General features: G+C 41.2%; 1 protein-coding gene and 1 long non-coding RNA gene across 2 annotated transcripts; one reads left to right on the top strand and one right to left on the bottom strand.

Moving 5' to 3' along the window:
• Positions 1-252: 252 nt before the first annotated feature.
• Positions 253-25,543, bottom strand: LOC124237954 (uncharacterized). Its single transcript, XR_006888194.1, has 3 exons — positions 25,474-25,543; positions 19,602-19,657; positions 253-493 (listed from the first exon to the last, which is right to left on the bottom strand). It is a non-coding gene; the product is annotated as an uncharacterized LOC124237954 (long non-coding RNA).
• Positions 25,544-27,944: 2,401 nt separating this feature from the next.
• TMEM212 (transmembrane protein 212) lies at positions 27,945-45,425 on the top strand. Its single transcript, XM_046659837.1, has 4 exons — positions 27,945-28,008; positions 29,255-29,439; positions 36,953-37,012; positions 45,036-45,425. Exons 1-4 carry the CDS (start codon positions 27,945-27,947, stop codon positions 45,423-45,425), a joined length of 699 nt encoding a protein of 232 aa, XP_046515793.1.
• Positions 45,426-60,948: the final 15,523 nt, after the last annotated feature.

Raw genomic sequence — 60,948 nt, 5'->3', positions numbered from 1 at the left:
TTTTAGCTTCCTGTGGACCATTCATGTGTTTCCTAATTTTTTCCCACAATGGTCAGCTTGTGGGCTGTCTACCATATGACACTTTAAAAAGGGGCGGTGTTGATGCTTACAACCCCAATGAAACACCAGAGATGAATCTTCTCGGCTACCCTGAGCCAGTCCCTGTGAAGCATTTCCATAGCGAAGAGGCCACAGTGATCCAACACCCCCAGCAGTCATTAAATACATCAAATAACTTATTTAGAATCTCTCTATATTTTCAATGTTTACATACCTTGTAAAATTGTATTCATTTTCATGCATTTGTACGTATATACAAAGTAGCTTGATTATTAAATAAGAAAACATGCAAAAGCATTTAAAAGAGTGAATATTTGTTTAGAAAAAAATTGTGTCAATTGTTTGCTACAATTATATCAAAGTAACTAAAAGTAACTGTTCTCAGTTTCCAAAAAAATCCATAGGTTGCACAGTAGAAAATGATCTCAGGAACCTATAAGAAAGAAAAATGAACATTTTTTTCAAAGCTGAAGTATTTTATCCAGACATATTTATGTATTTTCAACTTTTAGACTTACAATCAAGTTTCAGTGTTCCTTAATTCATACACTGTGAAAGCCACCCACATTACAGGAGCTGGTTTAGCAGCTGAGGACACCGCAAGAACAGAACAGAGGAAGCCTCTGCTTTTCTGTCGGAGAACAGACCTGAACTATGTAGGAGGTGATGGGTATTATGAAGAAATATAAACGAGGGTAAAGGAAAAGACCAGGGCTTCCAGAGCGGGGCTGAGGGAAGTTGGCAGAGAAGACTTCTCTGATAAGGTGACGCTGGAGCAGAAGAAAAGGCACAAGGCTTGTAGAAGTCTAGGGAAGCATCCAGACAGAGGGACTAGGAAGTTCGAAGGCCATGAAGTAGAAATGTGTTTGGTGTTTTCAAGGCAGAGTAAGAGGCAAAGATGAATACAGCGGGGAAAGCAAGGAGAAAAGTGCGGAAATGGAGTCCGGGGATGCGGGTGGGGGTGGGGGTGGGGGTGGGGGGCGGCGCAGGGAGCAAGTTCGGGAAAGGAAGGAGTTTGAACTTAATGTTAATTGATATGGAAAGCTTTGGGCCAAAGAATGTTGTAATCTGACTTTTGTTTTAGAAGGACCACACGGACTGCTATATGGAGGGTAGATTGCCTGCGAGCGAGGGTAGAAGCGCAAAGACGAAGCAACCCAGCAAGGATGGACTGGAGCGCTAGTCCCGGAGGGGTTGGAAGTGGTCGGATTCTGCATCTTGGTATAGATAGGAAAGAAACCAATATTCAGGAAAACCAACTATTCAGGGTGAGCCTTATTTGGCAGGGGCATTAGTTATTCTCTGCTGATACAGAGTTCGTGGAGAGGTGAATTAGTGAGGGCATCAGTGGGGCCTAATCAGTTGCATTACTGTTGCATTTTTTCTCTTCAGCTAGGCAAATGTTCAATTTGTTTATGAACTGTTAGTTTGAATTGCTGCAATTTTGTGGTGTAGAACTCAGTTCCACCTTCCTTACATCAGTTTCAGCACCATACATATTTCCATTTCAAAAGTAACGATGGGGCAGCCTGGTGGCGAAGTGGTTAAGTTTGTGTGCTCCACTTTGACGACCCGGGGTTGGCAGGCCCGGATCTCCATTGCGGACCTATGCACTGCTTATCAAGCCATGCTGAGGCAGCATCCCACATACAAAATAGAGGAAGAAGAGCACAGATTGGTTAGCTCAGGACCAATCTTCCTCAGCAAAGAGAGGATTGGTGGCAGATGTGAGTTCAGGGCTAATCTTCCTCACCAAAAAAACAAAAAAGCACAAATTTCTTTTCCATCAAGTTTTGACTCAACCTTCATCTAAATAAACATACAACCAATTCACCTTTTCAGATCATAACTTCAGTGCTGGTTGACATCAGATATTACATCTGTCATCTCAAAAGTTTCTAGCTCCAGACTCTATTACGCATTAGCATTCTTTGCGTTTCCAAGTAAAATGTTTCTACAAACATTTGTTTGGTTTTACACTTTCCTCGTTCAGTTTGGATTTAGAAAGTCATGTTTGTTTATACCAGCAAATGTTCTTACTTAGAATAGAAGAAGAGAAATAGAAGGGCCTATTATAAAAGGTTTCTTAATGATAGTAGAATGGCGAAACTCCCCAGGGTGAGAGCCACTTGGAGCCCTGCCCGTGTGCCTTCTAATCTTTTAGAACCTCCAGAGAATTATGGAAGTGTTTTCTTGGCAAACATTTGCTAACAGCTAAGGAGGTTGGAAAACATTTTCATTTCTCTGCATCATTTTTCATTTTGCAGTAGAAAGGTCATCCTGTGGACACTCACACTACATTGTAGCTGGTACAGGTTTTCACACTTGTACAATCTGTCACGTTAAAGATGTATTTGCAAACTCATGGCTTAGGCTAGTTTCTAAGACCAGTCAAGCCATCCCTACCTTCCCACCCCAGATATAGCAAAAGCATCCCTCAGGAACCTCTCCGCTTCAGCTGAGCTCAGCGTGTTCCCAGGAGAACTCCCCTCTAAGGACAAAGTGGAAAAAAGAAAAAACATGTATGTATATTTATTTATTTCTTTAGTGGTACAATCGATTTGACGTCTATGCTAACTTTGAATTACAGACCCTCTGCCCAAAGATGTAAGTTCACTATCCTTATAACAACAAATATTCAGGGACCAACTTTCAGAATTACAGATCCTTAACATTAAAATGCAATGAAAAAGACCCTTGTTTATCATCAAGAATACTTTGCAATTCTTTACTCATATCATATTCACTGCTGGGAATCTCCACAGACCCATAAGTTCCCAAATCCTCTGGAGCAGTTGAATTTAGGATATCCAGAATTTTACAGATTTCAGAAAACTCATATAGCATCTATTATGTGACACCCCCAGTGAGGCCTGGGGCAGCACCCCATCATTAAATACCCTTGTACATCTGCAAAAGAGGTGAGAATCGGCACACTGCATGGAAAAATAAAGAATGTAAATAGCCTCAAATCAATTCAGGTCAAGTTTTGCTGCCAAATACATAATGAACAGGACTTTTGGTTTCCAGAGCTTTTTGATTTTACACCTGTGCGTAGGGCATCCTGACCTGAATTAAGACAGAATTGAGTAGATCTTGCCAACAAGGAGAAACACTTTAAAAGCCTTTTCCTACCCCCACCAATTCACTCAATATCTTAGAGAATGATATTTTTTTTACCAAACAATCAGAGGTATTGCATTTTTATATTTTTAACAATTTTATTTAACAAGAAAATTCAAAACTGTTTGAGAGTCATTTTGAGGAAGATCTTTTAAATGAATTAGAAATGTCTATTTCCAGGCTTTTTAAAGTGGGCAGATATGAGCAGTCTTAGAGGTGACACGTGGCTTCTGAAGTCAATCAGTTAAGAAAGAAACACTCTTGGGCCAGCCCCTTTGGCCTAGTGGTTAAGTTTGGCACTCTCCACTTTGGCGGCCTGGTCTTATTCCCCAGTGTGGACCTAAACCAGTTGTCTGTCAGTGGCCATGCTGTGGCAGCAACTCACATACAAAAAGAGGAAAATCGGCAGCTGATGTTAACCTAGGGCAAATCTTCCTCAGCAAAAAAAAAAAAAAAAAGAAAGAAAGAAAGAAGCATTTCCAAAGATCTGCTTTCAGAATGCTCTCCCTTTAGCCCAAGTTTCCTTCAAAAGCAGAAACTTTCCTACTTGTTATTAAAGTAATACTTTTATTTTGAAGGGACAGAGTTAATTATTTTAAAATTCTGCTTTACTATCATAGAATTGATAGGCACTTGTTATCACAGAAAAGACAGAATGTGGAACACTAGTGTTTTTAGAAAATAAGAATGTGTGGTTCCTTTAAATTTGATAACTCCAAAACGTAATCAGCCATGATAAAACAGGGGACCATGTCTGTGATACAAAATGTTCTCATCATCTCTATGCAAAAATTCTAAACAAAATTTTGGCAACCAGAATTCAGCAATTCATCAAAAGAATCATACATCAGGATCAGGTGGGATTCATACCAGGGACACAGGGATGGTTCAACATCCACAAATCAATCAACGTGATACACCACATCAACAAACTGAGGAATAAAAACCACATGATCATCTCAATAGATGCAGAGAAGGCATTTGACAAGATCCAACAGCCATTTATGATAAAAACTCTGAACAAAATGGGCATAGAAGGAAACTACCTCGACATAATAAAGGCCATATACGACAAACCCATAGCCAACATCATACTCAATGGGCAAAAACTGAACCCCATCCCCCTGAAAACAGGAATGAGACAAGGATGCCCTCTATCACCACTCTTATTTAACATAGTACTGGAGGTCCTGGCCAGAGCAATCAGGCAAGAAAAAGGAATAAAAGGAATCCAAATAGGGAGGGAAGAAGTGAAACTCTCGCTGTTTGCAGACGACATGATCTTATATAGAGAAAACCCCAAAGAATCCATTGGAAAACTGTTAGAAGTAATCAACAACTACAGCAAAGTTGCAGGGTATAAAATAAATTTGCATAAATCAGTAGCATTTCTATACTCCAGTAATGAACCAACAGAAAAAGAACTCAAGAATACAATACCATTCACAATCGCAACACAAAGAATAAAATACCTCGGGGTAAGTTTAACTAAGGAAGTGAAGGACCTATATAATGAAAATTACAAGGCCTTTCTGAGAGAATTGGATGACGACATAAGGAGATGGAAAGACATTCCATGCACATGGATTGGAAGAATAAACATAGTTAAAATGTCCATTCTACCTAAAGCAATCTACAGATTCAACGCCATCCCAATCAGAATCCCAATGACATTCTTTACAGAATTAGAACAAAGAATCCTAAAATTCATATGTGGCAACAAAAGACCCCAAATTGCTAAAGCAATCCTGAGAAAAAAGAACAAAACAGGAGGCATCACAATCCCTGACTTCAAAACATACTACAAAGCTACAGTAATCAAAACAGCATGCTACTGGTACAAAAACAGGTGGACAGATCAATGGAACAGAATTGAAAGCCCAGAAATAAAACCACACATCTATGGACAGCTTATCTTTGACAAAGGAGCTGAGGGCATACAATGGAGAAAAGAAAGTCTTTTCAACAAATGGTGCTGGGAAAACTGGAAAGCCACATGTAAAAGAATGAAAATTGACCATTCTTTTTCACCATTCACCAAAATAAACTCAAAATGGATCAAAGATCTAAAGGTGAGACCTGAAACCATAAGGCTTCTGGAAGAAAACGTAGGCAGTACACTCTTTGACATCAGTATTAAAAGGATCTTTTCGGACACCATGCCTTCTCAGAGAAGGGAAACAATAGAAAGAATAAACAAATGGGACCTCATCAGATTAAAGAGCTTCTTCAAGGCAAATGAAAACAGGATTGAAACAAAAAAACAACCCACTAACTGGGAAAAAATATTTGCAAGTCATATATCTGACAAAGGCTTAATATCCTTAATATATAAAGAACTCTCGCAACTCAATCACAAAACATCAAACAACCCAATCAAAAAATGGGCTGGAGACGTGAACAGACATTTCTCCAAAGAAGATATACTGATGGCCAATAGGCACGTGAAAAGATGCTCATCATCGCTGATCATCAGGGAATTGCAAATCAAAACTACACTAAGATGTCACCTTACACCCGTTAGAATGACAAAAATATCTAAAACTAATAGCAACAAATGTTGGAGAGGTTGCGGAGAAAAAGGAACCCTCATACACTGCTGGTGGGAATGCAAACTGGTGCAGCCACTATGGAAAACAGTATGGAGATTCCTCAAAAAACTAAAAATAGAACTACCATACGATCCAGCCATCCCACTACTGGGTATTTATCCAAAGAGCCTGAAGTCAGCAATCCCAAAAGTCCTGTGCACCCCAATGTTTATTGCAGCACTGTTTACAATAGCCAAGACGTGGAAGCAACCTAAGTGCCCATCAACAGACAAATGGATAAAGAAGATGTGGTACATATATACAATGGAATACTACTCAGCTGCAAAACAGAACAAAATCATTCCATTTTCAATAACATGGATGGACCTTGAGAGAATTATGTTAAGTGAAATAAGCCAGCGAGAGAAAGATAATCTGTGTATGACTCCACTCATATGAGTAATTTAAAACCATGGACCAAGAACAGTTTAGTGGATACCAGGGGAAAGGTGGGGTGGGGGGTGGGCACAAAGGGTGAAGTGGTGCACCTACAACATGACTGACAAACATTAATGAACAATTGAAATTTCACAAGATTGTAACCTATCAATAACTCAATAAAAAAAATGTTCTCATCATCTCTAACAAGAACAGTGAATAATTTACTAGAGTTTAAAGTTCTGACTTTTACACTTTTATCTCTATCAATGACATCTTGTAGCAATTCGTACACTTTTGGCTTCACCTTCTTTGCTACGAGAGCTTCTTGCCTCTGAATAATGCAGTGAACGCATTTATTTTTGAAGCTGTCTCTGTATCTTTAGCTCAGAATCCAAATTTTATTCCAGTCAAACCAGCTTTTCCACCAGTGGTTTCATGGACACAATTTTTCCATAAAACATTGTTTTTGTTGTGGAATTCGTATACACTGGGAATATATTTTTCTCCTTTAGTACATCTTTCCTTTATTCAGTAACTCTCAACCCTATCAAAACAACACATCCTTTTTGTTATAACATGTCTTTCATTATCTTGAAATGGGATTAAGTCATAATTTCAAAAAAGTACATATAATGTATTGACAATAAAGGAAAAATAAAAGAAAGTAAATTATGATGAAATAGAATCTCTCTCAATATGCAAAATTCTCACTAATCACACCAGAAGACATCATGCAGGGGTCAGTTGTTCATACTACCTATAATGATTTTTTTTAAGGCGAATTTTCATCTACTTGTTGTCTATACCATTGCTTCTCAAATTTCAAATCAAATATAAGTCACCTGTGGCTGTTCTTAAAATGTGGATTCTGGGGCAGGCCTGGTGGCGCAGCGGTTAAGTTCACACGTTCTGCTTCCTGGTGGCCCGGGGTTCACTGGTTCAGATCCCGGGTGCAGACATGGCACCACTTGGCAAAAGCCACGCTGCGGTAGGCGTCCCACATAGAAAGTAGAGGAAGATGGGCATGGATCTTAGCTCAGGGCCAGTCTTCCTCAGCAAAAAGAGGATGATTGGCAGCAGTTAGCTCAAGGCTAATCTTCTTCTTCTTCAAAAAAAAGTGGATTCTGATTTCACAGGTCTGGGGTTGGCATTTCCAGCAAGCTCAGAAGTGATTCCCATGCTGCTGGTCTGCTCAAAGCTGGGCGCTGAGTAGTGAGGAATCGACACCATTTCTTTATATGGACACTGGAACATGACAGTTCCAACTGTCGGCTCTTGAAGATGTTGCCATCCGCGACATCATTTTCCAAATAGCCGCAAATCAATTTAGTCACATTTTGCTGCCAAGTGAGTTATGAACAATCAGTTCATGATTGTTGAATGAATAAGAGTTGGTGAACAACTCTTAGCAAAATTCCAAATAAATAAAGTACAATTTTCCCTCAATTTGTACACTGGTGACATTCTCCAAAAATGCAGTGTATATGAAAAGGATGCAAACAATATTTTGAATTTATATGTAAATCAGAATTACATTCCAGGCTCAGATAATTAGCACGTTTTTCACTTACATGAATGTCCAGTAAGACTTTTGGCAGTTGTGTGGGACAAGGGACAATTCTTCAATGTGCAAGATCATTACACACATATCGGACTCCCAGCATCCCGGCCTCCACTCACTAAATGCCAGTATGTGCCCCCAATCTCTGTGTTGATCAAAACTACACCCCCCCATTTCCCAAATGTGCCATTTGGCCGGCTCGACCTCTGCTAGTTGCCACTGCTTAAATGAAATGCAAAAACTACCTCTAGTATTTAATTAAAGCAGAATCCAGCACAAGCCCAGACAGATTAGAAGCTTCCGTTCTTTCCTCCAACTGTATAGCAAGCTTCCCACGCTGTGTAATTTGTTTTAACATTCGTTTCTTAAATTCTTCCTCGACGCGTCTTATGTATCTTCCAGAATTATTTCCTGATGTTTGGTTGCCATATTGTTTTCCTCACATTGTTTTAATTACTTTTCCTTCAAGAAAAATTTGACGGGGGTTACCCACATCTACCAAAATATTTTATTAAAACAATTTCTTTCTTATTTTTAAAAGTAAAAATAAATTAAAATTTGATATTTTCTCCCTACTCTGCAGGGAATCGTAAAATCAGTTATTTCCTTTGAGCTGTACAGTGTAATATTTGCTCTTAGCAATTCTGATTTATAGGTAATAAACAGAAATAAATTCTAATCAGAGCGTATCTTACATTAATTCTATTCTTTTGGTAAGCCACTATAAAACAGTTTCTATAGTCTTGAACCCTATGCAAATAGGTTGATTAGTACATAATATATAAAATCAAGGAATCTTTTCTCATAACTTTGTTTACAATAGAGAACTTACAAAAATCTGTTAGGCTAGAACTTAAGAGAAATTGACTTTTGTAGTGAATGTTGAAATGCAATTTAGGTTCAATATTTGTGAATGAAGAATATACTAATTTATTTGCTTTTATTATTTTTTCCTTTGGGTTTTGTTTTCGTTCAATTCAGCTAGCTGTACACCAATTACAGCATATACATAGTAAGCAATGCAAATTTGCAGTTTTACGCAAATTACATATGTATCACCCAATTTTGCATAGAAATATTGAAGACAACAAGGAATAAGTTAAAATCTGTTCAAAGAAGTAAAGAGAATAGAAAGACTGAATCTTGAACTCTGTAAATTAAGAAACCATACACTTGTATGGGCTACAGGTGCCAAAGGGTGGGGATAAAGGTAAAAAGAGAGAAAGATAAAGAAGTGACAGTTGTTTGGGGAGTAAATTGTAAATTACCTGGCTAGCTAGAGACTCTGGATAATGTTCTCCTGTCACAGATGACCAGACTGCGGCCCACAAGCGAGACAAAATGGCAACATCCCCAGCAATTCTCATTCTGGTAAAAAGATGTCACCATTCTGTCTTGCTTGTGCACCACAGTTTGGTCGTCTGTGACAGGAAAACAAGTTACTGATATGTCTTTCTCACAATTTCTTTGCAATGAAAAGATCTGCTGTTCGGGATTGAATTCTGACCCATGAGAAGAACTGGTTGGTAAAATAAGAATGAGGAAAATCTTGCAGAAAGTGTCTATTTTTTTTTCCTTTTTTTTATCGTGGTGAAATATGCATAACATAAAAATTACTATCTTACCTATTTTTTTTTAAAGATTGGCACCTAAGCTAACAACTATTGCCAATCTTTTTTTTTCTTTTTCTCCCCAAATCCCCCCCGTACATAGTTGTATGTTTTAGTCGCAAGTCCTTCTAGTTGTGGCATGTGGGACGCCGCCTCAGTGTGGCCTGACAAGTGGTGCCATGTCCGCGCCCGGGATCCGAACCAGTGAAACCCTGGGCCACCCAAGTGGAGAGCGCGAACTTAACCACTCGGCCACGGGGCCAGCCCCTATCTTAACTATTTTTATGTGCGTAGTTCAGTGGTATTAAATACATTCACACTGTTGTACACCCACCACTACCATCGACCCCCAGAACTCTTTTCATCTTGTGAAACTGAAACTCTATACATGTTAAACAATACCGCACCTTTCTCTCCTACCCCCATCTGCTGGCAACCACCATTAAACTTTTTGACTTTATGATTTTGACTACACTAAGCACCTCATATAAGTGGAATCATAGAGTATTTGTCGCTTTGTGTCTGGCCTATTTCACTTAGCATAATGTCCTAAATGTTCATCCATATTGTAGCATGTTGCAGAATTTCCTTCCTTTTTAAGATTTAATAATAGTCCATTGTGTATATTTACCACATTTTGCTTATCTATTCATCACTTAACGGCCACTTGAATTGCTTCCATGTTTTAGCTATTGTGAATAATGCTGCTATGAACATGAGTGTACAAATATCTCTTTGAGACCTTGCTTTCAATTCTTCCAGGTATATACTTAGAGGTGGGATTGCTGGATCATATGGTAATTTGACTTTTAATTTTTTGAAGAATCACCATACTGTTTTCCACAGCAGTTGTATTATTTCATATTTCTACCAACAGTGCACAAGGGTTCTAGTTTCTCCACATCTTTGCCAACACTTGTTATTTTCTGTTTTTTTGATAGTAGCTATCCTAATGAGTGTGAGGTGGTATCTCATTGAAGTTTTGATTTTCATTTCCCTAATGATTAGTGATGTTGGGCATCTTTTTATGTGCTTATTGGCCACTTATATATCTTTGTCCTGCTTGGGACCCCTCTTAGTCATAATCCTTTTAGTTTGCTGCTGAATTCTGTTTGCTAGTACTTTGTTGAGGATTTTTTGTATCAACGTTCATAAGACATATTGGTCTGTAGTTTTCTCTTGTTGTGTCTTTGGCTTTGGTATCAGAGTAATGCTAGCCTCACAAAATGAGTTAGGAAGGGTTCCCTCCTCTTTCTTTTTTGGAAAAGTTTGAGAAGGGTTGTCATTAGTTCTTCTTTAAATGTTTGGTAGAATTCACCAGTAAAACCATCGGGTCCCAGGACTTTTCTTTGCGGGAGATTTTTGATTACTGATTCAATCTCCTTATTAGTTATAGGTCTGTTCATTTTTTCCATTTCTTTGTGATTTAGTCTTGGTAGGTTTTGTGTTTCTAGGAATTTGTCCATTTCATCGAGGTTATCCAATTTTCTGGCATACAATTTTTTGTAATACTCTCATTTTTTTTCATTTCTGTACACTGATGTAATGGCCCCACTTTCATCTCTGATTTTAGTAAATTGAGTCTTTTCTCCTTTTTTTCTTAGTCCATGTAGCTAAAAGTTTCGTCAATTTTGTTGATCTTTTCGAAGAGCCAACTTCTCATTTAGTTGATTTGCTCTATTGTGTTTCTATTTTCTGTTTCACTTACCTCTGCTCTAATCTTTATTATTTCCTCCCTTCTGCTAGCTTTGGGTTTAGTTTGTTCTTCTTTTCCTAGTTCCTTAAGTTGTAAAGTTAGGTTGTTGATTTGAGTTCAGAAAGTGTCTGGTTTTTTTCTTAGCATTTGCAACAGCTAAAATGAGAACCCTGAGCCTGCTCACAGACAAACTCTAAACATTAGAAAAGCAGGATTCAAGAAACATTTAGAGAACCTTTGACATGATTACACAGCAAGACACTCTTCAAGGAATGTTCTTGGAGTTTCTTGCCCTCTGAAGTCCAGATAGAAAAGATGGAAAGAGGGAACTGGACTGGCCGAGGGGTTGGGTGGGACTGTTGCAAGTGCTGCAGAGCTGGGAAGCCCTGTTTGAGCTTGGAGGTTGCATTGGAGAAGAAGCAAAAGCACAAGACTGACAGATAAGCAAACCAGAGAGCCCAGTTAAAGGGGCTTAGGGGAGGGCCAGAACTCCAGTATTGGTATAGCAAGGGGTGTCAAGTTTGAAACAAGGAATAGCAGACTACAACAGACAGATGGTGGGGAATGGGAGATTGGGTGGCTGTGTCAGGGCTAAATTTTAAAACCCTATTGAAGTTTATTTATTGCTTTCTCTTTCACAGCCAGTTTCTCCCCAAAGCTTTTTTAAGAACTAAAACAGAGACATAAGCTCCTCCCCATCTCCATGTACCCTCAGAACAGAAAGAAGGAGGTAGGGAGTGACAAGTAGCTCACTTTGTGTGGTGGGTGTTAAGGGACTCTCGGGATGAAAGAACAACTGGGACAGCTTTTCTGGGCTCACCAACAGATGAGCAGACAGTAGGGAAACTCTTCCTGGTGTCCCAAGGTGGAAGCTTGGGGTACTTGAGGGGGCTTGCTCAAGGTTTTTAATCTCTCTGTTGGGTGTGGTCTGACATGTGAAGCCACACGCTGCCTGTTGTCAGAGCCTCCCCATTCTGGAGGTTGAGGCTCTCCACTCTTCATTCATCAGAACCTCCCATCCCACCTTCTGCATGCTCTGGGTCCTGGCTTGGCAAACGGATTGTACTTGGTGTTATAGATCTGGGTCCCATCTAAGCCCATAACTTATTGTTAACATTCTTAGAATATCTGCAACTGCCCCATACAAATAATATTTCCATTAATTAAACAAATGTTTATTAAATGCTGCCTTTTTTTTTTACCTTGTTAATTTTGCATGAAATCCATACTCATAAACAGGAGGGCCACAAACATTTCTAAACTGAAGATGCAACCATTTCAAAGAGTTATTGGCAAAAAAAGGGGTAAGCTTGAATGATCTGAAGATTGTTCCCCAAATCCCAGAGTGGCCTCCTTCCAGCAGGCTGCACTGGATGGAGCTGCATTACAGGACTGCAAGACACGTGTTATTGTTCTGTGAGTGTTTCAGGATGTTTGTTCAGGGGGCAACAAACACATAAGAAAGCCCCAGAGGCAGCTTAGTATTGGAAGCTGATGAGGCAAAGGGGACAAAACACAGCACATGAGAGGAGGAATGACTGGTGCATTTGCACTTGGGGAGCTGGCCAAGAATAACAGGGATGAGAGGCGAGGTTGGAGTCAACTGGCTTGAAGTGTTAAGAGTTTTCTGGTGTGGAGTTATTTTCATCCAGGTGCAAACTGTAGTTCCTGATGGTATCAGAGGCCTCTGTGTGTTAGAAGGCTGTAGTGGGTTTTGTCAAATGTTAGGAGAACAAAACAGATCAAGGTGTGACTTGTGCCTAGTCAACTTCCTTACCCTTGTTTTTTTGCGATCTGTAGGGAGAATGGATAGGAAGGAACTGGGCCGGAGAGGTAAATATAAAAGAGGAGAGGACCCAGGCAGAGAGGCTAATCTGATCCACATAATAAAGACCTAAGAGAGAGGGGGGAAGACAGAGGAAGAAAATGTGAGTGGGGAATGTGGTAGAGGGAAAGCATTAGAGAGTATGGCCAAGAGGATCCGATGTGGCTGCACAGAGGGTCTTGAGCTGTGTGTTGCTGGAGGTATGAACTAGATCCCCTTTTTTGGTCTTTGTGATATATATAAATATCAGAAATCTTCTAAATTACTATTTGTTGTTATTGCACTATGATTCTTTGACCATGACTTGTGAACTGAGCCACATAGAGCCCCAGCATTTATTAGGGTTTCATAATTTCGGTGAAAAAGTTACTATAGTGGGAATTCCATAGAGAGGCAAGAGGAAGACATCAGTTAGACCTATATATCTTTTATTCCATGCAGAAATTAGTAAGATTCTTCAGTGACTTCAGGGTATTTGACCTCTAAGGATATTATTTTCAAACTAGTTGAGAAAAGGGTTTGCTTGTAATTTGGGGGCACATAAAAGAAAACAAACAGAAAAATGAGCTACACAGTCAGTATGCAAAAGAAAACTTAAAATGGCAAATAAATGAAACAGTACTTAATAAGCTCACTGGGAGCATAAAAATATAAAAAATAAAGCACAATAAGTAATTGAAACTTGTGTGCTCCTGAGGAGGAAAAGATGTACAGAACCAAAAGAGCACTCTAACAACGTGGTTTGAGCAGATGTTGAGCCGCCAGGCACCAAGAGGAGTGAAGGCATAGGGATTCAGAGCAGTGGGAGAGGAGGAGCTTCAAGGGTGGAGCCTTGGCAGGGTGGACGGGAAGTAGATTTCCAGCTGTGGGGAGGGTGGCAGCTTCTTACTTTGGCAGAGACCAAGCAGCTGCATTGGCAAAGCCTTGAGTTTACAAAGACACAGAGACTCTCCAATATATATATATGTTGGAGAGGGTATGTTGGGGGGCAAATCGTGATGCTTTTACTTGGGCCTCAAATTCATTCCGTGTGTGTAGAGTTTTGAGCTAATGAAAGTGGAGCTATCTGCTCCTCTGATACTACTTGGGGCCATTGAAGAGAGGGCTGTGTCAAGTGGGACAAAGCCTTGGCCACAGAAGGCCATAACTCACAAGACAATTGTCCTTTGGATTCCACTGGATATCAACAGGGACACCAGGGCAATGACTTGGCGCCCAAGTGGCCGCCTGGTGCAGATGGCTGGCTGAGGCTGTATTCCTTGATCTTGGGCTGCTCCTGGTTGTGATAACGCCAAGTCTATACCTCAGCCTTCCTTGACTTCCTCTGGCCTGTTTCAAGAAGACTCACTCTACAGGTACACATGCAGACATTTCTACTCTACAGTTAGTCTTGAGCTTTTGACCTTAAAGGTCAAAATTCTCTCCCCTCTTTTTTTTTTCTGGTTTTGTTGTACCCATATCCCCTCAAAATGCAAGGTGACTCCTGCCCAACTGTTTGAGCTGTAGAAGAGAAGAGAGTAACAGTGGAGGGGATTAAGTAAGGTGCATGTATGGAGAGGAGAGAGTGTCAGGGAGATAGGGAAGAAGCAAGCTGAGAGGAAACTAACCGCTGTTCACAGTGGTCAGTGGTGAGATTTTATGTGACTTCTGTTTTCTTCTTTATTCATTTATTTTAAAAACCTGTTTACAAAGAGGCACTTATAACTTTTTTTATTTTGGTGAGGAAGATTGTCGCTGACCTAACATCTGTGCCGATCTTTCTCCATTTTATATGTGGGACACCACCACAGCATGGCTTGATGAGTGCCACATAGGTCCGCGCCCGGGATCCAAACCTGCAAACCCCAGACTGCCAAAGCAGGGCACAAACTTAACCACTACGCCCCAGGGCCAGCCCCCACTTAGGACTTTTATAAACAGAAAACTACTTGTGAATGTGATTATTTTTCACATGATGATGAGGAAGAATCACAACGAGCAGGCAGGAGTTTCCTAGTCATTAGTTATCATAATCAAGCATGATGTACTATTTGGACAGAACTACTTGGCTGGTAAATCAGGAGAATACGTACGTATACGAGGTATTTCTGATTATTTGACTGTGTGGAACCAAAATTGATTGAGTAATCATATTCCAAAAGTGTTTATTATAATGTGTGATTATCAACCTGGAGCAATGCCTTCCGCGGACTGCCACAGGGTTCCATGTAGCTTCATCTGATAACTTAGATGGAAATAATGAATTTGTGTTTATTAAGTTTGCAGGTAGAAACTGACGGAAAATATTCAAAGCAAGGTTCACAATGATTTCAGTAGAACAGGGGAGAGGGTTAAAGTTACCAAGAAGTTAAACAGTGAAGTGTGTATAGTTTGACAAATCAACTCCACATCTATGGATGCGAGATAAGCCGGCGTGGGTTTAACAAGAGCTGATGCAATGGAAGACCCAAGAACTTTAGTTGACTGCAAGCTCCGTGAGATCTAAGAGCGTGGCCCCCCTGGCCCAGCTAAAGCTACTGTGATGTTAGGCAGTGACATAAAAATGTCACACCTGGAACAAGGAAGGGAATATTTCCCCATTCTCTGATTAGATTAGAACCTTTATTACTGGTATATTTGTGCTTTATGGGCCCTCTTGCATTGAATGCAGGGGGGATCAGGTGGGGGGTGGAGTATGCCTCAAACCAGAGAATTTTGGAGACATTCCGCAGCACCACTGGTGTAATACTGTAGCCGCCCGTGTCCTTGAAGGTCACACACTTCTCTGGACCCGATACTTAGATCAGCTAAAGAGCAGATACGTTATGCAATTTCCCTAACTTGTAACTTCCTCCCCCATGAAAGTATTTGAGAAAAAATGTTGCATAAGGACTTTCAAAAATTGTTAGAGCTAAGCTTGTTTCTGAAGTCCAGGCCACGGCTGAATTTGAGATTGATTGACAGAAGAAGTTTTCTACTTTCATTTGCTAAAGCCATGAACTGGGATTTGATCCTCAGCAAAGGAGGTGTTTTTTGCAATATTTCCTGGGAAAGGAGCTTGCTGGCTGGCTTGATTGACATTGTTTGACTGTTTGCCCAAAAGTCTTATGTTGGCGTCTAGAGATGCTCTCCAATTTAGTCATCTCATTATGAAATTGGCCTTGTATTTAGCTACGAATAATTATAACCAAGTAGATAAAAACTTCTTACAGGCAGGAAACATGTGTCTTTTAGGATTTTCATTTCCAGACCTTTTCTTTAATCCTTTTAAAATTTCTTTCTTTCTTCTCTTTATTTATTTATATTTTTTTAGGAAGATCAGCCCTGAGCTAATATCTGCTGCCCATCCTCCTCTTTTTACTGAGGAAGACTGGCCCTGAGCTAACATCTGCTGCCCATCCTCCTCTTTTTGCTGAGGAAGACTGGCCCTGAGTTAACATCTGTGCCCATCTTCCTCTGCTTTCTATGTGGGATGCCTACCACAGCATGGCTTGCCAAGCAGCGCCATGTCCACATCCGGGATTCTAACTGGTGAACCCGGGGGCCAACAAAGCGGAACCTGCAAACTTAACCGCTGTGCCACCAGGCCAGCCCCCTCTTTCTTTCTTTCTTTCTTTTTCTCTCTTTCTTTCCCTCCCTCTTCTCTCTCTCTCTTGCTTTCTTTCTTCTTTCCCTTCCTTCCTTCCTTCCTTTACTCCTTCCGCCTCCCTCCCTCCCTCTTTTTCCCTGTCTCATTCCTCCCTTTCCTCCTATCTTCTATAGAGTCAAATAGTACTAAGCACAAAATAGTTGATGACTGATAGCAATAGCCTCAATCTTTACATAACTGAGAGGCCCCAGGTCAGCCCAAACTGTTGCGAATTCAGACAAGATTAGGGAGGTTCCAGGGCCAGCTGTATTTGTTTGAGGCTGAGGAGTCCCCTGGGGAAGAAACGTCCTGCCAAGGAAGGAAAATCAAGGTTGTGGCCTGGTCCAAAGATACCGGGCCAGACTATACGGCGACCATCTGCCAAGGACACAGCAGCAGGCATCCCCGCGGCAGCTGGATGGAGGTGCAGGGCTCAGGGCCACCTAGAGGCAGCTGGAGGAAATGAGCGTGGGAGCCCGCGGTGCGGGAAGAGCAGACTCCCAGAGGGAGACGGGAGACATCTCCTGTAGCATTGTCGGACGCTGTCCCAGTGCTGCAGCAGAGGGAAAGACAGGGAAAATGGTGTGGCTTAGGGAATCAGAGCTCTTGTGTGTTTTGAAACATTTTGAGGAAAATCTGAAGAGAAAACTGAGGTGTTTCAAAGAGCATATCCCCTTATCATTTATCATGAGGAAATGCTGATAAAAGGAATCACCTCATTTGTGCTATAGGAGTGTCCTCTGTCCACCAACATCACATTTAGGTCAGAGAGGACCCTCTGATCTCTCATTTCAAAGTTACTCTAATGTGGTTGTTCAAAAGGAAGGCTTTGCTCACTAAAAATGCACCCCTAAAAACGTTGAAAATCTCTCCTCTAAGGAAATAGAGCACAAGGTTTGCTCAACAGAAATAATTACATTTTTAAAAACATAATTCAATCTATGTTGTAAATACTTCTTGCATTTGACCAAAGTGTATGTGCTCTTCAAAAATGTCTTCCTCATAATTGCTGCTCTTTAACTCAGAATTAACAAGAAAAAGGTACGCAGATTTGGGGGAAATTTTTTTTTTTTTGAGGAAGATTAGCCCTGAGCTAACTACTGCCAATCCTTCCCTTTTTGCTGAGGAAGACTGGCCCTGAGCTAACATCCATGCCCATCTTCCTCTACTTTCTATGTGGGACGCCTACCACAGCATGGCGTTTGCCAAGTGGTGCCATGTCCACACCCAGGATCCTAAGTGGCAAACCCTGGGCCGCTGAGAAGCGGAATGTGCGAACTTAACTGCTGCGCCACTGGGCCGGCCCCAGATTTGGGGGAAATTTTTATTGCTATTGTTATTATTATAAACCCTTAAAATGAATTCATCCCAGTGTGTGTGGCAGTAGCTGGTTATAAGCAAACACTTCTTATTTCTAACTTTAATAATGCTGGATTTTAATAAGCTTTTTAGTAGCAGCTTTAATAACATGGCCTGCCCTCACCACTAAATTTTCTGATTTGTGGATATTAGATCTGTCCATCAGCAAGCACACGCCCAGGCTTCAGCTTGGGCCAGCTCTGACTCTGCTGTGGCCATTAAAAGCCTGTGGTTTATCGTTGGTCCAGAAATACGTATTGTTGGATTCTATGATGTTTTCTAGTTTTTTTTTTTTATTTCCCTATATTAAGAAAGGAGAAAAAACATAAATCGCATGTGGCCTGAAATGAACATCTTCTGGTGATGGTGACTTGTGTTAACTGTGCCTAGCTTTGCTTCTGGTACACAGAACATGTGCCCATTTCAATATTTACAAAATGTATTATTAGGAAATGTAGAATAATAAAACATGAAATGAGGCAAAAGGGTAGGAATTTGGCTTTTATTTTGCTTTTGCTAGAGAGATTTTGTCTCAATCTTGGGACAAACTTGAAAAATAGAGGTTGTTAAGCTAGACTGGAAACAATTCTTAAGCATGAGCAGGACCCATATTGACCTCTTTGGAATTATGCAAATGAAACCTGCTTGGAGGATAGAAAGGGATGGAAGAGATTAGCAGATGACTTTAGAAGAACCCATACAGTAGTATATTTTTTAAAAAACTGATCAATTTAGCAGTAGGAAAAATGATTTGTGATTTGTGTTTGCATGTCTGTGTGCACATAAATGATAAGTGTATTTTCATAGGTCTTACTATTTCTTACCCCCTAGACGTACGCCTGTAGACTCACATATAAATGGTCTGTAGAGAAAGGAGTCTGACTAAATACGGCAGAAACTTCCTCAGTGCCTACCACTTTGTGCTTCTCCTTCCTGCCATTCACTAACATTGATTTCCAGGGGGCCGGCCCAGTGGCGCAGTGGTTAAGTGCACACGTTCTGCTTCGGCAGCCCGGGGTCCGCTGGTTTGTATCCCGGGTGCGGACATGGCACTGCTTGGCACGCCATGCTGTGGCAGGCATCCCACATGTAAAGTGGAGGAAGATGGGCATGGATGTTAGCTCAGGGCCAGTCTTCCTCAGCAAAAAGAGGAAGATTGGCAGTGGAGGTTAGCTCAGGGCTAACCTTCCTCAAAAAAACAAAACAAAACATTGATTTCCAAAATGTATTCTTTGAAAAATTCTTCTCCCACTCCCCTTTATAGGAAACAGACAATTCTCTTGACATATAAACACGTCTTACCCCAAGTTTACAAGAACATGGATCAGCAGTTTGACCTATCACTTTTGAAAAGCTGTCCATCTTTAACATGAAGGATAACAAAGGAAGTGCAAACATAATAGTGGGTAACGTCTTTACATTATCATTGAGGCTGTAAGCGGAAGGGAAAGGAGAATCTCTGTGAAGAGAAAACTGGGAGAAAAAGTAGAGTTCGCTCTGTTATTAAATATCCTAAGATACGGCATAAAAACCACATAGCATGGTTTTATCCTCAAAGGATGTGAAGGAAATAAAATCTTCAGAAACAGAGGGCTGTGTTTGTGCCGGGGACAGAGCTGAAAAGGACATTTTGTAAGAAAGTCAAACTTCAGCCAACTATTACTTAGTTTTTTCAGCCCAAGGCCAAAACTCTAAAAATTATGAGAAACTCCTCTTTAAGACTAGATCAAAGGGTTTGGATTATGGCTCCTAGCAGCTAACTCTGCAGAACTATTTCTCCGTACTCACCTCCCTGATGTGATTGCAATGCTTCCTCCCTGGGCTTCAGTCTTCCACTTTCCTTTCTGCGAAAAACCGAGGACCGTTATTAGCATCGTTACCTGATTATTGGTATTACAAATAGCTATTAGCAAATAACCAAAATCGAAAACAATCACGTTTAGCAACAATCATTTTGTTACACATATCCGGAAGATTTTAAACTCAGCAGTAGGTGATTATGACATATGTGACATGTAGAACTTGAACTTTTATGCTGAGCTTATACCAAATGTGTCCAAGTTGAAAGAACTGAGGAATGATGTTGAAGATTCGCACTTAATAGCTGAATTTTATACCCTTTAAAACTTAAAGGTGAACTGAAAATTTGCCCTCTTCCTACACTGTAAACTTCTTGAAGCATGACCCTTTTCTCCCTATGGTATTATCACTCCAACTTTGAACAACTGCACTGAGTAATGACTCGTCTGTCACTAGAGGGGGTTAAAGCATTTCCGTCCTCTCTTGCCGTGGGCAAGGAAAGGTTCTAGAAAGTTGTCCTTTCTCCCACTTGGAATGTGTGGGAGTCTGAAACCCCAAATAGAACAGTGCTACACTTTTTTTTTCTTATTTTGTTTTTCTATAAACAAACTTTATCTGTGGCCTTGTAGCAGACAGTCAGTTCCAGGAAACACACAACTAACAATGTCATTCCCCTTGTATTGCACATAATATAAAAACAGAGTTTAAGTAAATATTTGAATTAGGACAATTTGAAAAATTTAACTTTGGAGTAGCCTTTCCCTGGTATGTATTGATCTCTTCTTTCCAGAGTGGCTCTTGCTTTGGATTCAGTATGCCATGCCTGCACCATTTAAATGAAGCTAGTTCAATGTAATGTAATATACTAGCAGAGCATCATCTTAAAAACTCAGCATTTGCAGATTGGAACTCAAATGAGGAGGGTCTGCTCCTGTTGCATATCAAAGAAAAGCTGGTCTATAGATACCAGTAGAGCAGCCCCTAGTGCTAAATGCAGATATAGCAGAAGATCATCAGTCGCAACCGGCTTATTACATTTCAGGTTAATGTTGCAATTGGATGGCTCTTTTTCTTGGTATTTTAACCGTGGAATTATTCTGTGAAATGACAAGCATGGACTGGCCAATCTCTAAGGTCGTTTTCAACTTTGTCTGTGATCCTCAAGTTGGGTTATGACTGCGTACCTTTTGTTCTCATTGCCCCACATTCTTTTTAGGGAGCTTGTCTGTTAGATAAAGGAGGCTTGCTTAGGCCGGCTTTTATCTTTTATGTCAATTAGTTTTGTGTGGATTGTGAGGAAGAAGTAGAAAGGCTTATGTACGGGACAATGTGCTGGGGAAGTCCCAAGAAACGCCCTTTTCTCCTCTTAAAAAAAAAAGAAGAAAAGAAAAACCAGAACAGGATATCTGCATTGGTGAAAAGGGAAAGGAAAGTATGGGCCTTTGTATACAAAAATGATATCAACATCTGCTAATAGTAGGTGATGTTTATGCTCTGCCACCCAACTCTTTATGTCATAAGGACACACTTAGTTTATATCAATTCTCCTGTCTCAGAAAAGATCACAGATCATCTGTATGGAAATACAATAGGAGCGTAAGTTTGCATAGCCAAATTCTCTCATGTAAAACTTTTAACATCTTTATTCCATGTTTCTACAGATTAGGGGGAAATACTTATTATCTATGGAAAGTGCTTAGATAAAGAAGTAGATAAAACTTGGAATATGCAGAGATACATAAAAACCATTAAATCAAGTAGATCACCATGAACACAAACTGCTTTAAAAGTTGGCATCACCAGCGGATTAAAAAGGAGCACATCAGAGCTTTCTCCCAGCGGCGGAAGTTCTTGCTGGACTCTCACGAGGTTAGTCTGTGACCTTGTGTCTTCCTCAGTTTGACACAGAGTCATGTGGCAATAGGTCACGTGCTAGGATAGCAAGGCCAAAACAATCCCAGGATGGGTGACTTCGGGCCCCTCTCCCATGTATCTAGATGTGAATATACATCTACATATGTGTGTAAGTGAACACGTATTTACGGTGCAGTCTCACAGCTGGTGAGCTAACCTGGAAGACCTTCCCTGTGTTTCTGTGTGGATTTTCACGGGGAAGGGATGGAGCGATTTAAGGTAACAAGACATTAAATGTTTCTAAGCGAAGGCCTGAAGAGCGGGCTTTCATAGCAAAATGGTCTAGATAAACTAGCAATTGTGCTAAGCAGTGACCTCATGAATTCATTCACTTACTCATTCATCAATACTTCCTAAGCATCTGCTACAGGCCAGGCATTGTTCTTGGCTCTGGGATATAGCAAAGAATGAAACACAGTCCTTGCCTTCACAGAACTTTCATTCTAGTTGGGAAGACACATAGTAAACAAATGAGCCAAGAGCTACGAAAAATAAAGCCAGGTAGTAATAAGTAAGCTCAGAAAAGGAATGAAGGGAGAGACTGATGAGGGAAGGTCTGTGATGAGAGGCCCTTCGAGCAGAGCCCTGGATGAGGGGAGAGAGGGAACCAAATTGTTTGCAGCACCCTTAGTTCACCTTGCTTTCCTATGCGTGTTACAATGTAGGGAAAATGGAGACTCCTCATATTTTAACCACTGCTTAGAAAACACAAGAGTAAGGACTCTGTTTCCTGATCAATCAGAAATGGGTTTAGAAAGGTTCATGCTCCCTGGTCCGTCTTGTCCAGGGGACAGGCATTGGCCTTGGAGTTCTCTGCCACGTCCAGACCCGCACTGAGTTTCCCGCTCTCCATTCATCCACACCAGGAACGCCATGCCTACAAACGTGACCAGCTCCCTCCCAGCTTTTCATCCCTTTTCAAGAAGCTGGGAGAGAAGAGTCATTCAGTCTTAGGTTCCTTCGATCCTTGCTCTTCTCGGCCTTGGCTGTGTTTATTGACAAGTTTCAGTTATTTTATGACGCAGTTACCAGAGCTGGGCTCAGATCACCAATTTGTTACGCAGGCTCTGTTCATCATCCAGCTGGTGGTTGCTGGCTCGTGGTTGCTGCCTATTTGTGTGCCATGAGGGACAAAGAGAGGCCTCCTCAGAGGAGCTCCAGATGAAACCTCTCCAGCAAGGATCCAACTGGCCGACACACAGTGTGCAGAGCTTGTTACGTGCCCATTGCTTTCACCAGATACAGGGGGATCCAGCTGGCGGTTGAGCCCTCAAGGAGATAACATTCTTACTGATAAAGGCTTCTTAGGGCCAGGCCACGCAGGCACATTTGCTCCTTTGGGATTTGTTTTAAGTCATGCAATCCTAGATATGGAAGGAGTCTTAGGAATTATCTAGTCTAACCTCCACATGTTGCTGAGAAGAACACCAAGATTATGAGAGGTTTTCCTTTACTCAAGGTCTCTTTCTACTGCCCCAGGCTGCTCCTCATCTTTTTCTTTACTTTTAGCCCACACCCCCTCCAGGAGCCATTCAGGAACATTCTCCCAGTCCACCTCCCCACTGAGGGCAAGAGCCCACACATGAAGCCCTGAAAAATGGAAAATTAGCCCCAGCATTCCTATCCTCTAGACAGGGATGGTGAGATTTTTACACCAATACACAGAACTGCAACTTTGGTTTTAGTTCTCCCTTTTGTCGTAAGTTTTAAAAAAGAAATAGCAAGAAATCTCTTTGTTCAGTTCTCTTTTTTTGTTGTTTTGTAACTGGGAGTGGAATGAGCAGTTTGTAGAGAAAAACAAAAATTAGAAACTTCAAAGTCAGGCATTCCTAGCTTCAAAACCAGGATTTGACACGAATTAGTTATGTCACCTTCCTTATTTAACGTCTGGGGACCTCAGTTTTGTCATCTGTAGAGTGGAAATAATAATGACAACTGTAGAGGACCTGAGTGAACACACCCTCACCGTTCCTCCCTCCCTTTTGACTTTTACGTGGGTATAACTGGATCAAAAAGTGTGTTTACTTTCTCACTGAACAATTTGACTCTTTCCTTTTTCAAAAGTGCCAAGAGAAGGAACTAAATGAGTGTACATTTCCTGTTTAAGAGGACTTAGAGGTTTGTCCCTAAAAGCAACTTTAAAAACAAGCCTAATCTGAGAACATTTCAGGATACTTAACTTCTTCTTTCTCATTCTGCTCTTTTACCCTCTCTCTTTATTTCCCTTTTGTCTTCCCTACAAACATCTTTTGTAAAATGTACGTGAATGGCTCACGCTTCCGTCACTCCTCTGTCCTGGAATCAACTCTGTGCAACCAAGGCTTTGGATCTGTGAGTGACGCAAGAAGCTGCTTTTGGCTTCAGGAATGTTTTCCTCTATGTTCTGACTCCTCTCTTGTTGTCCTTCTTTCCTCTCCATCTCTTCTCCACCTCTCTTCCCCAGACACCCCCACTGTTCCTCTTTTCCTGTTTTCTTAGGTTCTTCCCCTCTCCTTCGTGGCCAAATCGCCAATCAGTCAGGGTCACCGTCACAATCATGGTTCTATCTATGGCTGCTCTATCTCCGTGATAAAACAAGATAGGAGCAGCCTTTCCAAAAGACAGCCCATCTCCACAGTAGCCTGTGGGAGGCTGCCTGGCATGGTCAAGTCTGCCAATAAGAGCATTTCCTTACAGCTGCAAGGCTTGGGGGAGCCAACCAACAGCTAGCTGCGCAAGTTTGCCGGTGACACATTGAAGTTGTTTTGCTTTGCAAAAACATGGGAAAATTCTGATAGATTCCACATGATTTCAAAACACATTTCAGGGTCAGATATACAAAGGGCAGATAAAATCTGAATTAGGTAAATGCAAGTTGATGCACGAATCTCTATTTAGGTCCAAACATCCTGCAGATTGGAATGCTTTATATTTGACAGTTCCCAGTTGGGGATGGGAAAAATTGAACTTTGCTCTCCTTATACCTTGGGGTATAAGGTATACCATTCTGAGAAGACAGGGTTCACACGAAGTTAAAGTCGAACGGCTAGTAAAAAGGGAAATGTGCATTATGAATGAGCATTGGAAAGAGTTTTAAACCAGTTAAGAAACCGGAAAATTTGGAAAGACAAAAAAGCGTATAGAAGATATCCATCCTTGTGGGGGCCGCCCCGTGATTAAGTTCATGTGTCCTGCTTCGGGGGCCCAGGGTTCAGATCCTGGGCGTGGACATGGCACCGCTCATTAGGCCATGTTGAGGTGGCGTCCTACATGCCACAACTAGAAGGATCCACAACTGAAATATACAACTATGTACTGAGGGGATTTGGGTAGAAAAAAAAAATAGCAGGGAAAAAAAAAGAAGATTGGCAACAGTTGTTAGCTCAGGTGCCAATCTTTAAAAAAAAAAAGAAGGGGCCAGCCCAGTGGCCAAGTGGTTAAGTTCGTGCGCTCCGCTGCATGCGGCCCAGTGTTTTGTTGGTTGGAATCCTGGGCGCGGACATGGCACTGCTCGTCAAGCCACGCTGAGGCGGCGTCCCACATGCCACAACTAGAAGGACCCACAACGAAGAATATACAACTATGTACCGGGGGGCTTTGGGGAGACAAAGGAAAAAATAAAATCTTTAAAAAAAAAAAAGAAGATATCCATCCTTGTGTCTACGTGAGAGGTAAATCTTCAGAGTATAGCCTAACACACCTGTTCCATTGCTCCCACTCTAGGAAGACAGGTTCTGGCTCGGGGCTGACGGGGCACAGAGCATTCTTTCCACTATGACCTACATTCGTGAATGTTCTCAAGGATTATTGAGCCAGCATGGCTGTATATCTGCGTAAAAGTTAGGCCTTTCATTTTATGCAGTTAATAAAGCTAAATCTTTTTATTCCTTTTGTTCTCCCACTTTTTAATTTGAAATTTTCAAACCTACAGAAAAGCTGGAAGAAAGCATAAAGAACACTAACTTACCTAGTTTCACAGGAGGACATTCTCTCATCCGACTCTAACGCCATTCATACTCCCATGACACTTAACATCAATAGACTAGGATGACCTAACATAAACTCCATGTTCAAATTCCACCCCCAATTGTCCCAGTAACCTTTTTATTATCTTTCATGACGTAAATAATTTTGAAGCATCCAGGCTAGTGCTTTGTAAGATGTTCCTGTAATCTGAGTTTGTCTGGTTGTTTCTTTGCCGTTAAATTCACACGACATAGGGGATGGTGTGTGCTTCCATTGCACCACAGCAGGAGGCTGTGATGTCAGTCTGTCCCGATAATGGCAATACAGTTTGACCACTTGGTTAAGAAGGGGACTGTCATATTTTCCAGCATAAAGGTGTCCTTTTCCCTTGTGCTTGAATCAGTTACTGGGGTAGCAGAGCATTGATTTTCCAATTTTCTCATTCTTTTTGTCTAAGTCAGATGAAACCCTCTGTCTCAAACCCAGGTCTTTCTGATCCCAAAGCTCGTGCTCTTTCTGCTACCAGAGCCACCTCTTTGTGTGTAAGCAAATGAAGCTAGTCATTTGTTGGGAAAATACAGAATTTTAATTTCATCTCTTGTTTATGGCTCTGTTTTCTTTTATCTTGCAAAAATGGACCACTTCTGTAGCTTTGAAAACTACTTTTAAAAAACCCCAAGATTGGGGCCGACCTGGTGGCCGAGTGGTTGGATTCACGCGCTCCACTTCGGCGGCCCAGGGTTTTGCCAGTTCGATTCCTGGACATGGACTTGGCACCACTCATCAGGCCATGCTGAGGCGCATCCCACATAGCACAACCAGAGGCACTCACAACTAGCATATACAACTATATACTGGGGGGCTTTGGGGAGAAGAAGAAGAAGAAAAACAAAGAGAAGATTGACAACAGATGTTAACTCAGGGCCAATCGTTAAAAAACCCCCAAGATTATAGCACACACAGAGGTATCATTTCTAGGGCTCACATGTATCTACAGAGGGAGAGAATGTCCAAATCAGCTCCTTGCCCTCAGCATCACTGACATGAGTCCACCTCTTTGGGGGTCCAGAGTACTTTTTTTTTCTTTCCTTTTGTTTTCCAGGGGGTGGGTGGACGAGTGTTAGAATCAAAACATCAATTTGTTTGGGTGTTTTTTTTTTTTATATAGTGGCAAAACTGGATTGAAGAGTTTAGTGGAACGTCTCCATTCTTCCCTGAGCCAAGACGGTGGGATCCTCCCGGGTGAGGGGGAAGGCAGAGTCTGCAAAGATCTTGACTCCACCACCTCCCCTGGGGATTATATACCCGCCTTCCGGTAACTTTGTGCCAAATGGGAGGAGGGGCCCTGGAGGGCGCAGGCGCCCTGGGAGCCTGGCTGGCTGCTGAGCATCAGGAACACAGAGACTTGTTGCATCCGAGAGGAAGCCCAGGCCAGGAGCAGAACAACATTTTCTCTTTTCTCCCAGTAGCTGCCCTCCCCGAAATGCTCCTGGCTGTAAGGAAATGAGTGTGGAAAGATTCCTGCGGAAAGTGCAACCAGGAAAGCCCACAGACAGAACTCTCTAGCTCTATCTCTGTCCCTTCTCTTTGTTTTATTAAGTGACAACAACAGTTCTTCTAATCACTAAGAAATTCATGTTTGCAAGTCACACTGGCAGTGTCAGGGTTAGCGAGTCAGGGTTACAAAGACTGAGAGAGCCCCTCAAATTAAAACAAAAAATATTCTCTTTCTTTGCCCTCTTTGTACTGTTTAACGTGACTATTTCAACAGCCTTTATTTTCCAAACATGCAAACAGGAGAGAGTGATCTGACCCACAGTGTATTGACATACCATGTAGCTATAACCTTGAGATAAAAAGTAAAGGAAAAAGTCAAAACAGCTCAAACCAAAAGCTAACACAAACGAGTCTTTCTCCAGGCCAGACCCCTTCCCTCTGTGAGAGGGAACACACTGGTGTTGATAGACACACGTAGGTCTACCCGAGGGCAGACCCACGGAGCCCCAAGTCCATAGCTGGAAAGTCTGATCTATTAATTAATTAATTCGACAAACGTGTATTAAGTATCCACTCTGGGCCAGACACGATTCTAGGTGTTGGGAATGGCTTATGCATCTCAGGACTGTCTAAGACTTGCAAGACCTCTGCCCTCGTGGAACGTAGCTCGTGGCATTAGAAAAAAACAGTCAGAGAATATACCCCCACAGTGTCGAGGGGAGACGGGAAATAAGCGCTCTAGCAGAAAGCCTGAGCTGGTTTCCTGGATTCTGTATATCCAGGAACGCAACTGCTTCAAAATCTGGGTCACACTGTGGAATGGCTATTAAAGACGGAAAGACGGAAAAAAGCAGAGAATCAGACAGGAGCTTCTCTCCTCACCATACATGGGAAGGTCGTTTGGGAGCTATTACCAAATTGATCAGGAAGAGTCAAACCTAGTGTTTTATAAGATCATGGATAAAAGCAACAGTAATGACTGTGCCTCCATCCTATGCTGAAAGAAACCCAAAGATGGGACATCCCAGCGTAATAACAGGTAACTAACCAAGCATCTTTGCTGTGCAGACCTTAGTGCTGAGCACTGACATATATTGACTCATTTATCTCACCATCTGGTGAGATAAACACTAATTTTACTCCCATTTCTCATATGAAGAAACAGACCTAGAAAGTTAAATAACTTGCCTTTGCCCAAGGACACAGACTTGGTAGACAGCGGAACTAGAACAGGATTCTAGCTCAGTCTGACACCAAAATCCATTTTCTAAACCACCGCATTTCTATCCATAAGATTATTTTTCATCATTTTATTTCAGGAAAAAGGAGTTAATATTGAACAGGAAAATTATTCGGATGGCTTCAGAAAACGCTTGTATTTTCAAGGTATTATCTTGGAAGACACTGCCACACATCCTAGCAGTCAAAAGCAAATACCACCGCTTTCTCAAATTCATGAGAGATTAAGAGATGAAGTTTTGCAATCGTTTCATGTACATAAATTTGACCTCTAAAATTTGAATTACAATTCAAGAGTTATTAGAGATCAGTATTTTATTCAACCAATAAATTACTCTTCAAAGTTTATTTTACAAGTGCATACATTTCCATCTTTGCACTTTACTTGATAATTGAATTATGTAATAAGAAGATAATTAGGATGAAGCCAGTTCCGTGAAGACAATGCAGAACTCCACAAAGCAGCTTATGCCTATTTGGGGTTGAATCCATATCAAAAGTTCAAAAATAGTTGTAGTAGAATTGAACTTTGAACCAGGGGGAGAGGTCTTGTTTTTGCTTTAAATCATATAAGTGAAATGTAATGAAAAGTGATCAGAGTGCTTATTTTTACTTTGTTTTGTGGGAAATTGTGCTGGGAATGTGGATCTATTGTGCACAAAGGATGTTGGCTTTATGCTGGAACCACCAGGCAGGTTGAGTTGAGAAACAATTAGCTCAGTCAGCAAGCCTTTGAATCTGATTAAGCCAGGAAGTGGTCACTCCCCACGACGGGGCAGAATGAAGGGAATGGAGGCGGTAACCCAAAAAGAGGAATGATTTCTTCCTGGCTCTCTCTCTCTGAAGTAAACTAGTATTAGAATTTATTGTATCAAATTTATATCAAGGATTATTTTGTAACATTTTATTATCCTTGGTGAAACAAATAGAAGCTTGTTTCCAAGTAGATCAAACAGTCCCCGTGTGTCATGGCTACTGTCTCTAAGAGACTTCTGTTTATGAAGGCCTGACATGCCCTCGTGTTTTGGTAACAAAACATCGTTGAGATCGAGGATTCAAGTCACAGAGGAAAATTCGGAGCCTATACCCAGCTGCTGGCTGGATTCTCGTTCCCCTGGGAGCTCTCAGTGTATTCTCTGGAGTGATCGCTTTCTTCCCAGTCTTTTCTTACAAGCTTTGGTTCACGGGATGGAGTGTGTGGATTGCCTATCTCATCTGGAATGGAGCTTTGGTAGGAAAATACTTTATTCTATGTGCTGAGAGTAAAGGAAGGAGGGAGGGAGAAAGGAAACAGAATAACATGTCCTTTTTAAGTTTCCAACGTGAAGAAGTCAAAATTCTACAGAAAATCAGAATTTACCTTAGAACATTGATTTCTATGAGTTGCCTCTTAAATATAGGATTTTTCTTAATATTATTTTATATCTACTGAATTTATTGTATACTATAATGAAATGTTCAAGAAATTCTTAAAAAGCTATTTTATTTTAGTCTTCTCACCTTGATATTCTGAAAAATTGGAATTTATCTTTTAAAATTTGAATTTGGAAAAAATACATAAACCATGAAAAATAGTTTAAAAATGGAGAACAAAGTAAAATAAGTTTCAGACTAACCCTTTCATTAGAAACATCAAGGTGTGTCTATGTCCCCTGAAGATTTGCAAGCCCAAATTATAAGTCCTCCCACCTTTTTCTTTGCACGCAACTCTTTGAACTGAAACTAATTCAAGAGGTTGGGTGATGGACTTCACTAACTTCACAGCTCACCAGGCAAGCGTGCGTGTGCCAAGGACAAGATGGCATCAAGTAGGTGTTCCATGTCTACTGGTTCACAGATGAAGGATTGACTGGCACCGCAGCTCCCTGGGTCAGCTCTCCCGGGTCTAGCCTTGTGAGTAGGTGTCTTCCGTGATGGTACGATTTATGATTTAAGGTGATATGATTTGTAGACGCCCGCTGGCACAACAATTCCTTCCCTCACTGTTTCCCATGATGCCTGACATTCACACTGGAGAGTAGACAACTTGATTTTAAAGTCTTTTGATCTTAAGAAATTTTCTATTAAAATGTAACCACTCTTGGGAGAGGCAACATTTTAAGTCTTTGGAAAACCCAAAATTTAACTTGGATATTACCTAAAAGTGAAACCGTAGGAAATATAATTTTAATCTGTTTATTAGATAGATATGTGCTGATAACCTACTACATACTTGAGTTAAAATGGAGAATAAAACAAGTTCTTGATTTTGAAGGAACTCATTGTAGTGGGGTTTAATGACGTGTGTAGATGGGGGAAAGTAAGATGGTGGGGATGTGGAACTGAACAAGGAGACCATTTGATTTTGTTTTTCTTTTTTTTTATTCTTTTTTAATACATTCTTTTACATGTAGCAACACAGTCTTGACCTGCTTTTTTCCTCTTCTCCTGCCTGAAACCATACGTTCATTCACAGAAATATTTATTAAACATCTACTAGAATGCAGAGATGGCAGTGACATTTACTCCAGTGGCTTCCAAACTTTTTGTTGATGACTCAGAGTAAGAAAAACATTTTACATCAGGACCTGGAGTGTACATAAACTCATCTATATATTTCTCTCTAGGTAAATGGATACCCATTGATATAGCATATAACTAGATCTATATTACAAAAGCTTCACAAAACAATATTTAACCTTCAGTGTGAAATGAATTCTATTTTCTATCCTAATTAATATTTTTAAAAAATCTGACTTTGCAACTGACCCAAAGTTTAACAAAACTGTAAGTATAGCCCTATCTTGCATCCCTTCCTTATAACTCTTTGCCTATCCCTGCGGAGTCTATCACAATACATTCAACAGATATTGGTGATTTGATTAGCATTACAAATTATTGAATATGGGCTCGTTCAACATCAAATATCTGTTTTATCAATGAGGCCCAGAGAAATGATATGATGTGTCTCCAGCATGTAGCTAGCTGGTGGCTATTTGATTTTTGTTGTTGTTGTTGTTGAGAAAGATTGGCCCTGAGCTAACACCTGTGCCCATCTTCCTCTATTTTATATGTGGGACGCCTGCCACAGCATGGCTTGATAAGCAGCGGGTAGGTCCATGCCTGGGACTCGAACAAGCGGACCCCAGGCCGCCAAAGCAGAGTGTGCCAACTTAACTGCTACGCCACAGGGCTGGCCCCTGGTGGATATTTGATTTGGAGAGTGACCGCATGAGGAAGTGAAGTCAGAGAGGTAGAACCTGGAGAGGTGGGGACCCGTGTTCAAGTCTCGACTTTGACGTTCTTGGTATGTGGTCAAGAGCAGGACCCTCACTCAGCCAGTTCCTCATTGCCTTTTCCTGGAAAATGGGGCATTTTACAGGTAAAGAACGCCCCTGTGAAACCGTCTAACCCTAAATTGCTCAGTGAGAATGAACACAATTTGAACAAAGATTGTATAGTAAAGAGCTCTGACAATTTAAAATTTAAGCCCTGCACAAGTGCTAGTTAATTCCATGCCTTTCAGTTGTGCCCTACTCTCTGTCCAAGCCCTTTGTTCTTAATCCCTTGCCGTCTGCTCACTCTCCTGTCCCATTCCCTGATGACCTGCTGAGTTCTCCATCCTGTTATGTCCTGGACCTCATCTCCTACCACTCTTCCCTTAGCTCATTTCTTTCTCATCACACCGGCTCCTTGTTATTTTCAAAAATGCCAAGGTGTGTTTCTGCCTCAGGGCCTTTGCACTGCTTGTTCTCTGCCTGAAGCCTCTTCCCATACATGGCTTGTTCCCTAAGTTCCTTCAATTCTATGAACAAATGTCACTTTCTCAGTGACACTTTCCCTCATTACCCTTATCACACTATTTAAAATTGCAAATCTCTCCCAGACTGGCATTCCCAATCTCTCACGTGTGGCTCTATGTTTTCCCCCATAGCCCTTATCACCATCCAACATACTAAATAATTTACTTATTTATTGTTTGTTTGTCCCCTTCCCCCAAAATGAATATCATACCAGGGTAGGGATTTTTTTTCTGTTTTGCTTTCTGCTGCATCTCCAGCACGTGGAACAGAGAGAGTCAATAAATATTGTTGAATAAGAGAAGGAGTCCCATGACCTCCATTCTGGTGGTACAGAATTCCCTGCAAAGTTGAACTCTGATTAGGTTGCAAGGATTAAAGGTCAAGCTGGTATTTGTACTAAAACAGGAAAAAATCCTCCTGAGAAGGAAAGCAATAAGAATGCTCACTCTTTCAATAATGTGTAAATTTGGAACAACGTGATTTTTTTCCTAGCGAGTTTCCTAGCGAACCACAGCTCTGTTTGATCAGGGTCAACTTCAAAAGGTCTCTGACTCACTCCACAACCTTCCTTGCCAGTCACTTCTCAACTTGCCTGCAAATTGTATCTCCCTCTGATGGAAAGATAATTTGTACTTTTCAATCAGATTGACATTTCCTTTTGCAAATGACTCCCTATCTCCTTTGAGACTTGTAAGAGACAGATTTTTACAAGCGATACAGTACTTTGTATTCGTTCTGTGCCTTTCATTCAAGGCTTTCTAAATTCTTCACAATTATTGGTCCTCAGACTCTCCTAGCTCTATTCTGACAGCCGCACGATAAGCAGTTTTCCTAGAATTTCTGAACTAGGTTATTTAAAGGCATCAGCTGCTAGAAAGTATGCAGCAAGGAGATCATAGTGCCCTAAGGATTGAGCTCTACTTTAATCCTGGAAAGCCTGGCTTGTAGATCAAGCTCTGATGACGAGACTCAAGCACAGTGAGTTTAGGGACCTGGAGCCGGGAGGGTCAGTGACTGGGCCAGCGGTGGCAGCTGTGCTGCATCCAGAGCCCGGCTTGGAGACAGGAAGTTGGGAGAAAGGCAGGACCAGGCTTATCCATGCGAGTCTCAGTTTCCTCTTCTGTTAGAGAAGGGACTTCATCGCACCATCGCTCAGGTCTCTTAGAGCTTCAACAGTCCTGGGGTTTGCAACCACCTGATGGTGAATTTTCCACTTAGATATCCTGAGATTCTTTAAGCTTAGCTTGTCCAAAAAAATTAATCAGTTGACCACCAAAAGCAATTATTTCTTTGCCTGACTTGCCTGTCTTTGAACCCAATTTCAAAGCCTGGAGTGACTTTTGACCCAGTCGTTTCCTCTAAACTAGTGTTTCTCAAGTTGTAACGTGCGTACAAATAACCCGGGGTTGGTGTTAAAATGCAGACTGGATGGGTAAGTCTGGAGCGAGGCTGAGATGCTGCAGGTCTGACACTTCCCAAGAGATGCTGATGCTGCTGGGCCTTAGGACTGTGCTTCGGGCAGCCATGCCCTCAGCCAGCCACCCCACCACACCTAGTCAGTTGCCAAGGAGCTTTGATTTTCTCTAAGAGGCACATCCCTACACATTCCTTCCTTTTCTCTCTGTAAACCCCATCACCACCCTTAGCACTTCCCACCCCCACCCAACTTTTATGCCTAGATAAGTTTGATAGCCAAACGGCCAGAATCTATCCATCAGGGGCTTATAAAAATCAATCTACTGCACTTAGAAAACATGAGCAGAATAGAATAGAGAATATTAGAATGTATCACACATAATAAGGGTAATATTATTTTGGTTATATATAAAGATACCTATAACTTGGCCATGATGTAAAATATATTTCTTACTGTGGGTAGATGTTAAAAAAAAAAAATGTTTGGAGACTTTATTGCCCAAAGTCCAGATGTGTTAGTTTGAATTTTGAGGCCCTCCTCAACCTGGCTTCACATGGCTTTCAAGCCTGATTTTATGCTCTTCTCAGTCAAGAACCTACCCTCCCACTGGTCTGGGTTCCTCATTCACTGGTCCCGAAGAGTGACTGCCATTCCTCTCTGCCATCTCCCATTGAAATCACCTCCATCCTTCAAACTCTTTTTAGATCCTATTTCCCCCATGGTGCCTCCATCAATTATTATTTCCCCCAGAAGTGGTATCTGGTCACTGAGCTCTGCTCACATAAAAAGCACTCACTCTTTCTTCTTCTTCTTCTTTTTGGTGAGGAAGATGGGCCCTGAGCTAACATCTGTGCCCATCTTCCTCTATTTTATATGTAGGACACCTGCCACATTGTGGCTTGATAAATGGTACATAGGTCCGTGCCCAGGATCCAAACCCACGAACACCAGGCCACCAAAGCGGAGTGTGCAAAGTTAACCACTACACCATCCAACACTCACTCTTCTTGCCTAAGTTTTTGGACATTCTTATAAGTGCACTTTCACATCTGGAGTGTCAGTTCCATGGAGAGTTGGAACCACTCTTTATAGAATTATTACTTGGTGAGCTTACCCATCTCATTTAGCCTCTCTGGTCTCATTTAAAAAGTAGGAGAAGCTCTACATAATGGGGTCATTTATTATGAGTAAATGAGTTAACACGGGTAGGGTTTACTATGGTGCCTGGCACAGAGTAAGCGCTCAACAAGTTAACTGTTATTATCATTAGTGTGTCTGCGCACTGCCTGTCACATCCCTTGTTCCTAGTGGACCCACAATAGATGTTTGTAAGTGAATAAATCAGCCCGTATTTAAATGATTCCTCTGAAAGTTTCTATTTCTGCTGTGACTGCTCCCGCTTCCTTCAATTCATCTCCTTCTGGGAACCGCATCCTTTACTTGGGCAATTTAAAGATTTAATGGGAAGGCTCACAATGATCACGTAAGCAGATGCGAGCAGCAACTGTTGCAAAACCCAAGTAAGGTCCCTGGAGCTGCCCAGAGAGCAAGTCAATGGGCTGTCAAGAAGAGCTGAGGGAGCAGAGTGCAGGACGGGCCGCTCTGTCTGGCCTCACAAACTGGCTGCCCTGCTCTGCCCAGCTCTCCATCTCTCAGACGCTCCCTCTGTCCCACTTCCTTTTCCCGCTTGAATTCCTCAGATCTCTTCCTTTTTTATTCTTTCGCCCTTCCCTATCTAAAAACAAAATTTAAAAGAAGAAATGACAGGAAGAGAAGAGGCAGGCTGTGACTATTGGTGTGGAAGAAGGCCCCCCCGGAAAAGACGGGTGTGCTCGGCCCCCCGGGCCACCGTCCCCAGGGTGGATTTAACAAGTCACTGAATGGCATTCGTACACCAGCCTACTCCATGAACCATCTTTTTCAAAGTTTTGTGTAAACAAAGCAAAATTCAAGCTGGCAGCTACAACAGAAATAACAGGCCACTGCAATTCGGCAGCATTTTTTAACTTTTGAAAGGAAAGGAGCGGTTCATGCCAAAGCAGTTACAGCAACCTGGAATCTAAGCATCTGATAATGTCAGCTATCTACTTGAAGTCAAACCGGCAGAGCGGCGGCTCCATGGCCTTTTATCTCTTCGCTTAGCTGTTTCTCTCTCACAGAAGAGTGACGTGTCCAGTGAGCGTTTTGCCTCTGAAGGCGTACACTGGCCCCAGGCTTAGCATCAGTCTTGATAATTCTCCTGTTTTGTTGCACTATTTGTGCTGGCTCAACCTCCATAGGGTCCCTTGGAAGCTTTGCTCTTGCAGAATCAAGCCAACCTCTTTGACTACAGATGGTTCTGTTTTTATCCATGGGAGTTTTACGGTATGGCGATGCCAAGTCTGGAATTTCAGGCTTAGCTACATGAGAAGCTTTGTGTGAGTGTACGTGTGTGTGCTTTTTTCCCTCTCTCTCAAATTCTCTAAATCCAACATTCAAAATAAAATATGCCAGGAAAATGAAAAGCTAGGTCTCAAAACAATAAATATGCCAGACCCGGAGCTACAAAAGCAGCATACCACAAAACCATATTGGTAAAAGCTCTGATTTTTTTCTCCCCTTAAATTTGTTGATACTATACGTGCAGTCATGTTTATTTCTCTGTCGAAAACCTAAATTATAACTATTTTTAGTTCTGTCCTCATTCTATATCTTATTTCAGGCACCTCTCTTCCTGGGTTTCTCTCTCAACCTCAAAACATTCCTTGACTAGGAACAAATGATTTATGGGTTGGGAATAAACGATTTTCAGGCTCAATGACCACAAAGGTCTCTTTCATCAGACCCAGTGCCGAATCAAAGATGAGCCCAGAATTTTTTTTTTCCGTTATCTATTGCTCAATTCTGGTGACACCATTCCCTCCTTTGTTTAGCTATTTGGGGCCTTTTTCCTTCAATGGAGACTATAAAGAACTCTCTTTTGAAAAGCTGGACACCACTGCACCCAGAACAATAAATGCCTCATCATGCATTCATTCTAATGATAATCTTCGTTACTTGAGAAACCAGGATCACGTATTTGTGTCCCACCAGCAGGCTGGCTGCAGGAGCTCAAAAGAAAGCAAGTAGTAAAAGATAATGCTGCCGCTCGGAGTGTTTCCAGGGTTCTGTGACACATTTCCATTCTGGTCCCTCCCATTTGAAATTTTAGCAATTTGTGAGAAAGATGCACAATAGACAATTAATCAAAATAAAACATATGGCAAGGGTTATAAAGCCAAGCTTTTATTGCAGTGACACCTTACAGTAGTGAAGGTTATAATTGTGATGGCAAAGGCAACACAGAAAATCAAAAAACATGCTTGTCTCAAGCATGTCTTTATGACACTGATGGCTTGTTTTCCTCACTGTCATCACCGGTGAGCAGGAGATCAGCGCCATAAATCCATTTAGCCATTTGCTGTTTCTTCTAGTTCCCGATAAAGTTGTCAAACTGTAAGACAGATTGAACTTTTCCCTGTGGTACATTTTATCATGGTTGTTATTTTTCCATCTTCCTTTTGTAGGCTGTCACTACCGGTAAACTCCTACTGTTGGCTCACAAACAGCGGACCCAGAGATACCTGGTAAATGGACAGACATCGAGTAGGATGGTAGAATGGGTCTGAAGGTCAAATCTCTACTGTGTCAGGATGGAACACAGAGAATGCCACTTTCAATTATAATTGAATTCTGTCTGATCACTGCCTTCCTGTGATGGATTTCAGTAATAAACTAGGTTTTAGATGAACATTTGTTATCTGATTCCTGCTCCAAACATTTTCTGCCTGTTCCTGTGATGATCGTATTTGAGTATTGTAATTTGGGGAGGACAGAACCAGTGTTACTGCTGCTGAATTTCATTTTGAAAAAATGGATCTGTAGGCTCCTCTGTTTTTAATAATGCATTTTCAAGTCTCAGCTCCTCAATTTGGGATCTCCTTCCGAGCTCTCTGTTACCTCTCCCCCTGAAAAAGAATGAAAAGTCTATGATGTCTTGCATTTCAACAGTATAGAGCCAAGGAATCCTGTGATACAGACAGTCTACCTTGATCTGATTATGGATCTTGTTCCCATGGCTACAGCACTGCTCCTCAAACTCTAACATATGTGTGAATCACTGGGGATCTGGTTAAAATGCAGATTCTAGTTCAGAAGATCTGGGTGAGGTCTGAGATTGTACATATATATTTTTTGTTTTTATTATTATTATTATTTTATTGTGGTAACAGTGGTTTATAGCATTAAATAAGTTTCAGGTATACATCATTATATTTCTATTTCTATGTAGATTACATCATGTTCTCCTCTCAAAGAGTAATTACAATCCATCACCACACAGGCGTGCCTAATCACCCCTTTTGCCCTCCTCCCTTCTCTCTTCCCCTCTGGTAACCACCAATCCAATCTCTGTCTCTGCTTGTTTGTTGTTGTTTTTATATTCTATTTACGAGTAAGAGTATACAGTATTTCACTTTCTCCCTCTGACTTATTTCACTTAGCGTAATACCCTCAAGGTCCATCCATGTTGTCACCAATGGCAAGATTTCATCTTTTTTATGGCTGAGTAGTATTCCATTGTGTATATATACCACATCTTCTTTATCCATTCGTCCCTTGATGGACACCTAGGTTGCTTCCAAGTCTTAGCTATTGTGAATAATGCTACGATGAACATAGGGGTGCATGTATCTTTACACATTCGTGTTTTGAAGTTCTTTGGATAAATACCCAGCAGTGGAATAGCTGGATCATATGGTAGGTCTAGTCTTAATTTTCTGAGGAAACTCCATACTGTTTTCCATAGCAGCTGCACCAGTTTGCATTCCCACCAGCTGTATATGACTGTTCCCTTCTCTCCACCTCCTCTCCAACACTTATTGTTTCCTGTCTTGTTAATTATAGCCATTCTGACTGGAGTGAGATGATATCTCATTGTAGATTTGATTTGCATTTCTCTCATAGTTAATGATGTTGAACATCTTTTCATGTGCCTGTTGGCCATCTGTGTATTTTCTTTGGAGAAATCTCTGTTCAGATCTTTTGCTCATTTTTTAATTGGGTTGTTGGTTTTTTTGCTGGTGAGATGTATTAGTTCTTTGTATATTTTGGATATCAACCCCTTATCTGATATATGGTTTGCAAATATCTTCTCCCAATTGTTAGGTTGTCTTTTCATTCTGTTGATGGTTTCCTTTGCTGTGCAGAAGCTTTTTAGTTTGATGTAGTCCCATTTGTTTATTTTTTCTATTGTTTCCCTTGCCCGGTCAGACACTGCATTTGAAAAAACGTTGCTAAAATCAATGTCAGAGAGCATACTGCCTATGTTTTCTTCTAGGAGTTTCATGGTTTCAGGTCTTACATTCAGGTCTTTAATCCATTTTGAGTTGATTTTTGTGCATGGTGTAAGATAATGGTCTACTTTCATTCTTTTGCTTGTCTTCAATTTCTTTCAACAATGTTTTATAGGTTTCAGTGTTCACCTCTTTGGTTAAGTATATTCCTAGGTATTTTATTCTTTTTGCCGCAATTGTAAATGGGATTGTGTTTTTAATTTCTCTTTCTGCTACTTCATTGTCAGTGTATAGAAATGCAACTGAATTTTGTATGTTGATTTTGTATCCTTCAAGTTTACCATATTCATTTATTATTTCTAAAAGCTTTTTGATGGATTGTTTAGGATTTTCTATATATAAAACCATGTCATCTGCAAATAGTGACAGTTTCACTCCTTCCTTTCCAATTTGGATCCCTTTTATTTCTTTTTCTTGCCTGATTGCTCTGGCTAGGACTTCCAATACTATGTTAAATAAGAGTAGGGAAAGTGGACATCCTTGTCTGGTTCCTGTTCTTAGAGGGATAGCTTTCAGTTTTTCTTCATTGAGAATGATATTAGCTGTGGGTTTGTCATATATGGCCTTTATTATGTTGAGGTACTTTCCTTCTATACCCACTTTATTCAGAGTTTTTATCATAAGTGGATGCTGGATCTTGCCAAATGCTTTCTCTGCATCTATTGAGATGATCATGTGACTTTTATTATTTATTTTGTTAATGTGGTGTCTCACGTTGATAGATTTGCAGATGTTGAACCATCCCTGCATCCCTGGAATGAAACCCGCTTGATCATGATGTATGATCTTTTTAATGTATTGTTGTATTCGATTTGCTGGTATTTTGTTGAGGATCTTTGCAACGATGTTCATCAGTGATATTTGCCTGTAATTTTCTTTTTTTGTGTTGTCCTTGTCTGGTTTTGGTATCAGGATAATGTTGGCTTCATAGAATGAGTTAGGAAGCTTCCCCTCCTCTTCAATTTTTTGGAAGAGTTTGAGAAGGATAGGCATTAAATCTTCTTTGAATGTTTGGCAGAATTCACCAGGGAAGCCATCTGGTCCTGGACTTTTATTTTTTGGGAGGTTTTTGATTACTGTTTTAATCTCCTTACTGGTGAGTGGTCTATTCAAATTCTCTATTTCTTCTTGATTCGGTTTTGGAAGGTTGTATGATTCTAAGAATTTATACATTCCTTCTAGATTATCCAGTTTATTGGCATATAGCTTTTTGTAGTATTCGCTTATAATCTTTTGTATTTCTGAGGTGTCCATTGTAATTTCTCCTCTTTCATTCCTGATTTTATTTATTTGAGACTTCTCTCCTTTTTTCTTGGTGAGTCTAGGTAAAAGTGTGTCAATTTGTTTATCTCTTCAAAGAACCAACTCTCAGTTTCATTGAATTTTTTTTGTTTACTTTTTTTTTTTTTTGGTGAGGAAGATTGGCCCTGAGCTAACATCCAAGCCAATCTTCCTCTATTTTGTATGTAGGACACTGCCACAGCATGGCTTGATGAATGGTGTGCAGGTCCGTGCCCAGGATCCAAATCTGTGAACCCCAGGCCACTGAAGCAGAGCATGCAAACTTAACCAGGCCAGCCCCTTTCTCTTATTTTTTAGTCTCTATTTCATTTATTTCTGATATGATTTTTATTATTTCCTTCCTTCTACTGACTTTGGGCTTTGTTCTTATTTTTCCAGTTCCTTTAGGTGCATTGTTAGATTGTTTATGTGAGATTTTCTTGTTTGTTGAGGTAGGCTTGTATTGCTATAAAGTGCCCTCTTAGAACTGCTTTTGCTGTATCTCGTATATTTTGGCATGTCGTATTTTCATTTTCATTTGTCTTCAGGTATTTTTTTATTTCTCCTTTGATTTCTTCATTGACCCAATCATTGTTCAGTAGCATTTTGTTTAATCTCCCCATATTTGTGGCTTTTCTGATTTTCTTGCTGTAGTTGATTCCTAGTTTCATACTGCTGTGGTCAGAAAAGATGTGTGGTATTATTTCAGTCCTCTTAAAATTATTGAGACTTGTTTTATGTCCTAATAGGTGATCAATCTTGGGTAATGTTCCATGTGCATTTGAAAAGAATGTGTACCCTGCAGTTTTTGGATGGAATGTCCTATATATATCTACTAAATCCATCTGGTTCAATGTGTCATTTAAGGCCAATGTTTCCTTATTGATCTTCTGTTTGGATGATCTAGCCATTGGTGTAAGTGGAGTGTTAAAGTCCCCTACTATTATTGTGTTGCTCTCTAGTTCTCTTTTTATGCCTATTAATATTTGCTTTATATATTTAGGTGCTCCTATGTTGAGTGCATAGATATTTACAAGTGCTATATCCTCTTGTTGGATTGTTCCCTTTATCACTATGTAGTGCCCTTCTTTGTCTCTTGTTACAGTTTTTGTTTTAAAGTCTATTTTGTCTCATATAAGTATTGCTACCCCCACTTTCTTTTCATTGCCATTTGCATGGAGTGTCTTTTTCCATCCTTTCACTTTCAGTGTGTGAGTGTCTTTAGGTCTAGAGTGTCTCTCTTGTGTGCAGCATTTACACGGGTCTTGTTTTTTCACCCAGTCGGCCACCCTATGCCTTTTTATTGGAGAATTTAGTCCATTGACATTTAAGGTAGCTATAGATAAGAATGTACTTATTGCCGCTTTTTTTTCTTTTTTTCTGGGTGTTCTAGTAGTTCTTCTCTATTCCTTTCTTCTTCTCTTGCTCTCTTCCCTTGTGGTTTGATGGCTTTCTTTAGTATTATGTTTGAGTTTCTTTCTCTTAATTTCTTGTGTGTTTATTATAGGTTTCTTATTTATGATTACCATGAGATTCGTCTATAATAACCCACATACATAGCAATCTTTATAAAGTTGATGGTCTCTTTAGTTTAATCTCTTGCTATAAGCTCTACTCTTTCACTCCCCTCCTCCCACATTTTATGTTTTTGATATCATATCTAACCTCTTTTTTTGTGCATGGTGTATCCACCACCGGCTTATCATGGAAATAGATAATTTAGTACTTTGTCTTTTGACCTTCTTATTAGCTTCATACATGATTCTTCTCCTACCTTCACTGTGTGTTTGCCTTACCAGTGATTTTATTTTATTTTTTGGATAATTTTCTTATTCTTATTTGTGGTCTTCTCTTTTCCACTTAAATAAGTCCCTTTAGCATTTCTTGTAAGGCTGGTTTTTTGGTGATAAACTCCTTCAGTTTTTGCTTGTCTGGGGAACTCTTTATCGCTCCTTCCATTCTAAATCATAAACTTGCCAGAAAGAGTATTCTTGGCTGTTGGTTTTTTCTTTTCAGCACTTTAAATATATCACGCCACTCCCTTCTAGCATATAGGGTTTCTGCTGAGAAGTCAGCTGATAGCCTTATGGGGTTTCCTTTGTATGTAACTTGTTCCATTTTTCTTGCAGCTTTTAGGATTCTCTCTTTATCTTTAATTCCTGACATTTTAATTATAATGTGTCTTGGTGTGGATCTTTTTGGGTTTATCTTGTTTGGTGCTCTCTGTGCTTCCTGCACCCAGATGTCTGTTTCCTTCCTTAGGTTAGGAAAGTTTTCAGCTATTATTTCTTAAAATAGATTCTCTGCTCCTTTGTCTTTCTCTTCTCTGTCTGGGATACCTATAGTATTGATGTTAATGTGCATGATATTGTCCCGGAAGTCCCTTAGACTGTTCTCATTCTTTTTTTTTTTTTTTTTTGAGGAAGATTAGCCCTGAGCTAACATCTCTGCCAATCCTCTTCTTTTTGCTGAGGAGGATTGGCCCTGAGCTAACATCTGTGCCCATCTTCCTCTGTTTTATATGTGGGACGCCTGCCGTAGCATGACTTGACAAGTGGTGCACAGGTCCACACCCAGGATCCAAACTGGTGAACCCCGGGCTGCTGAAGTGGAACATGAGAACTTAACTGCTATACCACCAGGCCAGCCCCTTGTCCTCATTCTTTATAATTCTTTTTTCTTTTATCTGTTAAGCTGGGGTGGTTTCCTATAGTCTCTCATCCAGCTCACTGATATTCATTCTTCTGTATCACCTACTCTGCTGTTGAGTCCTCTGGTGACTTTTTCATTTCCAGTATTGTATTCTTCATTTCTGATTGGTTCTTTTTTATATTTTCCAATTCTTTGTTGAAGTTCTCACTAAGCTCATCCATTCTTCTCCCAAGATCAGTGAGCATCTTTATGAATATTAGTTTGTACTCTTTGTCAGGTAGATCATTAATCTCTGTTTTGTTTAGTTCTTTTTCTGGGGTTTTCTCCTGTTTCCTTATTTGGAATGTATTCCTTTGTCTCCTCATTTTGCCTCTTTCTCTGTGCGCATATCTACATATTAGGTAGGTCAGCTATGTCTCCTGATCTTGGAGAAGTGGTGTAATGAGGCCCAGGAGTGTGCTTCCCTCTTGGCACCAGTTCCAAATATTCCAGGAGTGTCCCCTCTGTGGGCTACATGTGTCCTTCTGTTTTGACAGGGTTGCTCTTACTGCAGGTCTTGGGGAGGCTAAGCTGTCCCCCTGGCCAGTTGGTTGTAATGCTTAGTTGCATGTAGCTGCTCTGGTCCCTTCAGTTGCTTTATCAGGCATGGGAGTCCCAGCACAGTTGGCTGCAAGATCTAATAGCACATTCTTGTTGCAGTTTTTCTGTTAAGTGAGTAGGCCCCCAGCATGGCTGGTTGGTAGGCTCAGGGCTTACAATTGCTGTAGACCTCTGGCCCGCAAGGCTCTTGTCAGCTTTCTCAGGATTGCAGGTGAGGGGATCTGGCCCCAAACATGGAGTACATAACTGTTTCAGACTTTGGAAGGTGGGGCCAATCCGCTATGTGGCTGTTTGAGAAGCACAAGTCTTCTGAAGCTAACAAGCCCCCTGCCCTCAGGGCCACATACTCCATCAACACAATCCTGTCAACACAGTCTTGCTCCAGGCACACACCCTAACTCACTGAAGGGAACCCAGTTGCCCCACTGCAGAGGCCTCACACACTCCACCAATGCAGACCCACCCCTCATGCATGGCCTTCACCACAGAGGTGGATCCACTCACCTGGCTGCAGAGGTTCCAGGTACCCTGCCTATGAGGGCCCACAGGTTGCCCAAGGGCTTGCTGTTGGATGGGGCCAGTCCCTAAGGAGTACTGCGTGCCCTGGCTGAGCTGGATTAAATCAGTGCTCTAGTAGGTGGACAAGACCCCTGGGCTAACAAGCCAGGGAAAGAACTCCACTGACATCTGCCAGTGTCTGTGTCAGCACACCTGCACTAGGTCACAATAATGGCTGCTGCCAGTGTCTCAGCATCTGGGGAGGTGGTCTCAGTCTGAGTCTCACCTCTCATCAAGATGTGCCCAGAGCCTATCAGGTGGGTCTCTTTTCACCAAAGAATGGTGCATATTTCTTTCTGGTGATTTTAGGTTGCTTTTGAAAACAGGTGAATTTGTGTGTGGACCCTTTAAAGGCAGAGTTTTCTTCCCCTTATGTCTGATATCTTCTCTGGGCTTATTCCCTATTGTAGTTAATAGCCAGCAAGCCAGGTATTATGACTCCTGTCTTGGTTGCTGAGTTCAAGACCTGCATATTGTGGTAATGCTCCCTGCTCAGGTCCCCACTCCTCCAGGGAAGGCTGCATATCTTGAGATTGCTCCCCACTGGCAGTGAAGCACTGAGGCTAGAAGGTGGCATTTTTCTCTCCAAAAAGGAATTTTTGCCTCTTCCACCTCAGTCAGCACTGTCCCATGTTGTGGAGGTTCTTTGTATCTGGTTTTCAGTTCTCTCTCAGGGGTGATTGTTCCAAGAGTAGCTGTAAATTTGTTGTGTCCATGGGAAGAGGTGAGTTCCCAGTCCACCTACACCACCATCCTGACACCATCCCTCTGAGATTCTACATGTCTAACAACTCCCAGGGGATGTTAGTGCTCCTGAACCATGGATCACACTCCAATTAGCAAGGTCCTAGGATAAGGCAGGGGTTCTGTCTATTCCTCTTTGTTTTTCCCACTCCAGACATGTTCTAATACATGACAGGAGATAAAAATAAATGTTTGTGGAATGAATTGATTTTGTTTTGGCCCCAGTTGGCTGATATATTATTCTCCCATAGTGAAGATTCAAGAGGAGAACACAAGAACCTAAAGAGAAGGTTGTCATCCACTTTTTCATTTCCCAGTCAGAGGGAATAATACCCAGTTTCTCTTTCTTTCTTCACATTGCTGAGAAGCTTTTGAAAAATCTGGTACCCAAAGTAACAATTTGTTTCTGCTTTATTTTCAGTGGGAGGCTAGTTTCACCTTTGTGATTCTGAGCATTATGGGATGTCCACTTCATTTTGCAGTAGCCTTGGAACCTGCTCTCCTTGGTCCCTATTGCTTCTACTCATTTTCAGGGATTGCAGGGACCAATTACCTTGGCTATGCAGTTGCCTTTCCTTTTCTGTATGCAAAATTCCCATCAGTTTGTGTGGACCCACCACACTATGAAGACTACCACCTGATGCTCCAAGCTTTCAACCTGTGCCTGAGCTTTTTCATGCTCTGTGTGTCCCTGACAGCACTCGTCAACCTTTCTGCAAGACTTATCAAGAATGGACACATAAATGTAAGCTTCCAGAAAGGAGGAGTCAGTTCTTGTTCTGTCCTGAATGCTAAAAGTCTGGTGTATTAGTATTTCATCTATCTCTCTTATTTACCACTTATGTACCCTGTATAACCATGCTAGCCAGTGTCTGGCACGTCATAGATGCTAGTTAGTGTCTGGCACATCATAGGTGCTCAATAATTGTTTTTGAATGAATAGATGAATGGAAATATGTTGATGTGATAACTGAAGGTATAACTGTAGGTAGCAGCAGCCAATTTTTATCTCAACCCACAATTTAAAAAACTACTAATAGAGACAAATGCTATGAGCTCTTTGTGGAAACTGAAAGCAGCATCTTTAATTTTTTTGTATGTGTGTGAGGAAGATTGGCCCTGAGCTAACATCAGTTGCCAATCTTTCTCTTTTTTTTTTTCCTCCCCAAAGCCATAGTGTATAGTTGTATATCCTAGTTGTAAGTCCTTCTATTTCTTCTATGTCAGACTCCACCACAGCATGGCTTGATGAGTGGTGTGTAGGTCTTCGCCCAGGATCCAAACCAGTGAACCCTGCGCCACCAAAACAGAACGCATGAGCTTAACCACTATGCCACCAGCCAGCCCCATTAATATTTTTAATATTAGTCAAATATGGATACCTTAATTTAGCTTCTATCCCATGAACTCAGAAAGATACACATGCTCTTTGGCTAGAAAAGACATAGAAGAAATTCGCCCACTCTTTCTACTCCTATCCCAGCAGAGAAGCTGTTGTAGGCCAACATCAAATTTAACTTTCTAATATTTTCCAGGACGACCAGTAATATTAATGATATGATAATAATAGAAATAGGAACTGAAAGTTTACTATGTGTCAGTGTATTTTCCCATTTTACAGATAGTAAACTGAGGCTAAAGAGTTTATGTAACTTGCCCAAGATCGCACAGCTAGTGAGTAGTAGGGCCGAATTCAGAAGCCACATTCTCTTAATCAGGCCCGATTTATCCCAGACCTCCTCCTCCTCCACCTTGCAGCCTCTCTTCCTCTGCTGACCATTAAGATGTATGGCTCCTGCCTCTAGGAGGATTATAACAGGGTCACTGGGGGAAGAACACAAGTGATTTCTGATTCCGAATTCCTATGGCTGACATTGGGTCACTCCTTTGTGGGTTGAAGAGCCTCCCTCTGGAAAGAGATATTTCCCCCTGCAAACTCTTATACAGGCTTTATGATTCAAATCAGTATTATTTTAGGGTCAAGTGAATTTGTGTAATGCTAGCCAATTTTTTTTTCCAGTTTGATCCTATCAACACCAGCCAGTAAAGCCGGAAGACAAGAATTTGGCATTCTCAATGCCTTTTGTGGTCAATCTTGTCCTCTTCAACTTCTACATAAGTCTGCAAAGGAAATCCTGTACATTCATTCTTAGAAACAGAGTTGATTTTACAAGGAGGCTCGCCGAGAGTTGAGACAGGCAGATGAAAATTACCTCCCCCACTATATTGCCAGGGCATCTAGAAGTTTAATATTTAAGATTTTGCTCTTGTGGTGAGCATCCCAACTTCCTAGAGCTCTTTGTTAAAAGGATCACATGCCTAGGAGAAGCAGACATTGAAATGTTGGGAGCCATAACCCTTTAGCACGGATGGTTAATCAGTTGCCTGCTGTCATCTTAGGTATCACACCCATCAAATCTGGGCTTAGAGTAGGATAGGGGCGGGAAGAAGAAAATGAAAAAATACATGCAGAACTTGGTAAGCCAGCCCCATGAAGACCCAACAGTGAGGCCACCTAAAATGCCTGGGGAGAGAGAAATTTAACTGAAAACATAGCAAAGTTCTCCAACTTCAAAACTGCCTTTGCTCACCTTGCTCAGAATCAGTGTCTTGGTATGCAATTTCAAAGCCAAGTACAGGACCCAACACAACTACAGCATATCTCTCAAAGTAGACCAATGATATCAGAATCACCCAGGATTCTTGTTAAACCAGACTTCTGGATCCAATTTAAGACCGTTCCTGCTATGTCAGAAACTCTGGGGTGGGAGGCAAGGAATGTGCATTTTTAACACATGGACTCAAGAGATGCTGCTGAAAATTCTCTTCCTAGCACAAGATTTTCTTAGTGTCCCTTCTAGACAGAATCTCAGTTTTCCCATCTGCATAAAATACAGCACTGGCTTGGGTGAGTGTTCTAGACAAATTTAATAAGCAGGATGGCTTTAGTGAGCGTTTTTGGATGACTTGACACCACTTAATGGTGACTAAGGATGAGTGGCTGACATAATGGGATATGATGTTTTGCCTTTATAAAACACCACTGCCCCCAGCCCACGAGGAATACATGAGGCCTGAGTAAACCACTGTTACCGTGTAGAAAATCTCCGCTATATTAGAGACAATCTCTAGCAGTGAGATAAATGTATTATTTATCAAAATTCTAGAAAACACACAACTTTCTTAGAAGGAAAGTTGGATCATTTGTTGGGATACAGAATTCTACACAGTGATTCTCCATTTGATGAACTTCCACATGGTTATGTTGTTAGATTCCCTATGTGCTGAAGGAGATGAGGAATATTTTAAGAATTTTATTTAAAACTATAGTAAATATTGTAAAATATGCTGCTGATTCACACTTCTTTCACATATAAACAAAACACCAAAAATGCTTTTAAAAGCTTCACTGCCTAAAAATTAAAATTCTCTTAGGTAAATATAGTACATAGCAGGAAACTCAAGAACTATGAAAATTTGTAAAAAGAAAAAAGTGACAGTTTGAAGAAAGATCCTACAGAAATTGTAGTTGTATAAGAAAATCGATTTTTTTCAGATTCATATGTAACAGTCAACATTTTGATGGAAAATACTCACTTTTAAGAGTTTTCTCTGTAAGCTCAAAAATGTGTTTTCAGAAACGAATCAAGCATTCCCTTGGGAATCACCACATTCATTATTTCTTTCCTCCCTGTGCCTTTTCGTCTTAGTAGAGTTGAAAGCATTTTGTGTCCCAGTCAGCTTGAGCCACTAGAACAAGATACCATAGACTGGATGGCTTAACCACCACACAGTTCTCTCTCCCGGTTCTGGAGGCTGGACGTCCGACATCAAGGTGCCAGCATGGTTGATTTTTGGTGAGGCCTCCTTTCCTGGCTGTGCATGGCCTTTCCTTTCTCACTATGTACTCAAACGCCTGCTCCCAGAGAGAGGGGGATCTCTCTCTCCTCTTCTCATAAGGGCACTAATCCCATCATGGGGGCCCTACCCTCACGACCTCATGTAAACTTAAACTCCCAAATGATTCACCTCCAAATACCATCACAGTGGGATTAGGGCTTCAATATATGGATTTGGGGCGGGGCGGGGGGTACACAAACACTTGATAACATCTTGTCTAAGGTCACACAGTGATGCTGTATGAGCCTGCAGTCAATTGTACCCAACCAAAACCACAGCGAGAAATGTTTGAAAAAGGCACAAAATGTTCAATGATTTTGATAAACACTCACAAATGCATCATATATGAGTGCTACCGATTGAATGTTTGTGTCCCCTCAAATTCGTGTTGAAGACCTTAGCCCCCACTGTGATAGTATTAAGAAGTGGGGCCTCTGGGAGGTAATCAGGTTTAGATGTGGTCAGAAAGGTAGAGCCCCCAGGATGAGATTAGTGCCCTTATAAGAAGATGAAGAGACTGGAGCTCTCTCTCTCTCCACCATGTGAGGATATAGCAAGAAGGTGGCCATCTACAAGCTAGGAAGAGAGCTCGCGCCAGACACTGAATCTGCCAGCACCTTGATCTTGGACTCCCAGCCTCCAGAACTATGAGAAATAAATACTTGTTGTTTAAGCCATCCTGTCTAGGGTAGTCTGTTATAGCAGCCCAAGCTGACTAAGGTAGTGAGCCCTTCCAAATTTCAAGGGCCTCATGGGAAGGGGTGGAACTAAGAAAGGAATAAGCCCCTTGCTCGTGTGGCTCCATGCAACTCACAGAAGTGACCTTGTCAGCTTAGGACTCAGTGCAGGGGGCAAACGAGCGCAACACAGAATTAAGTCGAGAAACTAAAATGCAAAACAACCATAGCTGGAATTGTCTACATTCTTGGTCCAGTAAGTAATAAAGTGATGGGAAAGGAAAGAATTGGGACGCCAGACGTGCTGCAGCTGTCCCCTGCAGCTACTCTGCTCCTCCTCCATAGAATGGAATGGCTCCATTTGTTTTCCTTTCATTATTCATTGTTATGTTTGGGGTTTTTTTTAATGAAAGGGGGAAAGAAAATATTTTCCCCCTTTTCATGTGATACAGTGGTTTTGTTTTTTTTTCAGTGAATCGAGAACTATTTGCTTCCCATAAAAGATGCAGGTGAACCTTTCAAATGAAGTTCAAAAACACATGGGGACAGAATATTCACCAGTGGGGGACCCTCTTCCTCCAAATGGAGGACAAATTGGCAGCAACATAAAGGCTGCAAATGTTCCCCGCTGCCTCATTAGCAATATAAGTGTGGTCTCCCCCCACTTTTTTTTTTTGCTTGAGGAAGATTCGCCCTGAGCTAATATTTGTGCCAATCTGCCTCAATTTTGTATGGGGGTTGCCAACACAGTATGGCTGAGGATTGGCATAGGTCCATGCCCAGGATTTGAACCCAGGCCGCCAAAGCGGAGTGCGCAGAACTTAACCACAACACTATGGGGCTGGTCTTAATATAAGTGTGTTTTGAAACAAATTTATCTGTGACTCTCATCCTAAAGGTTTGAGGCCTCACGTTAGGCTATAGTAAGATTTTTCTGGTACTTCGGGGAGCTAAATCCCCTTGGGCTGAACTCAGTTAGAACTCAAGCAGAACCACGCAACTGTAAGAATCCACAGTATTTCTTCCTCACAGATTTCATTATGTGGTCTCCTCAAATTGATCAGTGAAAAATCAGAATCTAGAAACATAATCACAATTCAGGGCATTACATGCCTGTTATCTCATTATTTTTCTGGAAAAATACTATCAGTCCATTAAGCTGGATAATAGAAGAATTATTGTGGGTGCTATTTATTGGGCAGCTCCTATTGGTCAGGAGCTTTTCCCTCCTTATTCCTCACGACGCTTCGAAGCTCGTTATTTCCATTTCATAGATAAGGAAGTTGGGATGGCCACGTGGAATCAGGATCCACTCCCAGGTCTCCCGGGATTTGGCACCCAGGCACCTTGCCACCGGGCCACACCTCCTTGAGGGTGTATGTCCAGTCCTACGTCCTCCCAGCGACCTTGCATAGTCATGCTTTTCGTGCACAATCTTTCTTATGTTTCTCACAGACAAAAAGTAACTCATATGTTAGAAATGGAAGATATTTTTTCCGGGATATTTCCATTTCATTTAATCAATGAGACCACGCCAAAGGTGATGAGCAACTTCCTAAAAGAAGAGGTGGGACTTAAGTGTCTATTGCAATGTATTAAAATCAACTTGATATTTTGTCAGAGAGGGGGCAATAGGTGGGGAGGGGTTAGTTACTTGAGAACTGCTTTTTATCAACTTTTGCTTTGTAAATTATTGTCAACATATTTTCCTTTTGACATGCAGTCAATTTAGTCTTTTAATATGAAAAATCCTAGTAAATTTTTTTCTTTGCTCCTTCCTCTTTTTTTCTTTTTTCTTTTTTTTTAAGATTGACACCTGAGCTAACATCTGTTGCCAATCTTTTCTTCTTCCTCCCCCTCCCCCTCCTCCTCCTCCTCCTTTTTCTTCTTCTTCTCCCCAAAGCCCCCCGGTGCGTAGCTGTACATTCTAGTCGTGAGTGCCTCTGGTTGTGCTATGTGGGACGCCACCTCAGCATGGCCTGATGAGTGGTGCCATGTCCACACCCAGGATCTGAACTGGCAAAACCCTGGGCCGCCGAAGTGGAGTGTGAGAACTGAACCACTTGGCCACGGGGCCAGCCCCCCGCTCCTTCCTCCTAATCCAAAATGTTACTATTATAAATATATTTTAAAACAAATTTTAAACATTATATTTAAAACAAAGACATTTTTGTTTTATAAAAGGGCAGAAATTTGAATAGAAATCAGAAGACTCCATTCTCTATAATCACATAAGTTCAGTTTTCTTTGTTGAAAATGACTATTTCAGAATGATTATAATGGTGTTAATATGTGAGTACAAAACCTCTTAGGAAAGTAACGATGTTGGTTGTTTACTTTAAATTTTATTAATGTAAGAAGAGAATACTTGATGGCTATTATTGGATGCCTGAGTTCACTTCCCTTAGGAAAGAAGGGAGAGAAACAGAGGATGTAATTAGGGTGGAACACAATGAGGGTTGGAGAGGGTGGAAGGACACAATGACACTTCCCTCCCAGGCCAGCCCTAAGAGCCAGCAGGGACTGTGGACAAGGCAGCAGTTCAACCCTGCACACATCAGTAGTTGTGCACTTGAGTTTCCTCATCTCTAAGACCACAGGGCTTGGCCAGCCGGCCTCCAAAGACCTTTCCAGAGCTTTGTCAGTCTGTGATTTTGAAACAGAACTTGATTCCATTTGAGAAGATTAACAATCAGAAACGAGGAATGTCAGCAGCAATGGCTGGCTCTTTACCTGTCCTACACCACACAGATGTGCTGCTGGGGTACACCACACAGCCTTACCACTCTAACTCAAGAAATAACATATGCCAGCAATAGTACTCACACGTGACAGTAGGAAAGTTATCACAGATTCACAAATTATTTTAACCACTTTAGAAAAACACCTATCTTTGTTCAATATTCAATCTGTCATATCAAACCCACCAGAATTATCTTGCTGGCTGTCTTAAAAAACTTACCATTATATTATTGAATAAATAAAGAACTTATAACTAGTTTAATTGCAAAAAGATTATTTTAAAATGTTTTTCTTCTCTTACATCATATAATTAACCTAGTGTCATGGATGAAAAGGAATGCTGCTAGTTAAGGCAATAGAATTACGAGGTGCTGAATGGGAAGTAGTACCTATTTGATAAGAGGAGTATCTTCTGTTCACTCCCATATGGCTTTTCTCTTGTCACGTGTCAAGGAGTAGGAACCAAAGCCCTAAGTACAATAGTCCTTATTTATACTTGCTCCTCAACATTCACTGAGTGTACATTATGTGCCAGCTTCATGCTAAAGGCTAAAGGGTAGCGACAGAATGATGAGCAAGACACATTCTGGTCCTCTGTTGACTTACAGGGACTGAGGGGAAATGAGACTGGCACCAGGAGGACGAAGAGCCCAGAGGAGGAAAACAAGATCTGAATTAGGGTGATAGTGAGCAGGGAGAAGAGGTGAAACATTTGAAAGATATTTAGGAGGTAGAATCAACAGGACTTTAGTAACAGTTAGTATGTGGAACAAGAGAGGAGCCTGGAAGATGCAAAGGGATTTCTTGACCATGAGAAACAAGACACAGTGACTGGATTTAATGTGTGAGTCCAGTTCTTGTCACTTAGGGTAAATATTCAGTTTCAAATCTCATCGTTAATAAAAAGCCATTGTAAGAACATAATAGAAGAAATCAGATGACTTCTGCCTGAGATTCTGACCAATGGGGTACTGAAACTTGCCACTGGACACTCCATGGCTTAAGCTGGTCATTTATTAAATATAAATGATGTCTTCTTTTGAGCTCATAATAAACTCAAGTGCTGAAGGCCATGGGCTATAAAACAGTTTTAATCTAGGCTGTGTTTATTTAACAACTTATCTCTTCTTCTCTTCTACTGAATCTCCCATGGCACAGATTGCCCATGAAGGACCTGTAAATAGCCAAGCCAAATGGATTGTTTTCAATCCACATCTTCCTTGACCTCTCTACAGCCTTTGAAACTTTTGACCACTTTCTCCATGAAATCCTCTCCCCTCTGACTTCCATGCACCAGTCACTTTGGTTCTCTTCCTTTCCATGGCTTCTCCCCCTCAGTCTCCTCTGAAGGCTCCTTTGCTCTGCTCAACCCTTAAAGACTGGTGACCTCAGTTTCCACTTTGGGGCTGATGCCTCTCACCTCCATATCTGTAGCCCAGTCCCCTCTCCTTCCCTAATGAGCTCTACATCTATTCTTCTGGATGTCCCTCAGACACATCAAACTCAAGATGTTCATCATGGAGCTGGTCATCTCCTTGTCCTCAACACCTGCTCTTCTTCCTGTATCTTCAGCTCATTTGCCAGCACTCATGACACTCAGGACAAACTTGAGACTTGGAGTCATCCTTGACTCCTTACACCTGAGTTGATCACTATATCCTGACAATGCTACCTCTTAAATATTTCTCCACTGTGTCCGCTTTCTCTGTGCCAACTGTGATGATCCTGGTTCAGCCCCTCCATTTTCTCTTACTCAGACTCCTTTGCTCCCAGCCTTGTCTTTCTTAAGAAATGTCCTCCAAGCAAGCTCTAGAATGAGCTCTTTAATATTCAAATCTGCTCTTATTTCTCTCCTGCTTTAAATTCTTCTGCGGCTCCCCTTCACACTAAGGGTACAGCCAAGCTCCTCTGCATGGCACCCATGTGTATTCAGCTCCTCCCCAAGAATGTGTGAGTTCCTCGAGAACAGGGACTATCTGAGGTGAGCAGGAGAGGTGGGACTGGGAGTTTGGGAGTTAGAAGAGTAGCAGAGTAGCTGCTGAGGATGTTATTTTTAGTCTTCCTAGCCATAGCTAAAATCTCACCTAAACCCTACAGCAGGAGTATTTCAAGTTTAAAAACAATTCACATGTTGTAGGGGAATTTACTATGGTCATGGAATCCAAGAAGAATCTCCAGGAAGGAATACAGAGAGAAAGTAAATTTGAATTTTCATACCAACGAGCAGTGGTTTATTGAAGAAGAATTGTTTTCAGCATTATTTTTGACACATGGAGAACCAGATGTGCCCAGGTACTTTTGAAGTGAGACAGTTTGAGGTGTAATTGTTTCCTTTACCACCTACCATTTGAGCAGCCTTGAGTAAATCAATATTGAGCCTCTCTGAGCCCAAGGTTCCTCCTTTACAAAATGGAGATAACGCCTACCTCACATGTTGCAAAATGAAGTGACATAATTACTACTAAGAGCCTTCAACTGGGCACGGCCCTTGACAGGTGCTCAAGAAAAGTTGCTACTTTCCCCTCACTTCTAATCGAATTTAAATTCTTGACTCTTCATCAAAGATTTCAGAAAGTGCCCTTTAACTTTCTGTTAATTTTTGAAAAGCCCCCAGCCAATCAAAACCAGACAAAACAAACAGCAAACGACCAAAAGAAAGATTCAACAGAGAGATTTCCCGCTTCCTTAGCCAGCCCCTGCCCACAAAAGTAATGGTTCTTCCTGACTGTTTTATGCTTATTCCAGATATTTTATTATACATATATTTCTTTTTTATATCTCTCTGCCATCCCCCTCCACCAGTATCACCAATTTTGTTCTTTCTGGTGATTCCTCTTAAATCCTGAAGTGGGAGCATGATTCTGCTACTTGAGTCATCCTTCACTGGGTTCCTGGGACATAAAAAAGGCGAAATTAAATGTCAGAAGTGACACTCTATTTTCTTTGATAAATTGTAGAAATAAACACTACTTTATTTTTTTTTTTCTTCCTAGGGTCAAAAGAATGGACAATAAGTTTGAAGCAATGTTCCCCTTAAATTGTTTATATTTGTGGCCATTATTTTGAAACATTTGCAAAAAAATTTTGATCTTTAAACTTTTTCCCTTGGTGTTCTTATAAAATAAAAATTGAAATGATCATACATTTTGGCCTGTTTCGATTGTTAACTTTGTGTTTTCTGATTTATATGTTATGATGTAAAAACTGGAAGTATGTCACTGTAGTTATAGAATTTTAAAATCTGAAATATAAATTGGCAGTGAGTGACTGTTTTGTTTAAATTCATCTTGTTCCCTGTGCAGTGTTTCATTAAGCTCTAATTTCATATTACCCCAATTAAGGACATGTTTTCTCAGCCTTTCTTCATTGCCATTACCAAAGTGACTCAATCTTCAAGGCACAATTAAAACGTTGAATTCTGACCACAGTGAGAAGGGTCTCCTGCATGGAGAGTGTGGCCCTCCCTCCTGGCCTCTCTGAAGCTTGCCTTTGGCACTCATGACAAACAGTTGAATAGTTAGAAAGACTTTAGGCTAACTTTTCATCAAGTGTCCCAAGATCTATATGCCCCTGACAGCTCAACGATTCCCAGACCCTCTAAGAGAATTCAATGATAGTAGACATGTAAAGCTCACAGCAGAAAGTCTAACATACCTTGAGCACTCAAAAAGAATGTCTCGTGTTATTGATTCATTCAACACATTTATTAGACGCTTTTGACTATAAGTCTACATAAAGTCCGTCCTTTTGAGAAAGGAGAAGTACAGAATAAAAATTTTGGACATACCACTTTAGACGTAGCAGTGTTAAATACCTTAATTTTACAAAAATATGATATTCAGAGAGGCTAAATGACATGTTCAAGGACACACAGCACAATGGTTGGTGTCTGGAAGTCCTGTAGGTGCCTCTCAATCCTCAGCTCCTCAATCAACAAATGTTTATGTGTCACTTAATGCAGCAATAAGATGTCTATTCCTGGACCTGGTGATTACATGAGCAGGGACTTTAAATTTATCAGTATACTGTCTGAATTAATTTTAATATTATTTGAGCATGCCCATCCAGGATTAGGCACTCTGGCCATTTATTTACTTACTTACATTTGCTTTCTTCCTTATATCCCACTCTGTTCTGAAAGGATTTAAGGTGGCTGTTGGGCATTCTTTCAAGAGTTGAGTTCCGGTCGCTGGGGCACCAGATGCAGGACCAGTGAGGTCCAGCACAGTGTTGCTCCCCGGAACTTAAGCAAGAGGCTCTCGGCAAAACATGCACAATTCTGAGGATCCCAAACGAATGTGTTACATGAAAAGTCCAATGCCAAGTGCTTCAGGTTAACTGGAATCCCACGTATAATGCATTAAAAAGTATGCTTAGATAGCAAGAAACATGTGGGTTATTTCTTGCCCTCGCGCTCACAAAGAAACGAGCAGACATTTTGCTATGCCCTTGCCTGGGAGGACTAAATGGTTAAGGTTCTCCATCATGAGTCAAAAAATTCTGCTTTACAGACCGGAAGGAATAAGCCACCTTTGCTTTAAACAGGCGGTTTCCAGTTTTGTGTGGCTGCTGATATTACTGGACTAGTGACAGAGGCCAAGGCAGGAAAATAGGCTGCGTTACTAATAACTCTTTGAATGTGGACACATCAGCTTGTGGGAAGGAAACTATTTAAAATGGGGCTTAGGGAAAGGGAAAAAAAATCCCCTTTCCCCATATGAGATTCTTCCACGGTGCTGTCATGCAATCTTGAAAACCTCCATAGAACAGTAGATCACTCTCATTGGATATATGCAAATTATCTGAGACTCGGTGGTTTCCTGCCAGGGAAAAACTTATAATAACAGAGCAAGAATGCAATCCGAGCCGTTGCTCTCTGAAACCCCTGAAAGAACAGAGTCGTTCTTGACAGGGCAATTTCAGCCCTTGACATTCCAGGAAATAGCTTAATAATGTCATTTAGGCTGGGGTTGTAACCAATCCTGAGACACGGAGACACAGATGCAGTATGTAAGTCTTAAAATATCAGTTCAGGGGCCATTCTTCATTTTCACACAGAGTTTAACAACAAAAACCACCGGCACAACAAAAACCAAGCAAGGCATCCTAATTAAATTTAACATTATCCCCACTAATTAAACCCAATAGAGGAAAAGGAAGGGCTGTGCCAAGAAATTACAGACGTATCCTGAAGACCATTTCCTTCCCCTTTAGTTTCCTTGGTACTGGGTCCATGCCACATCCAGGATGTGACACCCAAACAAAACTGTGTTTTGATCATTAATATACATGCAGCAGTTAACCCCATCCCCGAGCCTCAAAGGCCTTTGTGTGACACACTGGCCTTTACATTTCAATGTGTTTCATTTTCTCTGGGTGCAGTACAGCTGAAAAAGGTTATAGGACTCAGGTTAAAAGTCAGGAAATGGATCAGAGCCCCACACTATGACATCATTTTCTTGCAATGCAATGAAGCAATGACATTTCCTGCAGGAAAAATGATTAGAGCTGACAGGCAGCCCCAGTCAGCTGCAGTGTTTGCAGTGGAAGGTGTCAGGCCTGCCGCCCTCCGTCTCCTGCCTCCCTCCCTTCTCTTCCTTGGCTGGGGATTCTCAGAGGTCAGAGAGAGAGAGAGAGAGGTCACTTCCATCTTGTGACAGTCCTAACATATTTAAAATGAAGGTGTGCTAGAACTTAGTGGAATGTTTTTAATTGGTAAAGCAGTTAACACTTTAAGACCAGAAAATGTAATTTTGCATTTACAAATAGTTTGCAGATTTATTTTTAAAGTGACATGTAGGCAGAGCCACCAGGGATGATTATGCAGGTTGGCCAAAGAGAAGAGCAGGGATTAAAATGTGGCTCACCCTCTGACTGCCAATCCATGCTTGCTGACACAGGGCTGTACCTGCCTTATTTGGATTTACACAGAAGTCTTACGACCAGTGATGGGTGCTCTTGTAATGGGACGTAGGTTTAGTTGAATGATGAACCAGTCTTCTGCTTTCAATCCTGGGTGTCCCTGTAACTGTGTAGCCTGTTTTGGGGGTACCTCCAAAAGCGTAAATTTGAAGACCTGCCTGATTGTGAGTTTGGGGCCAAATGAGGCTCCTGGCATGGTCACCCCAGGACATAGGGAGCCTGTTTAGGATTTACAAAGAGGTGCTGCCAATGAGCCAACACAGGCTGTGTGAGGCTTGTGGCTTGGTGAGTAGGAGCTCTGGGCTAAGGTTCAACCTGCCCAGGTGCTTTGGGATGCAAATTATTTAACTATAGTGGCAGTATTAGCCCCTCATATGGTGAATCCTGATCTGGACGCCGCTGCAGGCGGACCTGGCTCAGCCCTTAAGACCAATTTAGAGACCTGAATCAAGGCAAGATGAGTTTAAGGGCTCAGGCCAAAACACTGGGACTCCACATCAAACCACCCTTGCTTCTCCATCTGTGGCTTTGTGACTGGGTTCTTGCCTCATACCTGGGTACTGGTGGCTAGGTGCCTGGTGACGGCTGCCTGGGACTAAGTGTCTGTTCCCTTGAGTTACCATTACCATGCCCCATCTGGAGACCTCAGGTCTGCCCCATAAACCACAGAGTGAGGAGTCCAGGGTTAGAACTTTCCATCATTTTTCTTCTACTTGTCTTCCTGCTTTGATCCTCCTAGGAGTGAGCAGAATCCACAGTCTGGAATCTGCAATGACTGCAGATATGACAGAAGAAAGCGGCTTCCTGATGCTTCTTTTGTCCATTTCAAAACAAAATTCATACTAGGTCACTTTTCCATCAGTGGAGGAGAGTGAGCAGGAGTGAGATGTTTCTACTACAAAATAGTCAAACCATTATGACTTCAGATATGTGAAATCCTAGTGTCCATGATGGATTTATACACAGAAGCAATGTTTCTAGATAGTGTGCTCGGTTCGCCAGACAGACTTAAGCTTTCTACGGCAGTTGAGTGGCTAGGTGTGGCGGAAGCTCCCGGGCACAGTTTAGCCAGCATTCACAAATCAGGAGCGCCCCTGTCAATCATGGCACAGTAACTGGATGGGCCTTGCGGTGACAAATACGCTATCCCTGGAAAAATTAGCAAATATCTGAAGGGCTTTATCCATTTCTCCAGGATGAGTCAAAACACAAGCAGAGTTGTCACAACTCTCCTTCATGGTCCTGCGGGTGGGTGTTGTCTCAAATGTGTGGGTCTTCATGAGTGAGTCACTGTTTCCCAGGTCTGTCAAAAGTTTCAGTGGTTACAGGTCTAGGAAGCATAACAAGCCCAGAAAGAAGTATAGAACTTTAAATTATGGGCAAGAATGTTAAATGTCTGAAATTTTATTTCGGGGTTTCATTACTCTGCCAATTTTGCATTCTTATACTATCTAATCACTCCCTTTTAAGGACTGAAAAGGAATTTATTTTACATTTGGTATATTTGTATAGTCACAAGTTCCGGAGCCTGTATTTTTCACCATTTGAGTAAACTTTCCTCTTGCCCATACATGTTGAAAGTGTCATTTCACTTAAATACACAGATCAGACTTGTTTAAGACTCTACCCTTTCACCTCGCTCTAGGCGAGGAGAAAGATCAAAGCTGCCTGTATTTTTAGGGATGACCCCTTCTTTGTTCCAAACACTTCTCACATCTCCTGTTTGTAGAAGCTTCTGCAAAGACTGAATTGTTTTTCTATTCTGTAAATCTACTTCTCATAAACAAGGCCCTCATGGCCCATTTGGCTGGGAAGAGGGAGTTTACCCATGTGGATAGATTCTTTACTTTATGATGCTTTTTTAAAATCATGGTATTAAAACATATTTTTAGTAGAAAGAATTGTCAGAATTAGATTTTTTAAAACGACGTTTGTAATTATATGATATAAGACTGATATGGAACAACTAAAAAACTCATCAGTTACCAATTCTGCCATGAAATAACCAAATGACTGAAAGTTTTTATGTATTTTCTTTTTACTTTAAAGTGACCCTAATTCATTTATTAACTCATTAATTCTTTTTGGATGAAGTAGAATATAAAATAAATGATGATATTATTTCACTTAATTTATTTATTATTGATTAAGAATATGCAGAGTGCCCGCCAGGGGACAAGATGCAATGAACTGGGAAATGAAATCTCCTATCCACAAAACAGAGATGACACAGAAATAAACACCACGAGGAAGTCTGAACGGGTTCAATACCTACCAGCCTGAGGACTGAAAAGCAAGTCATTTCACCTTTTTGGGTGTTAATTTTCTCATCTATAAAATGAAGGAGGCAAAATGAGTTGTAAGGTCCATTTAGCTCTAAAATTCTGGGACTAAAAGAAATACGTGCCAGCGTTAAAAGCAAATGTAAAGTGCACAAACCCTCACATGCTTTGTTTGGCAAATATCCCGAGGAAAATAAGCTCAAATTTGAATTATGACCACAGATAGGGAGATGGCCACTATTACAGATACAGCAAACAACAGGAGGAAAAATATGGAGTTTGGCCGTAAATTGGAGAAAATATCTAAGTGGAATGGACAGACTTGGCGGGAGGGAGTCAGAGCAGAGAGCTGTAAAGCAGGATTGGGCTGAGTGCACTGCAAGGCTCAGATCAATCAATCAACATGGATTTTATTCTACTCAGGTTACTTTAAGGATTCTTAAAGGGACGCCTGAGATAACACGGCCAAGGATTATAAGCCATGCTAAGTATAGTAGACTGCAAAAATATCCTAGCATCCAGCTCTATAAGACTCGTGGAGGAAGGGCGTCTGTAAGCAGAGAGGGCTTAGAAAATATTTTAAGAATGCTCTGAGGTTCAGCTTCAAACAGTGGGTCCTGGCTGAGGATTGTGAAGAAACAGCAGCTATAGACAGCCAGAGGATGATAACCCAAATAGAGTTATTCTCTTTAAGCAGAGAATTGGACAACGACCACTTGGGAGGGGTGGTTACCAAACTGTTGCAAAGAATCACTTGGGCTGTAAACCAAGAAAGAATCTTCACGTGTCCTCAAGACACAAATGACATTTT

This window comes from Equus quagga, chromosome 4 (genome assembly GCF_021613505.1).
Source record: "Equus quagga isolate Etosha38 chromosome 4, UCLA_HA_Equagga_1.0, whole genome shotgun sequence".
Lineage (NCBI taxonomy): Eukaryota > Metazoa > Chordata > Mammalia > Perissodactyla > Equidae > Equus > Equus quagga.
The sequence above is the reverse complement of the archived record's forward strand: the minus strand, read 5'-3'. Positions and strand labels throughout refer to the sequence as shown.

Excerpts from the sequence above, each read along its gene's own strand:
- TMEM212 (XM_046659837.1), top strand. The coding sequence starts at position 27,945 with ATGACTGTGCCTCCATCCTATGCTGAAAGAAACCCAAAGATGGGACAT. Across the intron at positions 28,009-29,254 it reads ACATCCCAGCGTAATAACAG|ATCGAGGATTCAAGTCACAG; the intron begins GTAACTAACCAA and ends AACATCGTTGAG. Across the intron at positions 37,013-45,035 it reads AGCGGACCCAGAGATACCTG|TGGGAGGCTAGTTTCACCTT; the intron begins GTAAATGGACAG and ends CTTTATTTTCAG.